We start from the raw sequence: 72089 nt of genomic DNA, 5'->3' as shown, positions 1-72089 counted from the left end.
CACTATTACCCCCTGCCACCGCACCAGGGCAGCGTGGAAGAGCGAGGCTAAGTGCCAGAATTGGCGCATCCTATGGATGCGCCATTTCTGGGGCGGCTGACGGCTGGTGTTTCTAGCCTGGGAGGGGGCCAATATTCATGGCACCCTTCCTGAGCTATTAATATCAGCCCCCAGCTGTCTGCCTAGCCTTTGCTAGCTATTAAAATAGAGGGGACCCCACGTCATTTTTTTTGGGGGGGTCCCCCATTTTAATAGCTAGTAAAGGCTAGGTATTCAGCTGGGGGCTGATATTAGTAGCCTGGGAAGCTCCGTGGGTTTTACCCACTTCCCAGGCTTCAAACATCTGCCCCAGCCGTCTGCTTAACCTCCGCTAGAGACTAAAATTATGGGGGATCCCACGCCATTTTTTTTTTAAATAAATCCTTTATTTTAACACTAAATGACATTTGAGGACTTAATAAAGATGCAGTCCCTAAATTATTATTTATTTTTTAATAAATTTTTCCCAAAAATTTTGACGTGGGCTTCGCCATATTTTTGTATGCCAGCCAGGTACAGCATCCAGCTTCTATGAACGCGCCATTTTCCGGGGCGGCCGCGGACTGCAATTTTCAGCGGGGGGGGGAGGGCAGAAAGCTTGGGCCTCCCTGCGCTGCAGATTCCATCCCCCAGCTGCCTAGTTGTACCTGGCTGGACACAAAAATAGGGAGAAGCTCCACGTTTTTTTTTTTTAATTATTTCATGAAATTCATGGAATAATTAAGAAAAAAAGGGCTTCCCTATATTGTTGTGTCCGGCTAGGTACAAATAGGCAGCAGGTGGTTGGGGGCAGCCCGTTCCTGCCTGCTGTACCTGGCTGGACACAAATATAGTTTGAAGCCCCACGTCAATTTTTTTTTAATTATTTCAGGAAATTCATGAAATAATTAAAAAAAAATTATGTGGGGCTTCGCCCTATAATTGTGTCCAGCCAGGTGCAGCAGGCAGGAACGGGCTGCCCCCAACCACCAGCTGCCTATTTGTACCTAGCCGGACACAACAATATAGGGAAGCCCTTTTTTTCTTAATTATTCCATGAATTTCATGAAATAATTAAAAAAAAAAATGTGTGGCGCTTCGCCCTATTTTTGTGTCCAGCCAGGTACAACTAGGCAGCTGGGGGCTGGAATCTGCAGCGCAGGGAGACCCAAGCTTTCTGGGCCCCACCCGCTGCAAATTGCAGTCCGCAGCCGCCCCGGAAAATGGCGCGTTCATAGAAGCGCCATCTTCTGGCGCTGTACCCAACTCATCCAGGGCCCTGGTGCGGTGGCTCACTGGGTAATAAAGGGGTTAAGGCCAGCTTGGCATTATCAGCTGGCCCTAAGCCCGAAATTCATGGGGTCACGCCAATATTAGACATGACCGCCATGAATTTCTAGTAAAGTATTTAAAAAAAACACAAACACCCAGAAAAAAGTCCTTTAATTGAAATAAAGACACAATTCTTTATTGTTCTAAATTAAACCATACTTACCGCCACGCCCATTCCAGCTGAAGCCAACGATCTCCTGCAATAAAAGTAAAATAATAAAGCAACCTCATCCTTACCTTTCCATGGTTCCCAGGACAGCTTCAGCTCTGCTACATCGAGATGACAGGCTGGACCGCAGCAGAACGCTGCCATCCAGCCTGTCATCCCGCGGACACTGAGAAGCGCAGGCATGCTTGCGCTCCTCAGTGTCTCTCTGTGACGTCATCCAGATGAGCCGAGGTCATGTCCAATGAACTCAGCTCACCTCATGCACGTCACTGACAGCGTGGGAAAATTCTCCTGCACTCAGCGCTTCAGCGTGAGAATTCTCCCACGCTGTCAGTGAGGTGCGCCGAGTTCATTGGACATGACCTCACCTCATGCACGTCACTGACAGCGTGGGAAAATTCTCACGCTGAAGCGCTGAGTGCAGGAGAATTCTCCCACGCTGTCAGTGACGTACATGAGGTGAGCCGAGTTCATTGTCGGCTCATCTGGATGCCGTCACAGCCAGACACTGAGGAGTGGAAGTATGCCTGCGCTTCTCAGTCTCTGCGGGATGACAGGCTGGATGGCAGCGTTCTGCTGCGGTCCAGCCTGTCATCTCGATGTAGCAGAGCTGGAGCCGTCGTGGGAGCCATGGAAAGGTAAGGATGAGGTTGCTTTATTATTTTTCTTTTATTGCAGGAGATCGTTGGCTTCAGCTGGAATGGGCGTGATGGTAAGTATGGTTTAATTTAGAACAATAAAGAATTGTGTGTTTATTTCAATTAAAGGACTTTTTTCAGGGTGTTTGTGTTTTTTTTAAATACTTTACTAGAAATTCATGGTGGTCATGTCTAATATTGGCGTGACCCCATGAATTTCGGGCTTAGGGCCAGCTGATAATGCCAAGCTGGCCTTAACCCCTTTATTACCCAGTGAGCCACCGCATCAGGGCCCTGGATGAGTTGGGTACAGCGCCAGAAGATGGCGCTTCTATGAACGCGCCATTTTCCGGGGCGGCTGCGGACTGCAATTTGCAGCGGGTGGGGCCCAGAAAGCTTGGGCCTCCCTGCGCTGCAGATTCCAGCCCCCAGCTGCCTAGTTGTACCTGGCTGGACACAAAAATAGGGCGAAGCTCCACGTTTTTTTTTTTTAAATTCATGAAATTCATGGAATAATTAAGAAAAAAAGGGCTTCCCTATATTGTTGTGTCCGGCTAGGTACAAATAGGCAGCTGGTGGTTGGGGGCAGCCCGTTCCTGCCTGCTGTACCTGACTGGACACAAATATAGGGCGAAGCCCCACATCAATTTTTTTAAATTATTTCATGAATTTCCTGAAATGATTTAAAAAAAATTGACGTGGGGCTTCGCACTATATTTGTGTCCAGCCAGGTACAGCAGGCAGGAATGGGCTGCCCCCAACCACCAGCTGGCTATTTGTACCTGGTTGGACACAACAATATAGGGAAGCCCTTTTTTTCTTAATTATTCCATGAATTTCATGAAATAATTAAAAAAAAAAATGCGTGGGGCTTCGCCCTATTTTTGTGCCCAGCCAGATACAACTAGGCAGCTGGGGGCTGGAATCCGCAGCGCAGGGAGACCCAAGCTTTCTGGGCCACCCCCGCTGCAAATTGCAGTCCGCAGCCGCCCCAGAAAATGGCGCGTTCATAGAAGCGCCATCTTCTGGCGCTGTACCCAACTCATCCAGGGCCCTGGTGCGGTGGCTCACTGGGTAATAAAGGGGTTAAGGCCAGCTTGGCATTATCAGCTGGCCCTAAGCCCAAAATTCATGGGGTCACGCCAATATTAGACATGACCACCATGAATTTCTAGTAAAGTATTTAAAAAAACACAAACACCAAGAAAAAAGTCCTTTAATTGAAATAAACACACAATTCTTTATTGTTCTAAATTAAACCATACTTACCACCCCGCCCATTCCAGCTGAAGCCAACGATCTCCTGCAATAAAAGTAAAATAATAAAGCAACCTCATCCTTACCTTTCCATGGCTCCCACGACAGCTTCAGCTCTGCTACATCGAGATGACAGGCTGGACCGCAGCAGAACGCTGCCATCCATCCTGTCATCCCGCAGACACTGAGAAGCGCAGGCATACTTCCACTCCTCAGTGTCTGGCTGTGACGGCATCCAGATGAGCCGAGGTCATGTCCAATGAACTCCGCTCACTTCATGTACGTCACTGACAGCGTGGGAAAATTCTCCTGCACTCAGCACTTCAGCGTGAGAATTTTCCCACGCTGTCAGTGACGTGCATGAGGTGAGCTGAGTTCATTGGACATGACCTCACCTCATGTATGTCACTGACAGCGTGGGAGAATTCTCACGCTGAAGCGCTGAGTGCAGGAGAATTTTCCCACGCTGTCAGTGACGTGCATGAGGTGAGCTGAGTTCATTGGACATGAACTCGGCTCATCTGGATGACGTCACAGAGAGACACTGAGGAGCGCAAGCATGCCTGCGCTTCTCAGTGTCTGCGGGATGACAGGCTGGATGGCAGCTTTCTGCTGCGGTCCAGCCTGTCATCTCGATGTAGCAGAGCTGGAGCTGTCCTGGGAACCATCGAAAGGTAAGGATGAGGTTGCTTTATTATTTTTCTTTTATTGCAGGAGATCGTTGGCTTCAGCTGGAATGGGCGTGATGGTAAGTATGGTTTAATTTAGAACAATAAAGAATTGTGTCTTTATTTCAATTAAAGGACTTTACTCTGGGTGTTTGTGTTTTCTTTTAACTTTGACTATGGGGTTAGTAATGGGGGTGTCTTATAGACGCCTCTCCATTACTAACCTGGGCTTGATGTCAGCTGGCATTATAAGCTGACATCAACCCCAACCCTATTACCCCCTGCCACCGCACCAGGGCAGCGTGGAAGAGCGAGGCTAAGTGCCAGAATTGGCGCATCCTATGGATGCGCCATTTCTGGGGCGGCTGACGGCTGGTGTTTCTAGCCTGGGAGGGGGCCAATATTCATGGCACCCTTCCTGGGCTATTAATATCAGCCCCCAGCTGTCTGCCTAGCCTGTGCTAGCTATTAAATTAGGGGGGACCCCACGTCATTTTTTTTGGGGGGTCCCCCATTTTAATAGCTAGTAAAGGCTAGGTATTCAGCTGGGGGCTGATATTAGTAGCCTGGGAAGCTCCGTGGGTATTACCCCCTTCCCAGGCTTCAATCATTTGCCCCAGCTGTCTGCTTAACCTCCGCTAGAGCCTAAAATTAAGGGGAACCCCACGCCAATTTTTTTTTAAATAAATCCTTTATTTTAACACTAAATGACAAGTACAGTAATCAACACTGTCACTGTACTTCATATATATGTGACTGACATGTTTCTATCTATCTAATCTATGTGTGATTCTCTATTCCTTCTATTCTAAATTGTCGGGTACAGATGCTGAATTGCCGGCCGGCTTTCTTAAAGAGACGGTGCATGAAAACACTATTATTTTTTTAAATAAATCCTTTACACTAAATGACAAGTTCTGTAAGCAACACTGTCACTGTACTTCTTATATATGTGACTGACATGTTTCTATCTATCTAATCTATGTGTGAAGCTCTATTCTGTCTGTTATAAATTGTCGGGTACAGATGCTGAATTGCCGGCCGGCTTTTTTAAAGAGACGGTGCACGAAAACACTAATATTTTTTTTAATAAATCCTTTACACTAAATGACAAGTACAGTAAGCAACACTGTCACTGTACTTCATATATATGTGACTGACATGTTTCTATCTATCTAATCTATGTGTGAAGCTCTATTCTTTCTGTTGTAAATTGTCGGGTACCGGTGAATGCCGCTGATGAATTGCCGGCTTTTCATGTCATTCTACATTATTCTTAGTTGTTTTACTTCATGTAGAATTAACCTACAAGGAAAGAAAGGGTTTATTTTCATTCCGATATTTGTGTCCCATTGACTTGCATTGGTTTCCGGTATCGGAATCGGCGATATCCGATACTTTTTGGGTATCGCCCGATCCAATCCGATACGATATTCCCTGATATCAGAAGGTATCGCTCAACACTAGTCAGGACAACTAGGGTTAGCGTCAGGACAACTAGGGTTAGCGTCAGGACAACTAGGATTAGCGTCAGGACAACTAGGGTTAGCGTCAGGACAAGTAGGGTTAGCGTCAGGACAACTAGGGTTAGCGTCACGACAACTAGGGTTAGCGTCAGGACAACTAGGGTTAGCATCAGGACAACTAGGGTTAGCATCAGGACAACTAGGGTTAGCGTCAGGACAACTAGGGTTAGCGTCGGGACAACTAGGGTTAGCGTCGGGACAACTAGGGTTAGCGTCGGGACAACTAGGGTTAGCGTCGGGACAACTAGGGTTAGCGTCGGGACAACTAGGGTTAGCGTCGGGACAACTAGGGTTAGCATCAGGACAACTAGGGTTAGCGTCAGGACAACTAGGGTTAGCGTCACGACAACTAGGGTTAGCGTCAGGACAACTAGGGTTAGCATCAGGACAACTAGGGTTAGCGTCAGGACAACTAGGGTTACCGTCAGTACAACTAGGGTTAGCATCAGGACAACTAGGGTTAGCGGCGGGACAACTAGGGTTAGCGTCGGGACAACTAGGGTTAGCGTCGGGACAACTAGGGTTAGCGTCAGGACAACTAGGGTTAGCGTCGGGACAACTAGGGTTAGCGTCGGGACAACTAGGGTTAGCGTCAGGACAACTAGGGTTAGCGTCGGGACAACTAGGGTTAGCGTCGGGACAACTAGGGTTAGCGTCAGGACAACTAGGGTTAGCGTCACGACAACTAGGGTTAGCGTCACGACAACTAGGGTTAGCGTCAGGACAACTAGGGTTAGCGTCAGGACAACTAGGGTTACCGTCAGGACAACTAGGGTTAGCATCAGGACAACTAGGGTTAGCGTCAGGACAACTAGGGTTAGCGTCAGGACAACTAGGGTTAGCTTCAGTACAACTAGGGTTAGCGTCAGGACAACTAGGGTTAGCGTCAGGACAACTAGGGTTAGCATCAGGACAACTAGGGTTAGCGTCGGGACAACTAGGGTTAGCGTCGGGACAACTAGGGTTAGCGTCGGGACAACTAGGGTTAGCGTCGGGACAACTAGGGTTAGCGTCGGGACAACTAGGGTTAGCGTCAGGACAACTAGAGTCAGCGTCAGGACAACTAGGGTTAGCGTCAGGACAACTAGGGTTAGCGTCAGGACAACTAGGGCTAGCGTCACGACAACTAGGGTTAGCGTCAGGACAACTAGGGTTAGCGTCACGACAACTAGGGTTAGCGTCAGACAACTAGGGTTAGCGTCAGGACAACTAGGGTTAGCGTCAGGACAACTAGGGTTAGCGTCACGACAACTAGGGTTAGCGTCAGGACAACTAGGGTTAGCGTCAGGACAACTAGGGTTAGCGTCAGGACAACTAGGGTTACCGTCAGGACAACTAGGGTTAGCGTCAGGACAACTAGGGTTAGCGTCAGGACAACTAGGGTTAGCGTCAGGACAACTAGGGTTAGCTTCAGTACAACTAGGGTTAGCGTCAGGACAACTAGGGTTAGCGTCAGGACAACTAGGGTTAGCGTCAGGACAACTAGGGTTAGCGTCGGGACAACTAGGGTTAGCGTCGGGACAACTAGGGTTAGCGTCGGGACAACTAGGGTTAGCGTCAGGACAACTAGGGTTAGCGTCGGGACAACTAGGGTTAGCGTCAGGACAACTAGGGTTAGCGTCACGACAACTAGGGTTAGCGTCAGGACAACTAGGGTTAGCGTCACGACAACTAGGGTTAGCGTCAGACAACTAGGGTTAGCATCAGGACAACTAGGGTTAGCGTCAGGACAACTAGGGTTAGCATCAGGACAACTAGGGTTAGCGTCAGGACAACTAGGGTTAGCGTCAGGACAACTAGGGTTAGCGTCACGACAACTAGGGTTAGCGTCCCGACAACTAGGGTTAGCGTCAGGACAACTAGGGTTAGCGTCAGGACAACTAGGGTTAGCGTCAGAACAACTAGGGTTAGCGTCAGGACAACTAGGGTTAGCATCAGGACAACTAGGGTTAGCGTCAGGACAACTAGAGTTAGAGTCAGGACAACTAGGGTTAGCGTCAGGACAACTAGGGTTAGCATCAGGACAACTAGGGTTAGCATCAGGACAACTAGGGTTAGCGTCAGGACAACTAGGGTTAGCGTCAGGACAAGTAGGGTTAGGATCAGGACAACTAGGGTTAGCGTCACGACAACTAGGGTTAGCGTCAGGACAACTAGGGTTAGCATCAGGACAACTAGGGTTAGCGTCAGGACAACTAGGGTTAGCGTCACAACTAGGGTTAGCGTCAGGACAACTAGGGTTAGCGTCACGACAACTAGGGTTAGCGTCAGGACAACTAGGGTTAGCGTCAGGACAACTAGGGTTAGCGTCACTACAACTAGGGTTAGCGTCAGGACAACTAGGGTTAGCGTCACGACAACTAGGGTTAGCGTCAGGACAACTAGGGTTAGCGTCACGACAACTAGGGTTAGCGTCAGGACAACTAGGGTTAGCATATGGACAACTAGGGTTAGCGTCAGGACAAATAGGGTTAGCGTCACGACAACTAGGGTTAGCGTCAGGACAACTAGGGTTAGCGTCACGACAACTAGGGTTAGCATCAGGACAACTAGGGTTAGCGTCAGGACAACTAGGGTTAGCGTCACGACAACTAGGGTTAGCGTCAGGACAACTAGGGTTAGCGTCAGGACAACTAGGGTTAGCGTCAGGACAACTAGGGTTCGCGTCAGGACAACTAGGGTTAGCGTCAGGACAACTAGGTTTAGCGTCAGGACAACTAGGGTTAGCGTCAGGACAACTAGGGTTAGCGTCACGACAACTAGGGTTAGCGTCAGGACAACTAGGGTTAGCATCAGGACAACTAGGGTTAGCGTCGGGACAACTAGGGTTAGCGTCAGGACAACTAGGGTTAGCGTCAGGACAACTAGGGTTAGCGTCAGGACAACTAGGGTTAGCGTCAGGACAACTAGGGTTAGCGTCACGACAACTAGGGTTAGCGTCAGGACAACTAGGGTTAGCGTCAGGACAACTAGGGTTCGCGTCAGGACAACTAGGGTTAGCGTCAGGACAACTAGGTTTAGCGTCAGGACAACTAGGGTTAGCGTCAGGACAACTAGGGTTAGCGTCACGACAACTAGGGTTAGCGTCAGGACAACTAGGGTTAGCATCAGGACAACTAGGGTTAGCGTCGGGACAACTAGGGTTAGCGTCACGACAACTAGGGTTAGCGTCACGACAACTAGGGTTAGCGTCAGGACAACTAGGGTTAGCGTCAGGACAACTAGGGTTAGCGTCACGACAACTAGGGTTAGCGTCAGGACAACTAGGGTTAGCGTCACGACAACTAGGGTTAGCATCAGGACAACTAGGGTTAGCGTCAGAACAACTAGGGTTAGCGTCAGGACAACTAGGGTTAGCATCAGGACAACTAGGGTTAGCGTCAGGACAACTAGAGTTAGAGTCAGGACAACTAGGGTTAGCGTCAGGACAACTAGGGTTAGCGTCAGGACAACTAGGTTTAGCGTCAGGACAACTATGGTTAGCGTCAGGACAAGTAGGGTTAGCGTCAGGACAACTAGGGTTAGCGTCACGACAACTAGGGTTAGCGTCAGGACAACTAGGGTTAGCATCAGGACAACTAGGGTTAGCGTCAGGACAACTAGGGTTAGCGTCAGGACAACTAGGGTTAGCGTCACGACAACTAGGGTTAGCGTCACGACAACTAGGGTTAGCGTCAGGACAACTAGGGTTAGCGTCAGGACAACTAGGGTTATCGTCAGGACAACTAGGGTTAGCGTCCCGACAACTAGGGTTAGCGTCAGGACAACTAGGGTTAGCGTCAGGACAACTAGGGTTAGCGTCAGAACAACTAGGGTTAGCGTCAGGACAACTAGGGTTAGCGTCGGGACAACTAGGGTTAGCGTCAGGACAACTAGGGTTAGCGTCGGGACAACTAGGGTTAGCGTCGGGACAACTAGGGTTAGCGTCAGGACAACTAGGGTTAGCGTCACGACAACTAGGGTTAGCGTCGGGACAACTAGGGTTAGCGTCAGGACAACTAGGGTTAGCGTCAGGACAACTAGGGTTACCGTCAGGACAACTAGGGTTAGCATCAGGACAACTAGGGTTAGCGTCAGGACAACTAGGGTTAGCTTCAGTACAACTAGGGTTAGCGTCAGGACAACTAGGGTTAGCGTCAGGACAACTAGGGTTAGCGTCAGGACAACTAGGGTTAGCGTCGGAACAACTAGGGTTAGCGTCGGGACAACTAGGGTTAGCGTCGGGACAACTAGGGTTAGCGTCAGGACAACTAGGGTTAGCGTCACGACAACTAGGTTTAGCGTCAGGACAACTAGGGTTAGCGTCACGACAACTAGGGTTAGCGTCACGACAACTAGGGTTAGCGTCAGGACAACTAGGGTTAGCGTCAGGACAACTAGGGTTAGCGTCAGGACAACTAGGGTTAGCATCAGGACAACTAGGGTTAGCGTCAGGACAACTAGTGTTAGCGTCAGGACAACTAGGGTTAGCGTCACGACAACTAGGGTTAGCGTCCCGACAACTAGGGTTAGCGTCAGGACAACTAGGGTTAGCGTCAGGACAACTAGGGTTAGCGTCAGAACAACTAGGGTTAGCGTCAGGACAACTAGGGTTAGCATCAGGACAACTAGGGTTAGCGTCAGGACAACTAGAGTTAGAGTCAGGACAACTAGGGTTAGCGTCAGGACAACTAGGTTTAGCGTCAGGACAACTAGTGTTAGCGTCAGGACAACTAGGATTAGCGTCAGGACAACTAGGGTTAGCGTCAGGACAAGTAGGGTTAGCGTCAGGACAACTAGGGTTAGCGTCACGACAACTAGGGTTAGCGTCAGGACAACTAGGGTTAGCATCAGGACAACTAGGGTTAGCGTCAGGACAACTAGGGTTAGCGTCACAACTAGGGTTAGCGTCAGGACAACTAGGGTTAGCGTCACGACAACTAGGGTTAGCGTCAGGACAACTAGGGTTAGCGTCAGGACAACTAGGGTTAGCGTCAGGACAACTAGGGTTAGCGTCACGACAACTAGGGTTAGCGTCAGGACAACTAGGGTTAGCGTCACGACAACTAGGGTTAGCGTCAGGACAACTAGGGTTAGCGTCACGACAACTAGGGTTAGCGTCAGGACAACTAGGGTTAGCATCAGGACAACTAGGGTTAGCGTCAGGACAACTAGGGTAAGCGTCACGACAACTAGGGTTAGCGTCAGGACAACTAGGGTTAGCGTCACGACAACTAGGGTTAGCGTCAGGACAACTAGGGTTAGCGTCAGGACAACTAGGGTTAGCGTCACGACAACTAGGGTTAGCGTCAGGACAACTAGGATTAGCGTCAGGACAACTAGGGTTAGCGTCAGGACAACTAGGGTTCGCGTCAGGACAACTAGGGTTAGCGTCAGGACAACTAGGTTTAGCGTCAGGACAACTAGGGTTAGCGTCAGGACAACTAGGGATAGCGTCAGGACAACTAGGGTTAGCGTCAGGACAACTAGGGTTAGCGTCAGGACAACTAGGGTTAGCATCAGGACAACTAGGGTTAGCGTCAGGACAACTAGGGTTAGCGTCACGACAACTAGGGTTAGCGTCACGACAACTAGGGTTAGCGTCAGAACAAGTAGGGTTAGTGTCAGGACAACTAGGAATCGCGTCAGGACAACTAGGGTTAGCGTCAGGACAACTAGGTTTAGCGTCAGGACAACTAGGGTTAGCGTCAGGACAACTAGGGTTAGCGTCAGGACAACTAGGGTTAGCGTCAGGACAACTAGGGTTGGCGTCAGGACAACTAGGGTTAGCGTCGGGACAACTAGGGTTAGCGTCGGGACAACTAGGGTTAGCGTCGGGACAACTAGGGTTAGCGTCAGGACAACTAGGGTTAGCGTCGGGACAACTAGGGTTAGCGTCGGGACAACTAGGGTTAGCGTCGGGACAACTAGGGTTAGCATCAGGACAACTAGGGTTAGCGTCACGACAACTAGGGTTAGCATCAGGACAACTAGGGTTAGCGTCAGGACAACTAGGGTTAGCGTCAGGACAACTAGGGTTACCGTCAGGACACCTAGGGTTAGCGTCAGGACAACTAGGGTTACCGTCAGGACAACTAGGGTTAGCGTCAGGACAACTAGGGTTAGCGTCAGGACAACTAGGGTTAGCGTCGGGACAACTAGGGTTAGCGTCAGGACAACTAGGGTTAGCGTCGGGACAACTAGGGTTAGCGTCGGGACAACTAGGGTTAGCGTCAGGACAACTAGGGTTAGCGTCACGACAACTAGGGTTAGCGTCAGGACAACTAGGGTTAGCGTCAGGACAACTAGGGTTAGCGTCAGGACAACTAGGGTTAGCATCAGGACAACTAGGGTTAGCGTCAGGACAACTAGGGTTAGCGTCAGGACAACTAGGGTTAGCTTCAGTACAACTAGGGTTAGCGTCAGGACAACTAGGGTTAGCGTCAGGACAACTAGGGTTAGCGTCAGGACAACTAGGGTTAGCGTCGGGACAACTAGGGTTAGCGTCGGGACAACTAGGGTTAGCGTCGGGACAACTAGGGTTAGCGTCGGGACAACTAGGGTTAGCGTCAGGACAACTAGGGTTAGCGTCAGGACAACTAGGGTTAGCGTCAGGACAACTAGGGCTAGCGTCACGACAACTAGGGTTAGCGTCAGGACAACTAGGGTTAGCGTCACGACAACTAGTGTTAGCGTCAGGACAACTAGGGTTAGCGTCAGGACAACTAGGGTTAGCGTCAGGACAACTGGCGTTAGCGTCAGGACAACTAGGGTTAGCATCAGGACAACTAGGGTTAGCGTCAGGACAACTAGGGTTAGCGTCACGACAACTAGGGTTAGCGTCCCGACAACTAGGGTTAGCGTCAGGACAACTAGGGTTAGCGTCAGGACAACTAGGGTTAGCGTCAGAACAACTAGGGTTAGCGTCAGGACAACTAGGGTTAGCATCAGGACAACTAGGGTTAGCGTCAGGACAACTAGAGTTAGAGTCAGGACAACTAGGGTTAGCGTCAGGACAACTAGGGTTAGCGTCAGGACAACTAGGGTTAGCGTCAGGACAACTAGGATTAGCGTCAGGACAACTAGGGTTAGCGTCAGGACAACTAGGGTTAGCGTCAGGACAAGTAGGGTTAGCGTCAGGACAACTAGGGTTAGCGTCACGACAACTAGGGTTAGCGTCAGGACAACTAGGGTTAGCATCAGGACAACTAGGGTTAGCGTCAGGACAACTAGGGTTAGCGTCACAACTAGGGTTAGCGTCAGGACAACTAGGGTTAGCGTCATGACAACTAGGGTTAGCGTCAGGACAACTAGGGTTAGCGTCAGGACAACTAGGGTTAGCGTCACGACAACTAGGGTTAGCGTCAGGACAACTAGGGTTAGCGTCACGACAACTAGGGTTAGCGTCAGGACAACTAGGGTTAGCATCAGGACAACTAGGGTTAGCGTCAGGACAACTAGGGTAAGCGTCACGACAACTAGGGTTAGCGTCAGGACAACTAGGGTTAGCGTCAGGACAACTAGGATTAGCGTCAGGACAACTAGGGTTAGCGTCAGGACAAGTAGGGTTAGCGTCAGGACAACTAGGGTTAGCGTCACGACAACTAGGGTTAGCGTCACGACAACTAGGGTTAGCATCAGGACAACTAGGGTTAGCGTCAGGACAACTAGGGTTAGCGTCACAACTAGGGTTAGCGTCAGGACAACTAGGGTTAGCGTCATGACAACTAGGGTTAGCGTCAGGACAACTAGGGTTAGCGTCAGGACAACTAGGGTTAGCGTCAGGACAACTAGGGTTAGCGTCACGACAACTAGGGTTAGCGTCAGGACAACTAGGGTTAGCGTCACGACAACTAGGGTTAGTGTCAGGACAACTAGGGTTAGCATCAGGACAACTAGGGTTAGCGTCAGGACAACTAGGGTAAGCGTCACGACAACTAGGGTTAGCGTCAGGACAACTAGGGTTAGCGTCACGACAACTAGGGTTAGCGTCAGGACAACTAGGGTTAGCGTCAGGACAACTAGGGTTAGCGTCACGACAACTAGGGTTAGCGTCAGGACAACTAGGGTTAGCGTCAGGACAACTAGGGTTCGCGTCAGGACAACTAGGGTTAGCGTCAGGACAACTAGGTTTAGCGTCAGGACAACTAGGGTTAGCATCAGGACAACTAGGGATAGCGTCAGGACAACTAGGGTTAGCGTCAGGACAACTAGGGTTAGCGTCAGGACAACTAGGGTTAGCATCAGGACAACTAGGGTTAACGTCAGGACAACTAGGGTTAGCGTCACGACAACTAGGGTTAGCGTCAGGACAACTAGGGTTAGCATCAGGACAATTAGGGTTAGCGTCGGGACAACTAGGGTTAGCGTCGGGACAACTAGAGTTAGCGTCGGGACAACTAGGGTTAGCGTCACGACAACTAGGGTTAGCGTCAGGACAACTAGGGTTAGCGTCACGACAACTAGGGTTAGCGTCAGGACAACTAGGGTTAGCGTCAGGACAACTAGGGTTAGCGTCAGGACAACTAGGGTTAGCGTCAGGACAACTAGGGTTAGCGTCCCGACAACTAGGGTTAGCGTCAGGACAACTAGGGTTAGCGTCAGGACAACTAGGGTTAGCGTCAGAACAACTAGGGTTAGCGTCAGGACAACTAGGGTTAGCATCAGGACAACTAGGGTTAGCGTCAGGACAACTAGAGTTAGAGTCAGGACAACTGGGGTTAGCGTCAGGACAACTAGGGTTAGCGTCAGGACAACTAGGGTTAGCGTCAGGACAAGTAGGGTTAGCGTCAGGACAACTAGGGTTAGCGTCACGACAACTAGGGTTAGCGTCAGGACAACTAGGGTTAGCATCAGGACAACTAGGGTTAGCATCAGGACAACTAGGGTTAGCGTCAGGACAACTAGGGTTAGCGTCACGACAACTAGGGTTAGCGTCAGGACAACTAGGGTTAGCGTCACGACAACTAGGGTTAGCGTCAGGACAACTAGGGTTAGCATCAGGACAACTAGGGTTAGCGTCAGGACAACTAGGGTAAGCGTCACGACAACTAGGGTTAGCGTCAGGACAACTAGGGTTAGCGTCACGACAACTAGGGTTAGCGTCAGGACAACTAGGGTTAGCGTCAGGACAACTAGGGTTAGCGTCACGACAACTAGGGTTAGCGTCAGGACAACTAGGGTTAGCGTCAGGACAACTAGGGTTCGCGTCAGGACAACTAGGGTTAGCGTCAGGACAACTAGGTTTAGCGTCAGGACAACTAGGGTTAGCATCAGGACAACTAGGGATAGCGTCAGGACAACTAGGGTTAGCGTCAGGACAACTAGGGTTAGCGTCAGGACAACTAGGGTTAGCATCAGGACAACTAGGGTTAGCGTCAGGACAACTAGGGTTAGCGTCACAACAACTAGGGTTAGCGTCAGGACAACTAGGGTTAGCATAAGGACAATTAGGGTTAGCGTCGGGACAACTAGGGTTAGCGTCGGGACAACTAGGGTTAGCGTCGGGACAACTAGGGTTAGCGTCACGACAACTAGGGTTAGCGTCAGGACAACTAGGGTTAGCGTCACGACAACTAGGGTTAGCGTCAGGACAACTAGGGTTAGCGTCAGGACAACTAGGGTTAGCGTCAGGACAACTAGGGTTAGCGTCAGGACAACTAGGGTTAGCGTCCCGACAACTAGGGTTAGCGTCAGGACAACTAGGGTTAGCGTCAGGACAACTAGGGTTAGCGTCAGAACAACTAGGGTTAGCGTCAGGACAACTAGGGTTAGCATCAGGACAACTAGGGTTAGCGTCAGGACAACTAGGGTTAGCGTCAGGACAAGTAGGGTTAGCGTCAGGACAACTAGGGTTAGCGTCAGGACAACTAGGGTTAGCGTCAGGACAAGTAGGGTTAGCGTCAGGACAACTAGGGTTAGCGTCAGGACAACTAGGGTTAGCATCAGGACAACTAGGGTTAGCGTCAGGACAAGTAGGGTTAGCGTCAGAACAACTAGGGTTAGCGTCAGGACAACTAGGGTTAGCATCAGGACAACTAGGGTTAGCGTCAGGACAACTAGGGTTAGCGTCAGGACAAGTAGGGTTAGCGTCAGGACAACTAGGGTTAGCGTCAGGACAACTAGGGTTAGCGTCAGGACAAGTAGGGTTAGCGTCAGGACAACTAGGGTTAGCGTCACGACAACTAGGGTTAGCGTCAGGACAACTAGGGTTAGCATCAGGACAACTAGGGTTAGCATCAGGACAACTAGGGTTAGCGTCAGGACAACTAGGGTTAGCGTCACGACAACTAGGGTTAGCGTCAGGACAACTAAGGTTAGCGTCACGACAACTAGGGTTAGCGTCAGGACAACTAGGGTTAGCGTCACGACAACTAGGGTTAGCGTCAGGACAACTAGGGTTAGCATCAGGACAACTAGGGTTAACGTCAGGACAACTAGGGTTAGGGTCACGACAACTAGGGTTAGCGTCAGGACAACTAGGGTTAGCGTCACGACAACTAGGGTTAGCGTCAGGACAACTAGGGTTAGCGTCAGGACAACTAGGGTTAGCGTCACGACAACTAGGGTTAGCGTCACGACAACTGGGGTTAGCGTCAGGACAACTAGGGTTAGCGTCAGGACAACTAGGGTTAGCGTCAGGACAACTAGGGTTCGCGTCAGGACAACTAGGGTTCGCGTCAGGACAACTAGGGTTAGCGTCAGGACAACTAGGTTTAGCGTCAGGACAACTAGGGTTAGCGTCAGGACAACTAGGGTTAGCGTCAGGACAACTAGGGATAGCGTCAGGACAACTAGGGTTAGCGTCAGGACAACTAGGGTTAGCGTCAGGACAACTAGGGTTAGCGTCAGGACAACTAGGGTTAGCGTCAGGACAACTAGGGTTAGCGTCACGACAACTAGGGTAAGCGTCATGACAACTAGGGTTAGCGTCAGAACAAGTAGGGTTAGCGTCAGGACAACTAGGAATCGCGTCAGGACAACTAGGGTTAGCGTCAGGACAACTAGGGTTAGCGTCAGGACAACTAGGGTTAGCGTCAGGACAACTAGGGCTAGCGTCACGACAACTAGGGTTAGCGTCAGGACAACTAGGGTTAGCGTCACGACAACTAGGGTTAGCGTCAGGACAACTAGGGTTAGCGTCAGGACAACTAGGGTTAGCGTCAGGACAACTAGGGTTAGCGTCAGGACAACTAGGGTTAGCATCAGGACAACTAGGGTTAGCGTCAGGACAACTAGGGTTAGCGTCACGACAACTAGGGTTAGCGTCCCGACAACTAGGGTTAGCGTCAGGACAACTAGGGTTAGCGTCAGGACATCTAGGGTTAGCGTCAGAACAACTAGGGTTAGCGTCAGGACAACTAGGGTTAGCATCAGGACAACTAGGGTTAGCGTCAGGACAACTAGAGTTAGAGTCAGGACAACTAGGGTTAGCGTCAGGACAACTAGGGTTAGCGTCAGGACAACTAGGGATAGCGTCAGGACAACTAGGGTTAGCGTCAGGACAAGTAGGGTTAGCGTCAGGACAACTAGGGTTAGCGTCACGACAACTAGGGTTAGCGTCAGGACAACTAGGGTTAGCATCAGGACAACTAGGGTTAGCGTCAGGACAACTAGGGTTAGCGTCAGGTCAACTAGGGTTAGCTTCCGTACAACTAGGGTTAGCGTCAGGACAACTAGGGTTAGCGTCAGGACAACTAGGGTTAGCGTCAGGACAACTAGGGTTAGCGTCGGGACAACTAGGGTTAGCGTCGGGACAACTAGGGTTAGCGTCGGGACAACTAGGGTTAGCGTCGGGACAACAAGGGTTAGCGTCGGGACAACTAGGGTTAGCGTCAGGACAACTAGGGTTAGCGTCAGGACAAGTAGGGTTAGCGTCAGGACAACTAGGGTTAGCGTCACGACAACTAGGGTTAGCGTCAGGACAACTAGGGTTAGCATCAGGACAACTAGGGTTAGCTTCAGGACAACTAGGGTTAGCGTCAGGACAACTAGGGTTAGCGTCAGGACAACTAGGGTTAGCGTCACGACAACTAGGGTTAGCGTCAGGACAACTAAGGTTAGCGTCACGACAACTAGGGTTAGCGTCAGGACAACTAGGGTTAGCGTCACGACAACTAGGGTTAGCGTCAGGACAACTAGGGTTAGCATCAGGACAACTAGGGTTAGCGTCAGGACAACTAGGGTTAGGGTCACGACAACTAGGGTTAGCGTCAGGACAACTAGGGTTAGCGTCACGACAACTAGGGTTAGCGTCAGGACAACTAGGGTTAGCGTCAGGACAACTAGGGTTAGCGTCAGGACAACTAGGGTTAGCGTCACGACAACTAGGGTTAGCGTCACGACAACTGGGGTTAGCGTCAGGACAACTAGGGTTACGTCAGGACAACTAGGGTTAGCGTCAGGACAACTAGGGTTCGCGTCAGGACAACTAGGGTTAGCGTCAGGACAACTAGGGTTAGCGTCAGGACAACTAGGGTTAGCGTCAGGACAACTAGGGTTAGCATCAGGACAACTAGGGTTAGCGTCAGGACAACTAGAGTTAGAGTCAGGACAACTAGGGTTAGCGTCAGGACAACTAGGGTTAGCGTCAGGACAACTAGGGTTAGCGTCAGGACAACTAGGGTTAGCGTCAGGACAAGTAGGGTTAGCGTCAGGACAACTAGGGTTAGCGTCACGACAACTAGGGTTAGCGTCAGGACAACTAGGGTTAGCATCAGGACAACTAGGGTTAGCTTCAGGACAACTAGGGTTAGCGTCAGGACAACTAGGGTTAGCGTCAGGACAACTAGGGTTAGCGTCACGACAACTAGGGTTAGCGTCAGGACAACTAAGGTTAGCGTCACGACAACTAGGGTTAGCGTCAGGACAACTAGGGTTAGCGTCACGACAACTAGGGTTAGCGTCAGGACAACTAGGGTTAGCATCAGGACAACTAGGGTTAGCGTCAGGACAACTAGGGTTAGTGTCACGACAACTAGGGTTAGCGTCAGGACAACTAGGGTTAGCGTCACGACAACTAGGGTTAGCGTCAGGACAACTAGGGTTAGCGTCAGGACAACTAGGGTTAGCGTCAGGACAACTAGGGTTAGCGTCACGACAACTAGGGTTAGCGTCACGACAACTGGGGTTAGCGTCAGGACAACTAGGGTTAGCGTCAGGACAACTAGGGTTAGCGTCAGGACAACTAGGGTTCGCGTCAGGACAACTAGGGTTAGCGTCAGGACAACTAGGGTTAGCGTCAGGACAACTAGGGTTAGCGTCGGGACAACTAGGGTTAGCGTCGGGACAACTAGGGTTAGCGTCGGGACAACTAGGGTTAGCGTCAGGACAACTAGGGTTAGCGTCGGGACAACTAGGGTTAGCGTCGGGACAACTAGGGTTAGCGTCAGGACAACTAGGGTTAGCGTCGGGACAACTAGGGTTAGCGTCGGGACAACTAGGGTTAGCGTCGGGATAACTAGGGTTAGCGTCAGGACAACTAGGGTTAGCGTCAGGACAACTAGGGTTAGCGTCAGGACAACTAGGGTTACCGTCAGGACAACTAGGGTTAGCATCAGGACAACTAGGGTTAGCGTCAGGACAACTAGGGTTAGCTTCAGTACAACTAGGGTTAGCGTCAGGACAACTAGGGTTAGCGTCAGGACAACTAGGGTTAGCGTCGGGACAACTAGGGTTAGCGTCGGGACAACTAGGGTTAGCGTCGGGACAACTAGGATTAGCGTCGGGACAACTAGGGTTAGCGTCGGGACAACTAGGGTTAGCGTCAGGACAACTAGGGTTAGCGTCAGGACAACTAGGGTTAGCGTCAGGACAACTAGGGTTAGCGTCACGACAACTAGGGTTAGCGTCAGGACAACTAGAGTTAGCGTCAGGACAACTAGGGTTAGCGTCAGGACAACTAGGGTTAGCATCAGGACAACTAGGGTTAGCGTCAGGACAACTAGGGTTAGCGTCAGGACAACTAGGGTTAGCGTCACGACAACTAGGGTTAGCGTCCCGACAACTAGGGTTAGCGTCAGGACAACTAGGGTTAGCGTCAGGACAACTAGGGTTAGCGTCAGAACAACTAGGGTTAGCGTCAGGACAACTAGGGTTAGCATCAGGACAACTAGGGTTAGCGTCAGGACAACTAGAGTTAGAGTCAGGACAACTAGGGTTAGCGTCAGGACAACTAGGGTTAGCGTCAGGACAACTAGGGTTAGCGTCAGGACAACTAGGATTAGCGTCAGGACAACTAGGGTTAGCGTCAGGACAAGTAGGGTTAGCGTCAGGACAACTAGGGTTAGCGTCACGACAACTAGGGTTAGCGTCAGGACAACTAGGGTTAGCATCAGGACAACTAGGGTTAGCGTCAGGACAACTAGGGTTAGCGTCACAACTAGGGTTAGCGTCAGGACAACTAGGGTTAGCGTCACGACAACTAGGGTTAGCGTCAGGACAACTAGGGTTAGCGTCAGGACAACTAGGGTTAGCGTCACGACAACTAGGGTTAGCGTCAGGACAACTAGGGTTAGCGTCACGACAACTAGGGTTAGCGTCAGGACAACTAGGGTTAGCGTCACGACAACTAGGGTTAACGTCAGGACAACTAGGGTTAGCATCAGGACAACTAGGGTTAGCGTCAGGACAACTAGGGTTAGCGTCAGGACAACTAGGGTTAGCTTCAGTACAACTAGGGTTAGCGTCAGGACAACTAGGGTTAGCGTCAGGACAACTAGGGTTAGCGTCAGGACAACTAGGGTTAGCGTCGGGACAACTAGGGTTAGCGTCGGGACAACTAGGGTTAGCGTCGGGACAACTAGGGTTAGCGTCGGGACAACTAGGGTTAGCGTCAGGACAACTAGGGTTAGCGTCAGGACAACTAGGGTTAGCGTCGGGACAACTAGGGTTAGCGTCAGGACAACTAGGGCTAGCGTCACGACAACTAGGGTTAGCGTCAGGACAACTAGGGTTAGCGTCACGACAACTAGGGTTAGCGTCAGGACAACTAGGGTTAGCGTCAGGACAACTAGGGTTAGCGTCAGGACAACTAGGGTTAGCATCAGGACAACTAGGGTTAGCGTCAGGACAACTAGGGTTAGCGTCAGGACAACTAGGGTTAGCGTCACGACAACTAGGGTTAGCGTCCCGACAACTAGAGTTAGCGTCAGGACAACTAGGGTTAGCGTCAGGACAACTAGGGTTAGCGTCAGAACAACTAGGGTTAGCGTCAGGACAACTAGGGTTAGCATCAGGACAACTAGGGTTAGCGTCAGGACAACTAGAGTTAGAGTCAGGACAACTAGGGTTAGCGTCAGGACAACTAGGGTTAGCTTCAGGACAACTAGGATTAGCGTCAGGACAACTAGGTTTAGCGTCAGGACAAGTAGGGTTAGCGTCAGGACAACTAGGGTTAGCGTCACGACAACTAGGGTTAGCGTCAGGACAACTAGGGTTAGCATCAGGACAACTAGGGTTAGCGTCAGGACAACTAGGGTTAGTGTCACAACTAGGGTTAGCGTCAGGACAACTAGGGTTAGCATCAGGACAACTAGGGTTAGCGTCAGGACAACTAGAGTTAGAGTCAGGACAACTAGGGTTAGCGTCAGGACAACTAGGGTTAGCGTCAGGACAACTAGGATTAGCGTCAGGACAACTAGGTTTAGCGTCAGGACAAGTAGGGTTAGCGTCAGGACAACTAGGGTTAGCGTCACGACAACTAGGGTTAGCGTCAGGACAACTAGGGTTAGCGTCAGGACAACTAGGGTTAGCGTCAGGACAACTAGGGTTAGCGTCACGACAACTAGGGTTAGCGTCAGGACAACTAGGGTTAGCGTCACGACAACTAGGGTTAGCGTCAGGACAACTAGGGTTAGCATCAGGACAACTAGGGTTAGCGTCAGGACAACTAGGGTAAGCGTCACGACAACTAGGGTTAGCGTCAGGACAACTAGGGTTAGCGTCACGACAACTAGGGTTAGCGTCAGGACAACTAGGGTTAGCGTCAGGACAACTAGGGTTAGCGTCACGACAGCTAGGGTTAGCGTCAGGACGACTAGGGTTAGCGTCAGGACAACTAGGGTTAGCGTCAGGACAACTAGGGTTCGCGTCAGGACAACTAGGGTTAGCGTCAGGACAACTAGGTTTAGCGTCAGGACAACTAGGGTTAGCGTCAGGACAACTAGGGTTAGCATCAGGACAACTAGGGATAGCGTCAGGACAACTAGGGTTAGCGTCAGGACAACTAGGGTTAGCGTCAGGACAACTAGGGTTAGCATCAGGACAATTAGGGTTAGCGTCAGGACAACTAGGGTTAGCGTCACGACAACTAGGGTTAGCGTCAGGACAACTAGGGTTAGCATCAGGACAACTAGGGTTAGCGTCGGGACAACTAGGGTTAGCGTCGGGACAACTAGGGTTAGCGTCAGGACAACTAGGGTTAGCGTCAGGACAACTAGGGTTAGCGTCAGGACAACTAGGGTTAGCGTCACGACAACTAGGGTTAGCGTCAGGACAACTAGGGTTAGCGTCACGACAGCTAGGGTTAGCGTCAGGACAACTAGGGTTAGCGTCAGGACAACTAGGGTTAGCGTCACGACAACTAGGGTTAGCGTCAGGACAACTAGGGTTAGCGTCAGGACAACTAGGGTTCGCGTCAGGACAACTAGGGTTAGCGTCAGGACAACTAGGTTTAGCATCAGGACAACTAGGGTTAGCGTCAGGACAACTAGGGTTAGCGTCAGGACAACTAGGGATAGCGTCAGGACAACTAGGGTTAGCGTCAGGACAACTAGGGTTAGCATCAGGACAACTAGGGTTAGCGTCAGGACAACTAGGGTTAGCGTCACGACAACTAGGGTTAGCGTCACGACAACTAGGGTTAGCGTCAGAACAAGTAGGGTTAGTGTCAGGACAACTAGGAATCGCGTCAGGACAACTAGGGTTAGCTTCAGTACAACTAGGGTTAGCGTCAGGACAACTAGGGTTAGCGTCGGGACAACTAGGGTTAGCTTCAGTACAACTAGGGTTAGCGTCAGGACAACTAGGGTTAGCGTCAGGACAACTAGGGTTAGCGTCAGGACAACTAGGGTTAGCGTCGGGACAACTAGGGTTAGCGTCGGGACAACTAGGGTTAGCGTCGGGACAACTAGGGTTAGCGTCGGGACAACTAGGGTTAGCGTCAGGACAACTAGGGTTAGCGTCAGAACAACTAGGGTTAGCGTCAGGACAACTAGGGTTAGCGTCACGACAACTAGGGTTAGCGTCAGGACAACTAGGGTTAGCGTCACGACAACTAGGGTTAGCGTCAGGACAACTAGGGTTAGCGTCAGGACAACTAGGGTTAGCGTCAGGACAACTAGGGTTAGCATCAGGACAACTAGGGTTAGCGTCAGGACAACTAGGGTTAGCGTCAGGACAACTAGGGTTAGCGTCAGGACAACTAGGGTTAGCGTCACGACAACTAGGGTTAGCGTCCCGACAACTAGGGTTAGCGTCAGGACAACTAGGGTTAGCGTCAGAACAACTAGGGTTAGCGTCAGAACAACTAGGGTTAGCGTCAGGACAACTAGGGTTAGCATCAGGACAACTAGGGTTAGCGTCAGGACAACTAGAGTTAGAGTCAGGACAACTAGGGTTAGCGTCAGGACAACTAGGGTTAGCGTCAGGACAACTAGGGTTAGCGTCACGACAACTAGGGTTAGCGTCAGGACAACTAGGGTTAGCATCAGGACAACTAGGGTTAGCGTCAGGACAACTAGGGTTAGCGTCACAACTAGGGTTAGCGTCAGGACAACTAGGGTTAGCGTCACGACAACTAGGGTTAGCATCAGGACAACTAGGGTTAGCGTCAGGACAACTAGGGTTAGCGTCAGGACAACTAGGGTTAGCGTCACGACAACTAGGGTTAGCGTCCCGACAACTAGGGTTAGCGTCAGGACAACTAGGGTTAGCGTCAGGACAACTAGGGTTAGCGTCAGAACAACTAGGGTTAGCGTCAGGACAACTAGGGTTAGCATCAGGACAACTAGGGTTAGCGTCAGGACAACTAGAGTTAGAGTCAGGACAACTAGGGTTAGCGTCAGGACAACTAGGGTTAGCGTCAGGACAACTAGGGTTAGCGTCAGGACAACTAGGATTAGCGTCAGGACAACTAGGGTTAGCGTCAGGACAAGTAGGGTTAGCGTCAGGACAACTAGGGTTAGCGTCACGACAACTAGGGTTAGCGTCAGGACAACTAGGGTTAGCATCAGGACAACTAGGGTTAGCGTCAGGACAACTAGGGTTAGCGTCACAACTAGGGTTAGCGTCAGGACAACTAGGGTTAGCGTCACGACAACTAGGGTTAGCGTCAGGACAACTAGGGTTAGCGTCAGGACAACTAGGGTTAGCGTCACGACAACTAGGGTTAGCGTCAGGACAACTAGGGTTAGCGTCACGACAACTAGGGTTAGCGTCAGGACAACTAGGGTTAGCGTCACGACAACTAGGGTTAACGTCAGGACAACTAGGGTTAGCATCAGGACAACTAGGGTTAGCGTCAGGACAACTAGGGTTAGCGTCAGGACAACTAGGGTTAGCTTCAGTACAACTAGGGTTAGCGTCAGGACAACTAGGGTTAGCGTCAGGACAACTAGGGTTAGCGTCAGGACAACTAGGGTTAGCGTCGGGACAACTAGGGTTAGCGTCGGGACAACTAGGGTTAGCGTCGGGACAACTAGGGTTAGCGTCGGGACAACTAGGGTTAGCGTCAGGACAACTAGGGTTAGCGTCAGGACAACTAGGGTTAGCGTCGGGACAACTAGGGTTAGCGTCAGGACAACTAGGGCTAGCGTCACGACAACTAGGGTTAGCGTCAGGACAACTAGGGTTAGCGTCACGACAACTAGGGTTAGCGTCAGGACAACTAGGGTTAGCGTCAGGACAACTAGGGTTAGCGTCAGGACAACTAGGGTTAGCATCAGGACAACTAGGGTTAGCGTCAGGACAACTAGGGTTAGCGTCAGGACAACTAGGGTTAGCGTCACGACAACTAGGGTTAGCGTCCCGACAACTAGAGTTAGCGTCAGGACAACTAGGGTTAGCGTCAGGACAACTAGGGTTAGCGTCAGAACAACTAGGGTTAGCGTCAGGACAACTAGGGTTAGCATCAGGACAACTAGGGTTAGCGTCAGGACAACTAGAGTTAGAGTCAGGACAACTAGGGTTAGCGTCAGGACAACTAGGGTTAGCTTCAGGACAACTAGGATTAGCGTCAGGACAACTAGGTTTAGCGTCAGGACAAGTAGGGTTAGCGTCAGGACAACTAGGGTTAGCGTCACGACAACTAGGGTTAGCGTCAGGACAACTAGGGTTAGCATCAGGACAACTAGGGTTAGCGTCAGGACAACTAGGGTTAGTGTCACAACTAGGGTTAGCGTCAGGACAACTAGGGTTAGCATCAGGACAACTAGGGTTAGCGTCAGGACAACTAGAGTTAGAGTCAGGACAACTAGGGTTAGCGTCAGGACAACTAGGGTTAGCGTCAGGACAACTAGGATTAGCGTCAGGACAACTAGGTTTAGCGTCAGGACAAGTAGGGTTAGCGTCAGGACAACTAGGGTTAGCGTCACGACAACTAGGGTTAGCGTCAGGACAACTAGGGTTAGCGTCAGGACAACTAGGGTTAGCGTCAGGACAACTAGGGTTAGCGTCACGACAACTAGGGTTAGCGTCAGGACAACTAGGGTTAGCGTCACGACAACTAGGGTTAGCGTCAGGACAACTAGGGTTAGCATCAGGACAACTAGGGTTAGCGTCAGGACAACTAGGGTAAGCGTCACGACAACTAGGGTTAGCGTCAGGACAACTAGGGTTAGCGTCACGACAACTAGGGTTAGCGTCAGGACAACTAGGGTTAGCGTCAGGACAACTAGGGTTAGCGTCACGACAGCTAGGGTTAGCGTCAGGACGACTAGGGTTAGCGTCAGGACAACTAGGGTTAGCGTCAGGACAACTAGGGTTCGCGTCAGGACAACTAGGGTTAGCGTCAGGACAACTAGGTTTAGCGTCAGGACAACTAGGGTTAGCGTCAGGACAACTAGGGTTAGCATCAGGACAACTAGGGATAGCGTCAGGACAACTAGGGTTAGCGTCAGGACAACTAGGGTTAGCGTCAGGACAACTAGGGTTAGCATCAGGACAATTAGGGTTAGCGTCAGGACAACTAGGGTTAGCGTCACGACAACTAGGGTTAGCGTCAGGACAACTAGGGTTAGCATCAGGACAACTAGGGTTAGCGTCGGGACAACTAGGGTTAGCGTCGGGACAACTAGGGTTAGCGTCAGGACAACTAGGGTTAGCGTCAGGACAACTAGGGTTAGCGTCAGGACAACTAGGGTTAGCGTCAGGACAACTAGGGTTAGCGTCACGACAACTAGGGTTAGCGTCAGGACAACTAGGGTTAGCGTCACGACAGCTAGGGTTAGCGTCAGGACAACTAGGGTTAGCGTCAGGACAACTAGGGTTAGCGTCACGACAACTAGGGTTAGCGTCAGGACAACTAGGGTTAGCGTCAGGACAACTAGGGTTCGCGTCAGGACAACTAGGGTTAGCGTCAGGACAACTAGGTTTAGCATCAGGACAACTAGGGTTAGCGTCAGGACAACTAGGGTTAGCGTCAGGACAACTAGGGATAGCGTCAGGACAACTAGGGTTAGCGTCAGGACAACTAGGGTTAGCATCAGGACAACTAGGGTTAGCGTCAGGACAACTAGGGTTAGCGTCACGACAACTAGGGTTAGCGTCACGACAACTAGGGTTAGCGTCAGAACAAGTAGGGTTAGTGTCAGGACAACTAGGAATCGCGTCAGGACAACTAGGGTTAGCTTCAGTACAACTAGGGTTAGCGTCAGGACAACTAGGGTTAGCGTCGGGACAACTAGGGTTAGCTTCAGTACAACTAGGGTTAGCGTCAGGACAACTAGGGTTAGCGTCAGGACAACTAGGGTTAGCGTCAGGACAACTAGGGTTAGCGTCGGGACAACTAGGGTTAGCGTCGGGACAACTAGGGTTAGCGTCGGGACAACTAGGGTTAGCGTCGGGACAACTAGGGTTAGCGTCAGGACAACTAGGGTTAGCGTCAGAACAACTAGGGTTAGCGTCAGGACAACTAGGGTTAGCGTCACGACAACTAGGGTTAGCGTCAGGACAACTAGGGTTAGCGTCACGACAACTAGGGTTAGCGTCAGGACAACTAGGGTTAGCGTCAGGACAACTAGGGTTAGCGTCAGGACAACTAGGGTTAGCATCAGGACAACTAGGGTTAGCGTCAGGACAACTAGGGTTAGCGTCAGGACAACTAGGGTTAGCGTCAGGACAACTAGGGTTAGCGTCACGACAACTAGGGTTAGCGTCCCGACAACTAGGGTTAGCGTCAGGACAACTAGGGTTAGCGTCAGAACAACTAGGGTTAGCGTCAGAACAACTAGGGTTAGCGTCAGGACAACTAGGGTTAGCATCAGGACAACTAGGGTTAGCGTCAGGACAACTAGAGTTAGAGTCAGGACAACTAGGGTTAGCGTCAGGACAACTAGGGTTAGCGTCAGGACAACTAGGGTTAGCGTCACGACAACTAGGGTTAGCGTCAGGACAACTAGGGTTAGCATCAGGACAACTAGGGTTAGCGTCAGGACAACTAGGGTTAGCGTCACAACTAGGGTTAGCGTCAGGACAACTAGGGTTAGCGTCACGACAACTAGGGTTAGCGTCAGGACAACTAGGGTTAGCGTCAGGACAACTAGGGTTAGCGTCACGACAACTAGGGTTAGCGTCAGGACAACTAGGGTTAGCGTCACGACAACTAGGGTTAGCGTCAGGACAACTAGGGTTAGCGTCACGACAACTAGGGTTAGCGTCAGGACAACTAGGGTTAGCGTCAGGACAACTAGGGTTAGCGTCAGGACAACTAGGGTAAGCGTCACGACAACTAGAGTTAGCGTCAGGACAACTAGGGTTAGCGTCACGACAACTAGGGTTAGCGTCAGGACAACTAGGGTTAGCGTCACGACAACTAGGGTTAGCGTAAGGACAACTAGGGTTAGCGTAAGGACAACTAGGGTTAGCGTCAGGACAACTAGGGTTAGCGTCAGGACAACTAGGGTTCGCGTCAGGACAACTAGGGTTAGCGTCAGGACAACTAGGTTTAGCGTCAGGACAACTAGGGTTAGCGTCAGGACAACTAGGGTTAGCGTCAGGACAACTAGGGATAGCGTCAGGACAACTAGGGTTAGCGTCAGGACAACTAGGGTTAGCGTCAGAACAACTAGGGTTAGCATCAGGACAACTAGGGTTAGCGTCAGGACAACTAGGGTTAGCGTCACGACAACTAGGGTTAGCGTCACGACAACTAGGGTTAGCGTCAGAACAAGTAGGGTTAGTGTCAGGACAACTAGGAATCGCGTCAGGACAACTAGGGTTAGCGTCAGGACAACTAGGTTTAGCGTCAGGACAACTAGGGTTAGCGTCAGGACAACTAGGGTTAGCGTCAGGACAACTAGGGATAGCGTCAGGACAACTAGGGTTAGCGTCAGGACAACTAGGGTTAGCGTCACGACAACTAGGGTTAGCGTCAGGACAACTAGGGTTAGCGTCAGGACAACTAGGGTTAGCTTCGGGACAACTAGGGTTAGCGTCGGGACAACTAGGGTTAGCGTCACGACAACTAGGGTTAGCGTCAGGACAACTAGGGTTAGCGTCAGGACAACTAGGGTTAGCGTCAGGACAACTAGGGTTACCGTCAGGACAACTAGGGTTAGCATCAGGACAACTAGGGTTAGCGTCAGGACAACTAGGGTTAGCGTCAGGACAACTAGGGTTAGCGTCAGGACAACTAGGGTTAGCGTCAGGACAACTAGGGTTAGCGTCAGGACAACTAGGGTTAGCGTCGGGACAACTAGGGTTAGCGTCGGGACAACTAGGGTTAGCGTCGGGACAACTAGGGTTAGCGTCAGGACAACTAGGGCTAGCGTCACGACAACTAGGGTTAGCGTCAGGACAACTAGGGTTAGCGTCAGGACAACTAGGGTTAGCGTCAGGACAACTAGGGTTAGCGTCAGGACAACTAGGGTTAGCGTCAGGACAACTAGGGTTAGCGTCAGGACAACTAGGGTTAGCGTCACGACAACTAGGGTTAGCGTCCCGACAACTAGGGTTAGCGTCAGGACAACTAGGGTTAGCGTCAGGACAACTAGGGTTAGCGTCAGAACAACTAGGGTTAGCGTCAGGACAACTAGGGTTAGCATCAGGACAACTAGGGTTAGCGTCAGGACAACTAGAGTTAGAGTCAGGACAACTAGGGTTAGCGTCAGGACAACTAGGGTTAGCGTCAGGACAACTAGGGTTAGCGTCAGGACAACTAGGATTAGCGTCAGGACAACTAGGTTTAGCGTCAGGACAAGTAGGGTTAGCGTCAGGACAACTAGGGTTAGCGTCACGACAACTAGGGTTAGCGTCAGGACAACTAGGGTTAGCATCAGGACAACTAGGGTTAGCGTCAGGACAACTAGGGTTAGCGTCACAACTAGGGTTAGCGTCAGGACAACTAGGGTTAGCGTCACGACAACTAGGGTTAGCGTCAGGACAACTAGGGTTAGCATCAGGACAACTAGGGTTAGCGTCAGGACAACTAGGGTTAGCGTCACGACAACTAGGGTTAGCGTCAGGACAACTAGGGTTAGCGTCACGACAACTAGGGTTAGCGTCAGGACAACTAGGGTTAGCATCAGGACAACTAGGGTTAGCGTCAGGACAACTAGGGTAAGTGTCACGACAACTAGGGTTAGCGTCAGGACAACTAGGGTTAGCGTCACGACAACTAGGGTTAGCGTCAGGACAACTAGGGTTAGCGTCAGGACAACTATGGTTAGCGTCACGACAGCTAGGGTTAGCGTCAGGACGACTAGGGTTAGCGTCAGGACAACTAGGGTTAGCGTCAGGACAACTAGGGTTCGCGTCAGGACAACTAGGGTTAGCGTCAGGACAACTAGGTTTAGCGTCAGGACAACTAGGGTTAGCGTCAGGACAACTAGGGTTAGCATCAGGACAACTAGGGATAGCGTCAGGACAACTAGGGTTAGCGTCAGGACAACTAGGGTTAGCGTCAGGACAACTAGGGTTAGCATCAGGACAACTAGGGTTAGCGTCAGGACAACTAGGGTTAGCGTCACGACAACTAGGGTTAGCGTCAGGACAACTAGGGTTAGCATCAGGACAACTAGGGTTAGCGTTGGGTCAACTAGGGTTAGCGTCGGGACAACTAGGGTTAGCGTCGGGACAACTAGGGTTAGCGTCAGGACAACTAGGGTTAGCGTCAGGACAACTAGGGTTAGCGTCAGAACAACTAGGGTTAGCGTCAGGACAACTAGGGTTAGCGTCACGACAACTAGGGTTAGCGTCAGGACAACTAGGGTTAGCGTCACGACAACTAGGGTTAGCGTCAGGACAACTAGGGTTAGCGTCACGACAACTAGGGTTAGCGTCAGGACAACTAGGGTTAGCGTCACGACAACTAGGGTTAGCGTCAGCACAACTAGGGTTAGCATCAGGACAACTAGGGTTAGCGTCAGGACAACTAGGGTAAGCGTCACGACAACTAGGGTTAGCGTCAGGACAACTAGGGTTAGCGTCACGACAACTAGGGTTAGCATCAGGACAACTAGGGTTAGCGTCAGGACAACTAGGGTTAGCGTCACGACAACTAGGGTTAGCGTCAGGACAACTAGGGTTAGCGTCAGGACAACTAGGGTTCGCGTCAGGACAACTAGGGTTAGGGTCAGGACAACTAGGTTTAGCGTCAGGACAACTAGGGTTAGCGTCAGGACAACTAGGGTTAGCGTCAGGACAACTAGGGATAGCGTCAGGACAACTAGGGTTAGCGTCAGGACAACTAGGGTTAGCATCAGGACAACTAGGGTTAGCGTCAGGACAACTAGGGTTAGCGTCACGACAACTAGGGTTAGCGTCACGACAACTAGGGTTAGCGTCAGAACAAGTAGGGTTAGTGTCAGGACAACTAGGAATCGCGTCAGGACAACTAGGGTTAGCTTCAGTACAACTAGGGTTAGCGTCAGGACAACTAGGGTTAGCGTCAGGACAACTAGGGTTAGCTTCAGTACAACTAGGGTTAGCGTCAGGACAACTAGGGTTAGCGTCAGGACAACTAGGGTTAGCGTCGGGACAACTAGGGTTAGCGTCGGGACAACTAGGGTTAGCGTCGGGACAACTAGGGTTAGCGTCGGGACAACTAGGGTTAGCGTCGGGACAACTAGGGTTAGCGTCAGGACAACTAGGGTTAGCGTCACAACTAGGGTTAGCGTCAGGACAACTAGGGTTAGCGTCACGACAACTAGGGTTAGCGTCAGGACAACTAGGGTTAGCGTCAGGACAACTAGGGTTAGCGTCACGACAACTAGGGTTAGCGTCAGGACAACTAGGGTTAGCGTCACGACAACTAGGGTTAGCGTCAGGACAACTAGGGTTAGCGTCACGACAACTAGGGTTAGCGTCAGGACAACTAGGGTTAGCGTCAGGACAACTAGGGTTAGCGTCAGGACAACTAGGGTAAGCGTCACGACAACTAGGGTTAGCGTCAGGACAACTAGGGTTAGCGTCACGACAACTAGGGTTAGCGTCAGGACAACTAGGGTTAGCGTCACGACAACTAGGGTTAGCGTAAGGACAACTAGGGTTAGCGTAAGGACAACTAGGGTTAGCGTCAGGACAACTAGGGTTAGCGTCAGGACAACTAGGGTTCGCGTCAGGACAACTAGGGTTAGCGTCAGGACAACTAGGTTTAGCGTCAGGACAACTAGGGTTAGCGTCAGGACAACTAGGGTTAGCGTCAGGACAACTAGGGATAGCGTCAGGACAACTAGGGTTAGCGTCAGGACCACTAGGGTTAGCGTCAGAACAACTAGGGTTAGCATCAGGACAACTAGGGTTAGCGTCACGACAACTAGGGTTAGCGTCACGACAACTAGGGTTAGCGTCAGAACAAGTAGGGTTAGTGTCAGGACAACTAGGAATCGCGTCAGGACAACTAGGGTTAGCGTCAGGACAACTAGGTTTAGCGTCAGGACAACTAGGGTTAGCGTCAGGACAACTAGGGTTAGCGTCAGGACAACTAGGGATAGCGTCAGGACAACTAGGGTTAGCGTCAGGACAACTAGGGTTAGCGTCACGACAACTAGGGTTAGCGTCAGGACAACTAGGGTTAGCGTCAGGACAACTAGGGTTAGCTTCGGGACAACTAGGGTTAGCGTCGGGACAACTAGGGTTAGCGTCACGACAACTAGGGTTAGCGTCAGAACAACTAGGGTTAGCGTCAGGACAACTAGGGTTAGCGTCAGGACAACTAGGGTTACCGTCAGGACAACTAGGGTTAGCATCAGGACAACTAGGGTTAGCGTCAGGACAACTAGGGTTAGCGTCAGGACAACTAGGGTTAGCTTCAGTACAACTAGGGTTAGCGTCAGGACAACTAGGGTTAGCGTCAGGACAACTAGGGTTAGCGTCAGGACAACTAGGGTTAGCGTCGGGACAACTAGGGTTAGCGTCGGGACAACTAGGGTTAGCGTCGGGACAACTAGGGTTAGCGTCAGGACAACTAGGGCTAGCGTCACGACAACTAGGGTTAGCGTCAGGACAACTAGGGTTAGCGTCACGACAACTAGGGTTAGCGTCAGGACAACTAGGGTTAGCGTCAGGACAACTAGGGTTAGCGTCAGGACAACTAGGGTTAGCGTCAGGACAACTAGGGTTAGCGTCAGGACAACTAGGGTTAGCGTCAGGACAACTAGGGTTAGCGTCACGACAACTAGGGTTAGCGTCCCGACAACTAGGGTTAGCGTCAGGACAACTAGGGTTAGCGTCAGGACAACTAGGGTTAGCGTCAGAACAACTAGGGTTAGCGTCAGGACAACTAGGGTTAGCATCAGGACAACTAGGGTTAGCGTCAGGACAACTAGAGTTAGAGTCAGGACAACTAGGGTTAGCGTCAGAACAACTAGGGTTAGCGTCAGGACAACTAGGGTTAGCGTCAGGACAACTAGGGTTAGCGTCAGGACAACTAGGGTTAGCTTCAGTACAACTAGGGTTAGCGTCAGGACAACTAGGGTTAGCGTCAGGACAACTAGGGTTAGCGTCAGGACAACTAGGGTTAGCGTCGGGACAACTAGGGTTAGCGTCGGGACAACTAGGGTTAGCGTCGGGACAACTAGGGTTAGCGTCAGGACAACTAGGGCTAGCGTCACGACAACTAGGGTTAGCGTCAGGACAACTAGGGTTAGCGTCACGACAACTAGGGTTAGCGTCAGGACAACTAGGGTTAGCGTCAGGACAACTAGGGTTAGCGTCAGGACAACTAGGGTTAGCGTCAGGACAACTAGGGTTAGCGTCAGGACAACTAGGGTTAGCGTCAGGACAACTAGGGTTAGCGTCACGACAACTAGGGTTAGCGTCCCGACAACTAGGGTTAGCGTCAGGACAACTAGGGTTAGCGTCAGGACAACTAGGGTTAGCGTCAGAACAACTAGGGTTAGCGTCAGGACAACTAGGGTTAGCATCAGGACAACTAGGGTTAGCGTCAGGACAACTAGAGTTAGAGTCAGGACAACTAGGGTTAGCGTCAGGACAACTAGGGTTAGCGTCAGGACAACTAGGGTTAGCGTCAGGACAACTAGGATTAGCGTCAGGACAACTAGGTTTAGCGTCAGGACAAGTAGGGTTAGCGTCAGGACAACTAGGGTTAGCGTCACGACAACTAGGGTTAGCGTCAGGACAACTAGGGTTAGCATCAGGACAACTAGGGTTAGCGTCAGGACAACTAGGGTTAGCGTCACAACTAGGGTTAGCGTCAGGACAACTAGGGTTAGCGTCACGACAACTAGGGTTAGCGTCAGGACAACTAGGGTTAGCATCAGGACAACTAGGGTTAGCGTCAGGACAACTAGGGTTAGCGTCACGACAACTAGGGTTAGCGTCAGGACAACTAGGGTTAGCGTCACGACAACTAGGGTTAGCGTCAGGACAACTAGGGTTAGCATCAGGACAACTAGGGTTAGCGTCAGGACAACTAGGGTAAGTGTCACGACAACTAGGGTTAGCGTCAGGACAACTAGGGTTAGCGTCACGACAACTAGGGTTAGCGTCAGGACAACTAGGGTTAGCGTCAGGACAACTAGGGTTAGCGTCACGACAGCTAGGGTTAGCGTCAGGACGACTAGGGTTAGCGTCAGGACAACTAGGGTTAGCGTCAGGACAACTAGGGTTCGCGTCAGGACAACTAGGGTTAGCGTCAGGACAACTAGGTTTAGCGTCAGGACAACTAGGGTTAGCGTCAGGACAACTAGGGTTAGCATCAGGACAACTAGGGATAGCGTCAGGACAACTAGGGTTAGCGTCAGGACAACTAGGGTTAGCGTCAGAACAACTAGGGTTAGCATCAGGACAACTAGGGTTAGCGTCAGGACAACTAGGGTTAGCGTCACGACAACTAGGGTTAGCGTCAGGACAACTAGGGTTAGCATCAGGACAACTAGGGTTAGCGTTGGGTCAACTAGGGTTAGCGTCGGGACAACTAGGGTTAGCGTCGGGACAACTAGGGTTAGCGTCAGGACAACTAGGGTTAGCGTCAGGACAACTAGGGTTAGCGTCAGAACAACTAGGGTTAGCGTCAGGACAACTAGGGTTAGCGTCACGACAACTAGGGTTAGCGTCAGGACAACTAGGGTTAGCGTCACGACAACTAGGGTTAGCGTCAGGACAACTAGGGTTAGCGTCACGACAACTAGGGTTAGCGTCAGGACAACTAGGGTTAGCGTCACGACAACTAGGGTTAGCGTCAGCACAACTAGGGTTAGCATCAGGACAACTAGGGTTAGCGTCAGGACAACTAGGGTAAGCGTCACGACAACTAGGGTTAGCGTCAGGACAACTAGGGTTAGCGTCACGACAACTAGGGTTAGCGTCAGGACAACTAGGGTTAGCGTCAGGACAACTAGGGTTAGCGTCACGACAACTAGGGTTAGCGTCAGGACAACTAGGGTTAGCGTCAGGACAACTAGGGTTCGCGTCAGGACAACTAGGGTTAGGGTCAGGACAACTAGGTTTAGCGTCAGGACAACTAGGGTTAGCGTCAGGACAACTAGGGTTAGCGTCAGGACAACTAGGGATAGCGTCAGGACAACTAGGGTTAGCGTCAGGACAACTAGGGTTAGCATCAGGACAACTAGGGTTAGCGTCAGGACAACTAGGGTTAGCGTCACGACAACTAGGGTTAGCGTCACGACAACTAGGGTTAGCGTCAGAACAAGTAGGGTTAGTGTCAGGACAACTAGGAATCGCGTCAGGACAACTAGGGTTAGCTTCAGTACAACTAGGGTTAGCGTCAGGACAACTAGGGTTAGCGTCAGGACAACTAGGGTTAGCTTCAGTACAACTAGGGTTAGCGTCAGGACAACTAGGGTTAGCGTCAGGACAACTAGGGTTAGCGTCAGGACAACTAGGGTTAGCGTCGGGACAACTAGGGTTAGCGTCGGGACAACTAGGGTTAGCGTCGGGACAACTAGGGTTAGCGTCGGGACAACTAGGGTTAGCGTCAGGACAACTAGGGTTAGCGTCAGGACAACTAGGGTTAGCGTCAGGACAACTAGGGTTAGCGTCAGGACAACTAGGGCTAGCGTCACGACAACTAGGGTTAGCGTCAGGACAACTAGGGTTAGCGTCACGACAACTAGGGTTAGCGTCAGGACAACTAGGGTTAGCGTCAGGACAACTAGGGTTAGCGTCAGGACAAGTAGGGTTAGCGTCAGGACAACTAGGGTTAGCATCAGGACAACTAGGGTTAGCGTCAGGACAACTAGGGTTAGCGTCAGGACAACTAGGGTTAGCGTCACGACAACTAGGGTTAGCGTCCCGACAACTAGGGTTAGCGTCAGGACAACTAGGGTTAGCGTCAGGACAACTAGGGTTAGCGTCAGAACAACTACGGTTAGCGTCAGGACAACTAGGGTTAGCATCAGGACAACTAGGGTTAGCGTCAGGACAACTAGAGTTAGAGTCAGGACAACTAGAGTTAGCGTCAGGACAACTAGGGTTAGCGTCAGGACAACTAGGGTTAGCGTCAGGACAACTAGGATTAGCGTCAGGACAACTAGGTTTAGCGTCAGGACAAGTAGGGTTAGCGTCAGTACAACTAGGGTTAGCGTCACGACAACTAGGGTTAGCGTCAGGACAACTAGGGTTAGCGTCAGGACAACTAGGGTTAGCGTCAGGACAACTAGGGTTAGCGTCACGACAACTAGGGTTAGCGTCAGGACAACTAGGGTTAGCGTCACGACAACTAGGGTTAGCGTCAGGACAACTAGGGTTAGCATCAGGACAACTAGGGTTAGCGTCAGGACAACTAGGGTAAGCGTCACGACAACTAGGGTTAGCGTCAGGACAACTAGGGTTAGCGTCAGGACAACTAGGGTTAGCGTCAGGACAACTAGGGTTAGCGTCACGACAACTAGGGTTAGCGTCACGACAACTAGGGTTAGCGTCAGGACGACTAGGGTTAGCGTCAGGACAACTAGGGTTAGCGTCAGGACAACTAGGGTTCGCGTCAGGACAACTAGGGTTAGCGTCAGGACAACTAGGTTTAGCGTCAGGACAACTAGGGTTAGCGTCAGGACAACTAGGGTTAGCATCAGGACAACTAGGGATAGCGTCAGGACAACTAGGGTTAGCGTCAGGACAACTAGGGTTAGCGTCAGGACAACTAGGGTTAGCATCAGGACAACTAGGGTTAGCGTCACGACAACTAGGGTTAGCGTCAGGACAACTAGGGTTAGCATCAGGACAACTAGGGTTAGCGTCGGGACAACTAGGGTTAGCGTCGGGACAACTAGGGTTAGCGTCGGGACAACTAGGGTTAGCGTCAGGACAACTAGGGTTAGCGTCAGGACAACTAGGGTTAGCGTCAGGACAACTAGGGTTAGCGTCAGGACAACTAGGGTTAGCGTCCCGACAACTAGGGTTAGCGTCAGGACAACTAGGGTTAGCGTCAGGACAACTAGGGTTAGCGTCAGAACAACTAGGGTTAGCGTCAGGACAACTAGGGTTAGCATCAGGACAACTAGGGTTAGCGTCAGGACAACTAGAGTTAGAGTCAGGACAACTAGGGTTAGCGTCAGGACAACTAGGGTTAGCGTCAGGACAACTAGGGTTAGCGTCAGGACAACTAGGGTTAGCGTCAGCACAAGTAGGGTTAGCGTCAGGACAACTAGGGTTAGCGTCACGACAACTAGGGTTAGCGTCAGGACAACTAGGGTTAGCATCAGGACAACTAGGGTTAGCGTCAGGACAACTAGGTTTAGCGTCAGGACAACTAGGGATAGCGTCAGGACAACTAGGGTTAGCGTCAGGACAACTAGGGTTAGCGTCAGGACAACTAGGGTTAGCGTCGGGACAACTAGGGTTAGCGTCAGGACAACTAGGGTTAGCGTCACGACAGCTAGGGTTAGCGTCAGGACGACTAGGGTTAGCGTCAGGACAACTAGGGTTAGCGTCAGGACAACTAGGGTTCGCGTCAGGACAACTAGGGTTAGCGTCAGGACAACTAGGTTTAGCGTCAGGACAACTAGAGTTAGCGTCAGGACAACTAGGGTTAGCATCAGGACCACTAGGGATAGCGTCAGGACAACTAGGGTTAGCGTCAGGACAACTAGGGTTAGCGTCAGGACAACTAGGGTTAGCATCAGGACAACTAGGGTTAGCGTCAGGACAACTAGGGTTAGCGTCACGACAACTAGGGTTAGCGTCAGGACAACTAGGGTTAGCGTCGGGACAACTAGGGTTAGCGTCAGGACAACTAGGGCTAGCGTCACGACAACTAGGGTTAGCGTCAGGACAACTAGGGTTAGCGTCACGACAACTAGGGTTAGCGTCAGGACAACTAGGGTTAGCGTCAGGACAACTAGGGTTAGCGTCAGGACAACTAGGGTTAGCGTCAGGACAACTAGGGTTAGCGTCAGGACAACTAGGGTTAGCGTCAGGACAACTAGGGTTAGCGTCACGACAACTAGGGTTAGCGTCCCGACAACTAGGGTTAGCGTCAGGACAACTAGGGTTAGCGTCAGGACAACTAGGGTTAGCGTCAGAACAACTAGGGTTAGCGTCAGGACAACTAGGGTTAGCATCAGGACAACTAGGGTTAGCGTCAGGACAACTAGAGTTAGAGTCAGGACAACTAGGGTTAGCGTCAGGACAACTAGGGTTAGCGTCAGGACAACTAGGGTTAGCGTCAGGACAACTAGGATTAGCGTCAGGACAACTAGGGTTAGCGTCAGAACAACTAGGGTTAGCGTCAGGACAACTAGGGTTAGCGTCAGGACAACTAGGGTTAGCGTCAGGACAACTAGGGTTAGCTTCAGTACAACTAGGGTTAGCGTCAGGACAACTAGGGTTAGCGTCAGGACAACTAGGGTTAGCGTCAGGACAACTAGGGTTAGCGTCGGGACAACTAGGGTTAGCGTCGGGACAACTAGGGTTAGCGTCGGGACAACTAGGGTTAGCGTCAGGACAACTAGGGCTAGCGTCACGACAACTAGGGTTAGCGTCAGGACAACTAGGGTTAGCGTCACGACAACTAGGGTTAGCGTCAGGACAACTAGGGTTAGCGTCAGGACAACTAGGGTTAGCGTCAGGACAACTAGGGTTAGCGTCAGGACAACTAGGGTTAGCGTCAGGACAACTAGGGTTAGCGTCAGGACAACTAGGGTTAGCGTCACGACAACTAGGGTTAGCGTCCCGACAACTAGGGTTAGCGTCAGGACAACTAGGGTTAGCGTCAGGACAACTAGGGTTAGCGTCAGAACAACTAGGGTTAGCGTCAGGACAACTAGGGTTAGCATCAGGACAACTAGGGTTAGCGTCAGGACAACTAGAGTTAGAGTCAGGACAACTAGGGTTAGCGTCAGGACAACTAGGGTTAGCGTCAGGACAACTAGGGTTAGCGTCAGGACAACTAGGATTAGCGTCAGGACAACTAGGTTTAGCGTCAGGACAAGTAGGGTTAGCGTCAGGACAACTAGGGTTAGCGTCACGACAACTAGGGTTAGCGTCAGGACAACTAGGGTTAGCATCAGGACAACTAGGGTTAGCGTCAGGACAACTAGGGTTAGCGTCACAACTAGGGTTAGCGTCAGGACAACTAGGGTTAGCGTCACGACAACTAGGGTTAGCGTCAGGACAACTAGGGTTAGCATCAGGACAACTAGGGTTAGCGTCAGGACAACTAGGGTTAGCGTCACGACAACTAGGGTTAGCGTCAGGACAACTAGGGTTAGCGTCACGACAACTAGGGTTAGCGTCAGGACAACTAGGGTTAGCATCAGGACAACTAGGGTTAGCGTCAGGACAACTAGGGTAAGTGTCACGACAACTAGGGTTAGCGTCAGGACAACTAGGGTTAGCGTCACGACAACTAGGGTTAGCGTCAGGACAACTAGGGTTAGCGTCAGGACAACTAGGGTTAGCGTCACGACAGCTAGGGTTAGCGTCAGGACGACTAGGGTTAGCGTCAGGACAACTAGGGTTAGCGTCAGGACAACTAGGGTTCGCGTCAGGACAACTAGGGTTAGCGTCAGGACAACTAGGTTTAGCGTCAGGACAACTAGGGTTAGCGTCAGGACAACTAGGGTTAGCATCAGGACAACTAGGGATAGCGTCAGGACAACTAGGGTTAGCGTCAGGACAACTAGGGTTAGCGTCAGAACAACTAGGGTTAGCATCAGGACAACTAGGGTTAGCGTCAGGACAACTAGGGTTAGCGTCACGACAACTAGGGTTAGCGTCAGGACAACTAGGGTTAGCATCAGGACAACTAGGGTTAGCGTTGGGTCAACTAGGGTTAGCGTCGGGACAACTAGGGTTAGCGTCGGGACAACTAGGGTTAGCGTCAGGACAACTAGGGTTAGCGTCAGGACAACTAGGGTTAGCGTCAGAACAACTAGGGTTAGCGTCAGGACAACTAGGGTTAGCGTCACGACAACTAGGGTTAGCGTCAGGACAACTAGGGTTAGCGTCACGACAACTAGGGTTAGCGTCAGGACAACTAGGGTTAGCGTCACGACAACTAGGGTTAGCGTCAGGACAACTAGGGTTAGCGTCACGACAACTAGGGTTAGCGTCAGCACAACTAGGGTTAGCATCAGGACAACTAGGGTTAGCGTCAGGACAACTAGGGTAAGCGTCACGACAACTAGGGTTAGCGTCAGGACAACTAGGGTTAGCGTCACGACAACTAGGGTTAGCGTCAGGACAACTAGGGTTAGCGTCAGGACAACTAGGGTTAGCGTCACGACAACTAGGGTTAGCGTCAGGACAACTAGGGTTAGCGTCAGGACAACTAGGGTTCGCGTCAGGACAACTAGGGTTAGGGTCAGGACAACTAGGTTTAGCGTCAGGACAACTAGGGTTAGCGTCAGGACAACTAGGGTTAGCGTCAGGACAACTAGGGATAGCGTCAGGACAACTAGGGTTAGCGTCAGGACAACTAGGGTTAGCATCAGGACAACTAGGGTTAGCGTCAGGACAACTAGGGTTAGCGTCACGACAACTAGGGTTAGCGTCACGACAACTAGGGTTAGCGTCAGAACAAGTAGGGTTAGTGTCAGGACAACTAGGAATCGCGTCAGGACAACTAGGGTTAGCTTCAGTACAACTAGGGTTAGCGTCAGGACAACTAGGGTTAGCGTCAGGACAACTAGGGTTAGCTTCAGTACAACTAGGGTTAGCGTCAGGACAACTAGGGTTAGCGTCAGGACAACTAGGGTTAGCGTCAGGACAACTAGGGTTAGCGTCGGGACAACTAGGGTTAGCGTCGGGACAACTAGGGTTAGCGTCGGGACAACTAGGGTTAGCGTCGGGACAACTAGGGTTAGCGTCAGGACAACTAGGGTTAGCGTCAGGACAACTAGGGTTAGCGTCAGGACAACTAGGGTTAGCGTCAGGACAACTAGGGCTAGCGTCACGACAACTAGGGTTAGCGTCAGGACAACTAGGGTTAGCGTCACGACAACTAGGGTTAGCGTCAGGACAACTAGGGTTAGCGTCAGGACAACTAGGGTTAGCGTCAGGACAAGTAGGGTTAGCGTCAGGACAACTAGGGTTAGCATCAGGACAACTAGGGTTAGCGTCAGGACAACTAGGGTTAGCGTCAGGACAACTAGGGTTAGCGTCACGACAACTAGGGTTAGCGTCCCGACAACTAGGGTTAGCGTCAGGACAACTAGGGTTAGCGTCAGGACAACTAGGGTTAGCGTCAGAACAACTACGGTTAGCGTCAGGACAACTAGGGTTAGCATCAGGACAACTAGGGTTAGCGTCAGGACAACTAGAGTTAGAGTCAGGACAACTAGAGTTAGCGTCAGGACAACTAGGGTTAGCGTCAGGACAACTAGGGTTAGCGTCAGGACAACTAGGATTAGCGTCAGGACAACTAGGTTTAGCGTCAGGACAAGTAGGGTTAGCGTCAGTACAACTAGGGTTAGCGTCACGACAACTAGGGTTAGCGTCAGGACAACTAGGGTTAGCGTCAGGACAACTAGGGTTAGCGTCAGGACAACTAGGGTTAGCGTCACGACAACTAGGGTTAGCGTCAGGACAACTAGGGTTAGCGTCACGACAACTAGGGTTAGCGTCAGGACAACTAGGGTTAGCATCAGGACAACTAGGGTTAGCGTCAGGACAACTAGGGTAAGCGTCACGACAACTAGGGTTAGCGTCAGGACAACTAGGGTTAGCGTCAGGACAACTAGGGTTAGCGTCAGGACAACTAGGGTTAGCGTCACGACAACTAGGGTTAGCGTCACGACAACTAGGGTTAGCGTCAGGACGACTAGGGTTAGCGTCAGGACAACTAGGGTTAGCGTCAGGACAACTAGGGTTCGCGTCAGGACAACTAGGGTTAGCGTCAGGACAACTAGGTTTAGCGTCAGGACAACTAGGGTTAGCGTCAGGACAACTAGGGTTAGCATCAGGACAACTAGGGATAGCGTCAGGACAACTAGGGTTAGCGTCAGGACAACTAGGGTTAGCGTCAGGACAACTAGGGTTAGCATCAGGACAACTAGGGTTAGCGTCACGACAACTAGGGTTAGCGTCAGGACAACTAGGGTTAGCATCAGGACAACTAGGGTTAGCGTCGGGACAACTAGGGTTAGCGTCGGGACAACTAGGGTTAGCGTCGGGACAACTAGGGTTAGCGTCAGGACAACTAGGGTTAGCGTCAGGACAACTAGGGTTAGCGTCAGGACAACTAGGGTTAGCGTCCCGACAACTAGGGTTAGCGTCAGGACAACTAGGGTTAGCGTCAGGACAACTAGGGTTAGCGTCAGAACAACTAGGGTTAGCGTCAGGACAACTAGGGTTAGCATCAGGACAACTAGGGTTAGCGTCAGGACAACTAGAGTTAGAGTCAGGACAACTAGGGTTAGCGTCAGGACAACTAGGGTTAGCGTCAGGACAACTAGGGTTAGCGTCAGGACAACTAGGGTTAGCGTCAGCACAAGTAGGGTTAGCGTCAGGACAACTAGGGTTAGCGTCACGACAACTAGGGTTAGCGTCAGGACAACTAGGGTTAGCATCAGGACAACTAGGGTTAGCGTCAGGACAACTAGGTTTAGCGTCAGGACAACTAGGGATAGCGTCAGGACAACTAGGGTTAGCGTCAGGACAACTAGGGTTAGCGTCAGGACAACTAGGGTTAGCGTCGGGACAACTAGGGTTAGCGTCAGGACAACTAGGGTTAGCGTCGGGACAACTAGGGTTAGCGTCGGGACAACTAGGGTTAGCGTCGGGACAACTAGGGTTAGCGTCAGGACAACTAGGGTTAGCGTCGGGACAACTAGGGTTAGCGTCGGGACAACTAGGGTTAGCGTCGGGACAACTAGGGTTAGCGTCGGGACAACTAGGGTTAGCGTCAGGACAACTAGGGTTAGCGTCAGGACAACTAGGGTTAGCGTCAGGACAACTAGGGTTAGCGTCAGGACAACTAGGGCTAGCGTCACGACAACTAGGGTTAGCGTCAGGACAACTAGGGTTAGCGTCACGACAACTAGGGTTAGCGTCAGGACAACTAGGGTTAGCGTCAGGACAACTAGGGTTAGCGTCAGGACAAGTAGGGTTAGCGTCAGGACAACTAGGGTTAGCATCAGGACAACTAGGGTTAGCGTCAGGACAACTAGGGTTAGCGTCAGGACAACTAGGGTTAGCGTCACGACAACTAGGGTTAGCGTCCCGACAACTAGGGTTAGCGTCAGGACAACTAGGGTTAGCGTCAGGACAACTAGGGTTAGCGTCAGAACAACTACGGTTAGCGTCAGGACAACTAGGGTTAGCATCAGGACAACTAGGGTTAGCGTCAGGACAACTAGAGTTAGAGTCAGGACAACTAGAGTTAGCGTCAGGACAACTAGGGTTAGCGTCAGGACAACTAGGGTTAGCGTCAGGACAACTAGGATTAGCGTCAGGACAACTAGGTTTAGCGTCAGGACAAGTAGGGTTAGCGTCAGTACAACTAGGGTTAGCGTCACGACAACTAGGGTTAGCGTCAGGACAACTAGGGTTAGCGTCAGGACAACTAGGGTTAGCGTCAGGACAACTAGGGTTAGCGTCACGACAACTAGGGTTAGCGTCAGGACAACTAGGGTTAGCGTCACGACAACTAGGGTTAGCGTCAGGACAACTAGGGTTAGCATCAGGACAACTAGGGTTAGCGTCAGGACAACTAGGGTAAGCGTCACGACAACTAGGGTTAGCGTCAGGACAACTAGGGTTAGCGTCAGGACAACTAGGGTTAGCGTCAGGACAACTAGGGTTAGCGTCACGACAACTAGGGTTAGCGTCACGACAACTAGGGTTAGCGTCAGGACGACTAGGGTTAGCGTCAGGACAACTAGGGTTAGCGTCAGGACAACTAGGGTTCGCGTCAGGACAACTAGGGTTAGCGTCAGGACAACTAGGTTTAGCGTCAGGACAACTAGGGTTAGCGTCAGGACAACTAGGGTTAGCATCAGGACAACTAGGGATAGCGTCAGGACAACTAGGGTTAGCGTCAGGACAACTAGGGTTAGCGTCAGGACAACTAGGGTTAGCATCAGGACAACTAGGGTTAGCGTCACGACAACTAGGGTTAGCGTCAGGACAACTAGGGTTAGCATCAGGACAACTAGGGTTAGCGTCGGGACAACTAGGGTTAGCGTCGGGACAACTAGGGTTAGCGTCGGGACAACTAGGGTTAGCGTCAGGACAACTAGGGTTAGCGTCAGGACAACTAGGGTTAGCGTCAGGACAACTAGGGTTAGCGTCAGGACAACTAGGGTTAGCGTCCCGACAACTAGGGTTAGCGTCAGGACAACTAGGGTTAGCGTCAGGACAACTAGGGTTAGCGTCAGAACAACTAGGGTTAGCGTCAGGACAACTAGGGTTAGCATCAGGACAACTAGGGTTAGCGTCAGGACAACTAGAGTTAGAGTCAGGACAACTAGGGTTAGCGTCAGGACAACTAGGGTTAGCGTCAGGACAACTAGGGTTAGCGTCAGGACAACTAGGGTTAGCGTCAGCACAAGTAGGGTTAGCGTCAGGACAACTAGGGTTAGCGTCACGACAACTAGGGTTAGCGTCAGGACAACTAGGGTTAGCATCAGGACAACTAGGGTTAGCGTCAGGACAACTAGGTTTAGCGTCAGGACAACTAGGGATAGCGTCAGGACAACTAGGGTTAGCGTCAGGACAACTAGGGTTAGCGTCAGGACAACTAGGGTTAGCGTCGGGACAACTAGGGTTAGCGTCAGGACAACTAGGGTTAGCGTCACGACAGCTAGGGTTAGCGTCAGGACGACTAGGGTTAGCGTCAGGACAACTAGGGTTAGCGTCAGGACAACTAGGGTTCGCGTCAGGACAACTAGGGTTAGCGTCAGGACAACTAGGTTTAGCGTCAGGACAACTAGAGTTAGCGTCAGGACAACTAGGGTTAGCATCAGGACAACTAGGGATAGCGTCAGGACAACTAGGGTTAGCGTCAGGACAACTAGGGTTAGCGTCAGGACAACTAGGGTTAGCATCAGGACAACTAGGGTTAGCGTCAGGACAACTAGGGTTAGCGTCACGACAACTAGGGTTAGCGTCAGGACAACTAGGGTTAGCGTCACGACAACTAGGGTTAGCGTCAGGACAACTAGGGTTAGCGTCACGACAACTAGGGTTAGCGTCAGGACAACTAGGGTTAGCGTCACGACAACTAGGGTTAGCATCAGGACAACTAGGGTTAGCGTCAGGACAACTAGGGTTAGCGTCAGGACAACTAGGGTTAGCGTCACGACAACTAGGGTTAGCGTCCCGACAACTAGGGTTAGCGTCAGGACAACTAGGGTTAGCGTCAGGACAACTAGGGTTAGCGTCAGAACAACTAGGGTTAGCGTCAGGACAACTAGGGTTAGCATCAAGACAACTAGGGTTAGCGTCAGGACAACTAGAGTTAGAGTCAGGACAACTAGAGTTAGCGTCAGGACAACTAGGGTTAGCGTCAGGACAAATAGGGTTAGCGTCAGGACAACTAGGATTAGCATCAGGACAACTAGGTTTAGCGTCAGGACAAGTAGGGTTAGCGTCAGTACAACTAGGGTTAGCGTCACGACAACTAGGGTTAGCGTCAGGACAACTAGGGTTAGCATCAGGACAACTAGGGTTTGCGTCAGGACAACTAGGGTTAGCGTCACAACTAGGGTTAGCGTCAGGACAACTAGGGTTAGCGTCACAACAACTAGGGTTAGCGTCAGGACAACTAGGGTTAGCGTCAGGACAACTAGGGTTAGCGTCAGGACAACTAGGGTTAGCGTCACGACAACTAGGGTTAGCGTCAGGACAACTAGGGTTAGCGTCACGACAACTAGGGTTAGCGTCAGGACAACTAGGGTTAGCATCAGGACAACTAGGGTTAGCGTCAGGACAACTAGGGTAAGCGTCACGACAACTAGGGTTAGCGTCAGGACAACTAGGGTTAGCGTCACGACAACTAGGGTTAGCGTCAGGACAACTAGGGTTAGCGTCAGGACAACTAGGGTTAGCGTCACGACAACTAGGGTTAGCGTCAGGACGACTAGGGTTAGCGTCAGGACAACTAGGGTTAGCGTCAGGACAACTAGGGTTCGCGTCAGGACAACTAGGGTTAGCGTCAGGACAACTAGGTTTAGCGTCAGGACAACTAGGGTTAGCGTCAGGACAACTAGGGTTAGCATCAGGACAACTAGGGATAGCGTCAGGACAACTAGGGTTAGCGTCAGGACAACTAGGGTTAGCGTCAGGACAACTAGGGTTAGCATCAGGACAACTAGGGTTAGCGTCACGACAACTAGGGTTAGCGTCAGGACAACTAGGGTTAGCATCAGGACAACTAGGGTTAGCGTCGGGACAACTAGGGTTAGCGTCGGGACAACTAGGGTTAGCGTCGGGACAACTAGGGTTAGCGTCAGGACAACTAGGGTTAGCGTCAGGACAACTAGGGTTAGCGTCAGGACAACTAGGGTTAGCGTCAGGACAACTAGGGTTAGCGTCAGGACAACTAGGGTTAGCGTCAGGACAACTAGGGTTAGCGTCCCGACAACTAGGGTTAGCGTCAGGACAACTAGGGTTAGCGTCAGGACAACTAGGGTTAGCGTCAGAACAACTAGGGTTAGCGTCAGGACAACTAGGGTTAGCATCAGGACAACTAGGGTTAGCGTCAGGACAACTAGAGTTAGAGTCAGGACAACTAGGGTTAGCGTCAGGACAACTAGGGTTAGCGTCAGGACAACTAGGGTTAGCGTCAGGACAACTAGGGTTAGCGTCAGCACAAGTAGGGTTAGCGTCAGGACAACTAGGGTTAGCGTCACGACAACTAGGGTTAGCGTCAGGACAACTAGGGTTAGCATCAGGACAACTAGGGTTAGCGTCAGGACAACTAGGTTTAGCGTCAGGACAACTAGGGATAGCGTCAGGACAACTAGGGTTAGCGTCAGGACAACTAGGGTTAGCGTCGGGACAACTAGGGTTAGCGTCAGGACAACTAGGGTTAGCGTCGGGACAACTAGGGTTAGCGTCAGGACAACTAGGGTTAGCGTCAGGACAACTAGGGTTAGCGTCAGGACAACTAGGGTTAGCGTCGGGACAACTAGGGTTAGCGTCAGGACAACTAGGGTTAGCGTCAGGACAACTAGGGTTAGCGTCGGGACAACTAGGGTTAGCGTCAAGACAACTAGGGTTAGCGTCAGGACAACTAGGGTTAGCGTCACGACAACTAGGGTTAGCGTCAGGACAACTAGGGTTAGCGTCAGGACAACTAGGGTTAGCGTCACGACAACTAGGGTTAGCGTCAGGACAACTAGGGTTAGGGTCAGGACAACTAGGGTTAGCGTCAGGACAACTAGGGTTAGCGTCACGACAACTAGGGTTAGCGTCAGGACAACTAGGGTTAGCGTCACGACAACTAGGGTTAGCGTCCCGACAACTAGGGTTAGAGTCAGGACAACTAGGGTTAGCGTCAGGACAACTAGGGTTAGCGTCAGAACAACTAGGGTTAGCGTCAGGACAACTAGGGTTAGCATCAGGACAACTAGGGTTAGCGTCAGGACAACTAGAGTTAGAGTCAGGACAAGTAGGGTTAGCGTCAGGACAACTAGGGTTAGCGTCAGGACAACTAGGGTTAGCGTCAGGACAAGTAGGGTTAGCGTCAGGACAAGTAGGGTTAGCGTCACGACAACTAGGGTTAGCGTCAGGACAACTAGGGTTAGCTTCAGGACAACTAGGGTTAGCGTCAGGACAACTAGGGTTAGCGTCACAACTAGGGTTAGCGTCAGGACAACTAGGGTTAGCGTCACGACAACTAGGGTTAGCATCAGGACAACTAGGGTTAGCGTCAGGACAACTAGGGTTAGCGTCACGACAACTAGGGTTAGCGTCAGGACAACTAGGGTTAGCGTCACGACACCTAGGGTTAGCGTCAGGACAACTAGGGTTAGCGTCACGACAACTAGGGTTAGCGTCAGGACAACTAGGGTTAGCATCAGGACAACTAGGGTTAGCGTCAGGACACCTAGGGTTAGCGTCAGGACAACTAGGGTTAGCGTCAGGACAACTAGGGTTAGCGTCACGACAACTAGGGTTAGCGTCAGGACAACTAGGGTTAGCGTCAGGACAACTAGGGTTAGCGTCACGACAACTAGGGTTAGCGTCAGGACAACTAGGGTTAGCGTCAGGACAACTAGGGTTAGCGTCAGGACAACTAGGGTTCGCGTCAGGACAACTAGGGTTAGCGTCAGGACAACTAGGTTTAGCGTCAGAACAAGTAGGGTTATCATCAGGACAACTAGGAATCGCGTCAGGACAACTAGGGTTAGCGTCAGGACAACTAGGTTTAGCGTCAGGACAACTAGGGTTAGCGTCAGGACAACTAGGGATAGCGTCAGGACAACTAGGGTTAGCGTCAGGACAACTAGGGTTAGCGTCACGACAACTAGGGTTAGCGTCAGGACAACTAGGGTTAGCGTCAGGACAAATAGGGTTAGCGTCAGGACAACTAGGGTTAGCGTCGGGACAACTAGGGTTAGCGTCGGGACAACTAGGGTTAGCGTCGGGACAACTAGGGTTAGCGTCGGGACAACTAGGGTTAGCGTCGGGACAACTAGGGTTAGCGTCAGGACAACTAGGGTTAGCGTCACGACAACTAGGGTTAGCGTCACGACAACTAGGGTTAGCGTCAGGACAACTAGGGTTAGCGTCACGACAACTAGGGTTAGCGTCCCGACAACTAGGGTTAGAGTCAGGACAACTAGGGTTAGCGTCAGGACAACTAGGGTTAGCGTCAGGACAACTAGGGTTAGCGTCAGGACAACTAGGGTTAGCGTCACGACAACTAGGGTTAGCGTCAGGACAACTAGGGTTATCATCAGGACAACTAGGAATCGCGTCAGGACAACTAGGGTTAGCGTCAGGACAACTAGGTTTAGCGTCAGGACAACTAGGGTTAGCGTCAGGACAACTAGGGATAGCGTCACGACAACTAGGGTTAGCGTCAGGACAACTAGGGTTAGCGTCAGGACAACTAGGGTTAGCGTCACGACAACTAGGGTTAGCGTCAGGACAACTAGGGTTAGCGTCAGGACAACTAGGGTTCGCGTCAGGACAACTAGGGTTAGGGTCAGGACAACTAGGTTTAGCGTCAGGACAACTAGGGTTAGCGTCAGGACAACTAGGGTTAGCGTCAGGACAACTAGGGATAGCGTCAGGACAACTAGGGTTAGCGTCAGGACAACTAGGGTTAGCATCAGGACAACTAGGGTTAGCGTCAGGACAACTAGGGTTAGCGTCACGACAACTAGGGTTAGCGTCACGACAACTAGGGTTAGCGTCAGAACAAGTAGGGTTAGTGTCAGGACAACTAGGAATCGCGTCAGGACAACTAGGGTTAGCTTCAGTACAACTAGGGTTAGCGTCAGGACAACTAGGGTTAGCGTCAGGACAACTAGGGTTAGCTTCAGTACAACTAGGGTTAGCGTCAGGACAACTAGGGTTAGCGTCAGGACAACTAGGGTTAGCGTCAGGACAACTAGGGTTAGCGTCGGGACAACTAGGGTTAGCGTCGGGACAACTAGGGTTAGCGTCGGGACAACTAGGGTTAGCGTCGGGACAACTAGGGTTAGCGTCAGGACAACTAGGGTTAGCGTCAGGACAACTAGGGTTAGCGTCAGGACAACTAGGGTTAGCGTCAGGACAACTAGGGCTAGCGTCACGACAACTAGGGTTAGCGTCAGGACAACTAGGGTTAGCGTCACGACAACTAGGGTTAGCGTCAGGACAACTAGGGTTAGCGTCAGGACAACTAGGGTTAGCGTCAGGACAAGTAGGGTTAGCGTCAGGACAACTAGGGTTAGCATCAGGACAACTAGGGTTAGCGTCAGGACAACTAGGGTTAGCGTCAGGACAACTAGGGTTAGCGTCACGACAACTAGGGTTAGCGTCCCGACAACTAGGGTTAGCGTCAGGACAACTAGGGTTAGCGTCAGGACAACTAGGGTTAGCGTCAGAACAACTAGGGTTAGCGTCAGGACAACTAGGGTTAGCATCAGGACAACTAGGGTTAGCGTCAGGACAACTAGAGTTAGAGTCAGGACAACTAGAGTTAGCGTCAGGACAACTAGGGTTAGCGTCAGGACAACTAGGGTTAGCGTCAGGACAACTAGGATTAGCGTCAGGACAACTAGGTTTAGCGTCAGGACAAGTAGGGTTAGCGTCAGTACAACTAGGGTTAGCGTCACGACAACTAGGGTTAGCGTCAGGACAACTAGGGTTAGCGTCAGGACAACTAGGGTTAGCGTCAGGACAACTAGGGTTAGCGTCACGACAACTAGGGTTAGCGTCAGGACAACTAGGGTTAGCGTCACGACAACTAGGGTTAGCGTCAGGACAACTAGGGTTAGCATCAGGACAACTAGGGTTAGCGTCAGGACAACTAGGGTAAGCGTCACGACAACTAGGGTTAGCGTCAGGACAACTAGGGTTAGCGTCAGGACAACTAGGGTTAGCGTCAGGACAACTAGGGTTAGCGTCACGACAACTAGGGTTAGCGTCACGACAACTAGGGTTAGCGTCAGGACGACTAGGGTTAGCGTCAGGACAACTAGGGTTAGCGTCAGGACAACTAGGGTTCGCGTCAGGACAACTAGGGTTAGCGTCAGGACAACTAGGTTTAGCGTCAGGACAACTAGGGTTAGCGTCAGGACAACTAGGGTTAGCATCAGGACAACTAGGGATAGCGTCAGGACAACTAGGGTTAGCGTCAGGACAACTAGGGTTAGCGTCAGGACAACTAGGGTTAGCATCAGGACAACTAGGGTTAGCGTCACGACAACTAGGGTTAGCGTCAGGACAACTAGGGTTAGCATCAGGACAACTAGGGTTAGCGTCGGGACAACTAGGGTTAGCGTCGGGACAACTAGGGTTAGCGTCGGGACAACTAGGGTTAGCGTCAGGACAACTAGGGTTAGCGTCAGGACAACTAGGGTTAGCGTCAGGACAACTAGGGTTAGCGTCAGGACAACTAGGGTTAGCGTCAGGACAACTAGGGTTAGCGTCCCGACAACTAGGGTTAGCGTCAGGACAACTAGGGTTCGCGTCAGGACAACTAGGGTTAGCGTCAGGACAACTAGGTTTAGCGTCAGGACAACTAGGGTTAGCGTCAGGACAACTAGGGTTAGCATCAGGACAACTAGGGATAGCGTCAGGACAACTAGGGTTAGCGTCAGGACAACTAGGGTTAGCGTCAGGACAACTAGGGTTAGCATCAGGACAACTAGGGTTAGCGTCAGGACAACTAGGGTTAGCGTCACGACAACTAGGGTTAGCGTCAGGACAACTAGGGTTAGCGTCACGACAACTAGGGTTAGCGTCAGGACAACTAGGGTTAGCGTCACGACAACTAGGGTTAGCGTCAGGACAACTAGGGTTAGCGTCACGACAACTAGGGTTAGCATCAGGACAACTAGGGTTAGCGTCAGGACAACTAGGGTTAGCGTCAGGACAACTAGGGTTAGCGTCACGACAACTAGGGTTAGCGTCCCGACAACTAGGGTTAGCGTCAGGACAACTAGGGTTAGCGTCAGGACAACTAGGGTTAGCGTCAGAACAACTAGGGTTAGCGTCAGGACAACTAGGGTTAGCATCAGGACAACTAGGGTTAGCGTCAGGACAACTAGAGTTAGAGTCAGGACAACTAGAGTTAGCGTCAGGACAACTAGGGTTAGCGTCAGGACAACTAGGGTTAGCATCAGGACAACTAGGATTAGCGTCAGGACAACTAGGTTTAGCGTCAGGACAAGTAGGGTTAGCGTCAGTACAACTAGGGTTAGCGTCACGACAACTAGGGTTAGCGTCAGGACAACTAGGGTTAGCATCAGGACAACTAGGGTTTGCGTCAGGACAACTAGGGTTAGCGTCACAACTAGGGTTAGCGTCAGGACAACTAGGGTTAGCGTCACAACAACTAGGGTTAGCGTCAGGACAACTAGGGTTAGCGTCAGGACAACTAGGGTTAGCGTCAGGACAACTAGGGTTAGCGTCACGACAACTAGGGTTAGCGTCAGGACAACTAGGGTTAGCGTCACGACAACTAGGGTTAGCGTCAGGACAACTAGGGTTAGCATCAGGACAACTAGGGTTAGCGTCAGGACAACTAGGGTAAGCGTCACGACAACTAGGGTTAGCGTCAGGACAACTAGGGTTAGCGTCACGACAACTAGGGTTAGCGTCAGGACAACTAGGGTTAGCGTCAGGACAACTAGGGTTAGCGTCACGACAACTAGGGTTAGCGTCAGGACGACTAGGGTTAGCGTCAGGACAACTAGGGTTAGCGTCAGGACAACTAGGGTTCGCGTCAGGACAACTAGGGTTAGCGTCAGGACAACTAGGTTTAGCGTCAGGACAACTAGGGTTAGCGTCAGGACAACTAGGGTTAGCATCAGGACAACTAGGGATAGCGTCAGGACAACTAGGGTTAGCGTCAGGACAACTAGGGTTAGCGTCAGGACAACTAGGGTTAGCATCAGGACAACTAGGGTTAGCGTCACGACAACTAGGGTTAGCGTCAGGACAACTAGGGTTAGCATCAGGACAACTAGGGTTAGCGTCGGGACAACTAGGGTTAGCGTCGGGACAACTAGGGTTAGCGTCGGGACAACTAGGGTTAGCGTCAGGACAACTAGGGTTAGCGTCAGGACAACTAGGGTTAGCGTCAGGACAACTAGGGTTAGCGTCAGGACAACTAGGGTTAGCGTCAGGACAACTAGGGTTAGCGTCAGGACAACTAGGGTTAGCGTCCCGACAACTAGGGTTAGCGTCAGGACAACTAGGGTTAGCGTCAGGACAACTAGGGTTAGCGTCAGAACAACTAGGGTTAGCGTCAGGACAACTAGGGTTAGCATCAGGACAACTAGGGTTAGCGTCAGGACAACTAGAGTTAGAGTCAGGACAACTAGGGTTAGCGTCAGGACAACTAGGGTTAGCGTCAGGACAACTAGGGTTAGCGTCAGGACAACTAGGGTTAGCGTCAGCACAAGTAGGGTTAGCGTCAGGACAACTAGGGTTAGCGTCACGACAACTAGGGTTAGCGTCAGGACAACTAGGGTTAGCATCAGGACAACTAGGGTTAGCGTCAGGACAACTAGGTTTAGCGTCAGGACAACTAGGGATAGCGTCAGGACAACTAGGGTTAGCGTCAGGACAACTAGGGTTAGCGTCAGGACAACTAGGGTTAGCGTCGGGACAACTAGGGTTAGCGTCAGGACAACTAGGGTTAGCGTCGGGACAACTAGGGTTAGCGTCAGGACAACTAGGGTTAGCGTCAGGACAACTAGGGTTAGCGTCAGGACAACTAGGGTTAGCGTCGGGACAACTAGGGTTAGCGTCAGGACAACTAGGGTTAGCGTCAGGACAACTAGGGTTAGCGTCGGGACAACTAGGGTTAGCGTCAAGACAACTAGGGTTAGCGTCAGGACAACTAGGGTTAGCGTCACGACAACTAGGGTTAGCGTCAGGACAACTAGGGTTAGCGTCAGGACAACTAGGGTTAGCGTCACGACAACTAGGGTTAGCGTCAGGACAACTAGGGTTAGGGTCAGGACAACTAGGGTTAGCGTCAGGACAACTAGGGTTAGCGTCACGACAACTAGGGTTAGCGTCAGGACAACTAGGGTTAGCGTCACGACAACTAGGGTTAGCGTCCCGACAACTAGGGTTAGAGTCAGGACAACTAGGGTTAGCGTCAGGACAACTAGGGTTAGCGTCAGAACAACTAGGGTTAGCGTCAGGACAACTAGGGTTAGCATCAGGACAACTAGGGTTAGCGTCAGGACAACTAGAGTTAGAGTCAGGACAAGTAGGGTTAGCGTCAGGACAACTAGGGTTAGCGTCAGGACAACTAGGGTTAGCGTCAGGACAAGTAGGGTTAGCGTCAGGACAAGTAGGGTTAGCGTCACGACAACTAGGGTTAGCGTCAGGACAACTAGGGTTAGCTTCAGGACAACTAGGGTTAGCGTCAGGACAACTAGGGTTAGCGTCACAACTAGGGTTAGCGTCAGGACAACTAGGGTTAGCGTCACGACAACTAGGGTTAGCATCAGGACAACTAGGGTTAGCGTCAGGACAACTAGGGTTAGCGTCACGACAACTAGGGTTAGCGTCAGGACAACTAGGGTTAGCGTCACGACACCTAGGGTTAGCGTCAGGACAACTAGGGTTAGCGTCACGACAACTAGGGTTAGCGTCAGGACAACTAGGGTTAGCATCAGGACAACTAGGGTTAGCGTCAGGACACCTAGGGTTAGCGTCAGGACAACTAGGGTTAGCGTCAGGACAACTAGGGTTAGCGTCACGACAACTAGGGTTAGCGTCAGGACAACTAGGGTTAGCGTCAGGACAACTAGGGTTAGCGTCACGACAACTAGGGTTAGCGTCAGGACAACTAGGGTTAGCGTCAGGACAACTAGGGTTAGCGTCAGGACAACTAGGGTTCGCGTCAGGACAACTAGGGTTAGCGTCAGGACAACTAAGTTTAGCGTCAGAACAAGTAGGGTTATCATCAGGACAACTAGGAATCGCGTCAGGACAACTAGGGTTAGCGTCAGGACAACTAGGTTTAGCGTCAGGACAACTAGGGTTAGCGTCAGGACAACTAGGGATAGCGTCAGGACAACTAGGGTTAGCGTCAGGACAACTAGGGTTAGCGTCACGACAACTAGGGTTAGCGTCAGGACAACTAGGGTTAGCGTCAGGACAAATAGGGTTAGCGTCAGGACAACTAGGGTTAGCGTCGGGACAACTAGGGTTAGCGTCGGGACAACTAGGGTTAGCGTCGGGACAACTAGGGTTAGCGTCGGGACAACTAGGGTTAGCGTCGGGACAACTAGGGTTAGCGTCAGGACAACTAGGGTTAGCGTCAGGACAACTAGGGTTAGCGTCACGACAACTAGGGTTAGCGTCACGACAACTAGGGTTAGCGTCAGGACAACTAGGGTTAGCGTCACGACAACTAGGGTTAGCGTCCCGACAACTAGGGTTAGAGTCAGGACAACTAGGGTTAGCGTCAGGACAACTAGGGTTAGCGTCAGGACAACTAGGGTTAGCGTCAGGACAACTAGGGTTAGCGTCACGACAACTAGGGTTAGCGTCAGGACAACTAGGGTTAGCGTCACGACAACTAGGGTTAGCGTCAGGACAACTAGGGTTAGCGTCACGACAACTAGGGTTAGCGTCAGGACAACTAGGGTTAGCGTCACGACAACTAGGGTTAGCGTCAGGACAACTAGGGTTAGCGTCAGGCCAACTAGGGTTAGCGTCAGGACAACTAGGGTTAGCGTCAGGACAACTAGGTTTAGCGTCAGAACAACTAGGGTTATCATCAGGACAACTAGGAATCGCGTCAGGACAACTAGGGTTAGCGTCAGGACAACTAGGTTTAGCGTCAGGACAACTAGGGTTAGCGTCAGGACAACTAGGGATAGCGTCAGGACAACTAGGGTTAGCGTCAGGACAACTAGGTTTAGCGTCAGAACAACTAGGGTTATCATCAGGACAACTAGGAATCGCGTCAGGACAACTAGGGTTAGCGTCAGGACAACTGGGTTTAGCGTCAGGACAACTAGGGTTAGCGTCAGGACAACTAGGGATAGCGTCAGGACAACTAGGGTTAGCGTCAGGACAACTAGGGTTAGCGTCACGACAACTAGGGTTAGCGTCAGGACAACTAGGGTTAGCGTCAGGACAACTAGGGTTAGCGTCAGGACAACTAGGGTTAGCGTCGGGACAACTAGGGTTAGCGTCGGGACAACTAGGGTTAGCGTCGGGACAACTAGGGTTAGCGTCGGGACAACTAGGGTTAGCGTCGGGACAACTAGGGTTAGCGTCGGGACAACTAGGGTTAGCGTCAGGACAACTAGGGTTAGCGTCAGGACAACTAGGGTTAGCGTCACGACAACTAGGGTTAGCGTCAGGACAACTAGGGTTAGCGTCAGGACAATTAGGGTTAGCGTCAGGACAACTAGGGTTACCGTCAGGACAACTAGGGTTAGCATCAGGACAACTAGGGTTAGCGTCGGGACAACTAGGGTTAGCGTCGGGACAACTAGGGTTAGCGTCGGGACAACTAGGGTTAGCGTCGGGACAACTAGGGTTAGCGTCAGGACAACTAGGGTTAGCGTCAGGACAAGTAGGGTTAGCGTCGGAACAACTAGGGTTAGCGTCGGGACAACTAGGGTTAGCGTCAGGACAACTAGGGTTAGCGTCGGGACAACTAGGGTTAGCGTCAGGACAACTAGGGTTAGCGTCAGGACAACTAGGATTAGCGTCAGGACAACTAGGGTTGGCGTCACGACAACTAGGGTTAGCGTCAGGACAACTAGGGTTAGCGTCAGAACTACTAGGGTTAGCGTCAGGACAACTAGGAATCGCGTCAGGACAACTAGGGTTAGCGTCAGGACAACTAGGGATAGCGTCAGGACAACTAGGTTTAGCGTCAGGACAACTAGGGTTAGCGTCAGGACAACTAGGGTTAGTGTCAGGACAACTAGGGTTAGCGTCACGACAACTAGGGTTAGCGTCAGGACAACTAGGGTTAGCGTCAGGACAACTAGGGTTAGCGTCAGGACAACTAGGGTTACCGTCAGGACAACTAGGGTTACCGTCAGGACAACTAGGGTTAGCATCAGGACAACTAGGGTTAGCGTCAGGACAACTAGGGTTAGCGTCAGGACAACTAGGGTTAGCATCAGGACAACTAGGGTTAGCGTCAGGACAACTAGGGTTAGCGTCAGGACAACTAGGGTTAGCGTCAGGACAACTAGGGTTCGCGTCAGGACAACTAGGGTTAGCATCAGGACAACTAGGTTTAGCGTCAGGACAACTAGGGTTAGCGTCATGACAACTAGGGTTAGCGTCAGGACGACTAGGGATAGCGTCAGGACAACTAGGGTTAGCGTCAGGACAACTAGGGTTAGCATCAGGACAACTAGGGTTAGCATCAGGACAACTAGGGTTAGCGTCAGGACAACTAGGGTTAGCGTCACGACAACTAGGGTTAGCGTCAGAACAAGTAGGGTTAGTGTCAGGACAACTAGGAATCGCGTCAGGACAACTAGGGTTAGCGTCAGGACAACTAGGTTTAGCGTCAGGACAACTAGGGTTAGCGTCAGGACAACTAGGGTTAGCGTCAGGACAACTAGGGATAGCGTCAGGACAACTAGGGTTAGCGTCAGGACAACTAGGGTTAGCGTCACGACAACTAGGGTTAGCGTCAGGACAACTAGGGTTAGCGTCAGGACAACTAGGGTTAGCGTCGGGACAACTAGGGTTAGCGTCGGGACAACTAGGGTTAGCGTCAGGACAACTAGGGTTAGCGTCAGGACAACTAGGGTTAGCGTCAGGACAACTAGGGTTAGCGTCAGGACAACTAGGGTTAGCGTCAGGACAACTAGAGTTAGAGTCAGGACAAGTAGGGTTAGCGTCAGGACAACTAGGGTTAGCGTCAGGACAACTAGGGTTAGCGTCAGGACAAGTAGGGTTAGCGTCAGGACAAGTAGGGTTAGCGTCACGACAACTAGGGTTAGCGTCAGGACAACTAGGGTTAGCTTCAGGACAACTAGGGTTAGCGTCAGGACAACTAGGGTTAGCGTCACAACTAGGGTTAGCGTCAGGACAACTAGGGTTAGCGTCACGACAACTAGGGTTAGCGTCAGGACAACTAGGGTTAGCGTCAGGACAACTAGGGTTAGCGTCACGACAACTAGGGTTAGCGTCAGGACAACTAGGGTTAGCGTTACGACAACTAGGGTTAGCGTCAGGACAACTAGGGTTAGCGTCACGACAACTAGGGTTAGCGTCAGGACAACTAGGGTTAGCATCAGGACAACTAGGGTTAGCGTCAGGACAACTAGGATTAGCGTCAGGACAACTAGGGTTAGCGTCACGACAACTAGGGTTAGCGTCAGGACAACTAGGGTTAGCGTCAGGACAACTAGGGTTAGCGTCACGACAACTAGGGTTAGCGTCAGGACAACTAGGGTTAGCGTCAGGACAACTAGGGTTAGCGTCAGGACAACTAGGGTTCGCGTCAGGACAACTAGGGTTAGCGTCAGGACAACTAGGTTTAGCGTCAGAACAACTAGGGTTATCATCAGGACAACTAGGAATCGCGTCAGGACAACTAGGGTTAGCGTCAGGACAACTAGGTTTAGCGTCAGGACAACTAGGGTTAGCGTCAGGACAACTAGGGATAGCGTCAGGACAACTAGGGTTAGCGTCAGGACAACTAGGGTTAGCGTCACGACAACTAGGGTTAGCGTCAGGACAACTAGGGTTAGCGTCATGACAACTAGGGTTAGCGTCAGGACAACTAGGGTTAGCGTCAGGACAACTAGGGTTAGCGTCGGGACAACTAGGGTTAGCGTCGGGACAACTAGGGTTAGCGTCGGGACAACTAGGGTTAGCGTCGGGACAACTAGAGTTAGCGTCGGGACAACTAGGGTTAGCGTCGGGACAACTAGGGTTAGCGTCGGGACAACTAGGGTTAGCGTCAGGACAACTAGGGTTAGCGTCAGGACAACTAGGGTTAGCGTCACGACAACTAGGGTTAGCGTCACGACAACTAGGGTTAGCGTCAGGACAACTAGGGTTAGCGTCACGACAACTAGGGTTAGCGTCCCGACAACTAGGGTTAGAGTCAGGACAACTAGGGTTAGCGTCAGGACAACTAGGGTTAGCGTCAGAACAACTAGGGTTAGCGTCAGGACAACTAGGGTTAGCATCAGGACAACTAGGGTTAGCGTCAGGACAACTAGAGTTAGAGTCAGGACAAGTAGGGTTAGCGTCAGGACAACTAGGGTTAGCGTCAGGACAACTAGGGTTAGCGTCAGGACAAGTAGGGTTAGCGTCAGGACAAGTAGGGTTAGCGTCACGACAACTAGGGTTAGCGTCAGGACAACTAGGGTTAGCTTCAGGACAACTAGGGTTAGCGTCAGGACAACTAGGGTTAGCGTCACAACTAGGGTTAGCGTCAGGACAACTAGGGTTAGCGTCATGACAACTAGGGTTAGCGTCAGGACAACTAGGGTTAGCGTCAGGACAACTAGGGTTAGCGTCACGACAACTAGGGTTAGCGTCAGGACAACTAGGGTTAGCGTCACGACAACTAGGGTTAGCGTCAGGACAACTAGGGTTAGCGTCACGACAACTAGGGTTAGCGTCAGGACAACTAGGGTTAGCATCAGGACAACTAGGGTTAGCGTCAGGACAACTAGGGTTAGCGTCAGGACAACTAGGTTTAGCGTCAGAACAACTAGGGTTATCATCAGGACAACTAGGAATCGCGTCAGGACAACTAGGGTTAGCGTCAGGACAACTAGGTTTAGCGTCAGGACAACTAGGGTTAGCGTCAGGACAACTAGGGATAGCGTCAGGACAACTAGGGTTAGCGTCAGGACAACTAGGTTTAGCGTCAGAACAACTAGGGTTATCATCAGGACAACTAGGAATCGCGTCAGGACAACTAGGGTTAGCGTCAGGACAACTAGGTTTAGCGTCAGGACAACTAGGGTTAGCGTCAGGACAACTAGGGATAGCGTCAGGACAACTAGGGTTAGCGTCAGGACAACTAGGGTTAGCGTCACGACAACTAGGGTTAGCGTCAGGACAACTAGGGTTAGCGTCAGGACAACTAGGGTTAGCGTCAGGACAACTAGGGTTAGCGTCAGGACAACTAGGGTTAGCGTCGGGACAACTAGGGTTAGCGTCGGGACAACTAGGGTTAGCGTCGGGACAACTAGGGTTAGCGTCGGGACAACTAGGGTTAGCGACGGGACAACTAGGGTTAGCGTCGGGACAACTAGGGTTAGCGTCAGGACAACTAGGGTTAGCGTCAGGACAACTAGGGTTAGCGTCACGACAACTAGGGTTAGCGTCAGGACAACTAGGGTTAGCGTCAGGACAACTAGGGTTACCGTCAGGACAACTAGGGTTAGCGTCAGGACAACTAGGGTTAGCGTCGGGACAACTAGGGTTAGCGTCGGGACAACTAGGGTTAGCGTCGGGACAACTAGGGTTAGCGTCGGGACAACTAGGGTTAGCGTCAGGACAACTAGGGTTAGCGTCAGGACAAGTAGGGTTAGCGTCGGAACAACTAGGGTTAGCGTCGGGACAACTAGGGTTAGCGTCAGGACAACTAGGGTTAGCGTCGGGACAACTAGGGTTAGCGTCAGGACAACTAGGGTTAGCGTCAGGACAACTAGGATTAGCGTCGGGACAACTAGGGTTGGCGTCACGACAACTAGGGTTAGCGTCAGGACAACTAGGGTTAGCGTCAGAACAACTAGGGTTAGCGTCAGGACAACTAGGTTTAGCGTCAGGACAACTAGGGTTAGCGTCAGGACAACTAGGGATAGCGTCAGGACAACTAGGTTTAGCGTCAGGACAACTAGGGTTAGCGTCAGGACAACTAGGGTTAGCGTCAGGACAACTAGGGTTAGCGTCACGACAACTAGGGTTAGCGTCAGGACAACTAGGGTTAGCGTCAGGACAACTAGGGTTAGCGTCAGGACAACTAGGGTTACCGTCAGGACAACTAGGGTTAGCATCAGGACAACTAGGGTTAGCGTCAGGACAACTAGGGTTAGCGTCAGGACAACTAGGGTTAGCGTCAGGACAACTAGGGTTCGCGTCAGGACAACTAGGGTTAGCGTCAGGACAACTAGGTTTAGCGTCAGGACAAATAGGGTTAGCGTCAGGACAACTAGGGTTAGCGTCAGGACAACTAGGGATAGCGTCAGGACAACTAGGGTTAGCGTCAGGACAACTAGGGTTAGCGTCAGGACAACTAGGGTTAGCATCAGGACAACTAGGGTTAGCGTCAGGACAACTAGGGTTAGCATCACGACAACTAGGGTTAGCGTCACGACAACTAGGGTTAGCGTCAGAACAAGTAGGGTTAGTGTCAGGACAACTAGGAATCGCGTCAGGACAACTAGGGTTAGCGTCAGGACAACTAGGTTTAGCGTCAGGACAACTAGGGTTAGCGTCAGGACAACTAGGGTTAGCGTCAGGACAACTAGGGATAGCGTCAGGACAACTAGGGTTAGCGTCAGGACAACTAGGGTTAGCGTCACGACAACTAGGGTTAGCGTCAGGACAACTAGGGTTAGCGTCAGGACAACTAGGGTTAGCGTCGGGACAACTAGGGTTAGCGTCGGGACAACTAGGGTTAGCGTCACGACAACTAGGGTTAGCGTCAGGACAACTAGGGTTAGCGTCAGGACAACTAGGGTTAGCGTCAGGACAACTAGGGTTACCGTCAGGACAACTAGGGTTAGCATCAGGACAACTAGGGTTAGCGTCAGGACAACTAGGGTTAGCGTCAGGACAACTAGGGTTAGCTTCAGTACAACTAGGGTTAGCGTCAGGACAACTAGGGTTACCGTCAGGACAACTAGGGTTAGCGTCGGGACAACTAGGGTTAGCGTCGGGACAACTAGGGTTAGCGTCGGGACAACTAGGGTTAGCGTCGGGACAACTAGGGTTAGCGTCAGGACAACTAGGGTTAGCGTCAGGACAACTAGGGTTAGCGTCAGGACAACTAGGGTTAGCGTCAGGACAACTAGGGCTAGCGTCACGACAACTAGGGTTAGCGTCAGGACAACTAGGGTTAGCGTCACGACAACTAGGGTTAGCGTCAGGACAACTAGGGTTAGCGTCAGGACAACTAGGGTTAGCGTCAGGACAACTAGGGTTAGCGTCAGGACAACTAGGGTTAGCATCAGGACAACTAGGGTTAGCGTCAGGACAACTAGGGTTAGCGTCAGGACAACTAGGGTTAGCGTCACGACAACTAGGGTTAGCGTCCCGACAACTAGGGTTAGCGTCCCGACAACTAGGGTTAGCGTCAGGACAACTAGGGTTAGCGTCAGGACAACTAGGGTTAGCGTCAGGACAACTAGGGTTAGCGTCAGGACAACTAGGGTTAGCGTCAGGACAACTAGGGTTAGCGTCAGGACAACTAGGGTTAGCGTCGGGACAACTAGGGTTAGCGTCGGGACAACTAGGGTTAGCGTCACGACAACTAGGGTTAGCGTCAGGACAACTAGGGTTAGCGTCAGGACAACTAGGGTTAGCGTCACGACAACTAGGGTTAGCGTCAGGACAACTAGGGTTAGCATCAGGACAACTAGGGTTAGCGTCAGGACAACTAGGGTTAGCGTCAGGACAACTAGGGTTAGCTTCAGTACAACTAGGGTTAGCGTCACGACAACTAGGGTTAGCGTCAGGACAACTAGGGTTAGCGTCAGGACAACTAGGGTTAGCGTCGGGACAACTAGGGTTAGCGTCGGGACAACTAGGGTTAGCGTCGGGACAACTAGGGTTAGCGTCGGGACAACTAGGGTTAGCGTCAGGACAACTAGGGTTAGCGTCAGGACAACTAGGGTTAGCGTCGGGACAACTAGGGTTAGCGTCAGGACAACTAGGGCTAGCGTCACGACAACTAGGGTTAGCGTCAGGACAACTAGGGTTAGCGTCACGACAACTAGGGTTAGCGTCAGGACAACTAGGGTTAGCGTCAGGACAACTAGGGTTAGCGTCAGGACAACTAGGGTTAGCGTCAGGACAACTAGGGTTAGCATCAGGACAACTAGGGTTAGCGTCAGGACAACTAGGGTTAGCGTCAGGACAACTAGGGTTAGCGTCACGACAACTAGGGTTAGCGTCACGACAACTAGGGTTAGCGTCAGGACAACTAGGGTTAGCATCAGGACAACTAGGGTTCGCGTCAGGACAACTAGGGTTAGCGTCAGGACAACTAGGTTTAGCGTCATGACAACTAGGGTTAGCGTCAGGACAACTAGGGTTAGCGTCAGGACAACTAGGGATAGCGTCAGGACAACTAGGGTTAGCGTCAGGACAACTAGGGTTAGCGTCGGGACAACTAGGGTTAGCGTCGGGACAACTAGGGTTAGCGTCGGGACAACTAGGGTTAGCGTCGGGACAACTAGGGTTAGCGTCAGGACAACTAGGGTTAGCGTCAGGACAAGTAGGGTTAGCGTCGGAACAACTAGGGTTAGCGTCGGGACAACTAGGGTTAGCGTCAGGACAACTAGGGTTAGCGTCGGGACAACTAGGGTTAGCGTCAGGACAACTAGGGTTAGCGTCAGGACAACTAGGATTAGCGTCAGGACAACTAGGGTTGGCGTCACGACAACTAGGGTTAGCGTCAGGACAACTAGGGTTAGCGTCAGAACAACTAGGGTTAGCGTCAGGACAACTAGGTTTAGCGTCAGGACAACTAGGGTTAGCGTCAGGACAACTAGGGATAGCATCAGGACAACTAGGTTTAGCGTCAGGACAACTAGGGTTAGCGTCAGGACAACTAGGGTTAGCGTCAGGACAACTAGGGTTAGCGTCACGACAACTAGGGTTAGCATCAGGACAACTAGGGTTAGCGTCACGACAACTAGGGTTAGCGTCAGGACAACTAGGGTTAGCGTCAGGACAACTAGGGTTACCGTCAGGACAACTAGGGTTAGCATCAGGACAACTAGGGTTAGCGTCAGGACAACTAGGGTTAGCGTCAGGACAACTAGGGTTAGCGTCAGGACAACTAGGGTTCGCGTCAGGACAACTAGGGTTAGCGTCAGGACAACTAGGTTTAGCGTCAGGACAACTAGGGTTAGCGTCAGGACAACTAGGGTTAGCGTCAGGACAACTAGGGATAGCGTCAGGACAACTAGGGTTAGCGTCAGGACAACTAGGGTTAGCGTCAGGACAACTAGGGTTAGCATCAGGACAACTAGGGTTAGCGTCAGGACAACTAGGGTTAGCATCACGACAACTAGGGTTAGCGTCACGACAACTAGGGTTAGCGTCAGAACAAGTAGGGTTAGTGTCAGGACAACTAGGAATCGCGTCAGGACAACTAGGGTTAGCGTCAGGACAACTAGGTTTAGCGTCAGGACAACTAGGGTTAGCGTCAGGACAACTAGGGTTAGCGTCAGGACAACTAGGGATAGCGTCAGGACAACTAGGGTTAGCGTCAGGACAACTAGGGTTAGCGTCACGACAACTAGGGTTAGCGTCAGGACAACTAGGGTTAGCGTCAGGACAACTAGGGTTAGCGTCGGGACAACTAGGGTTAGCGTCGGGACAACTAGGGTTAGCGTCACGACAACTAGGGTTAGCGTCAGGACAACTAGGGTTAGCGTCAGGACAACTAGGGTTAGCGTCAGGACAACTAGGGTTACCGTCAGGACAACTAGGGTTAGCATCAGGACAACTAGGGTTAGCGTCAGGACAACTAGGGTTAGCGTCAGGACAACTAGGGTTAGCTTCAGTACAACTAGGGTTAGCGTCAGGACAACTAGGGTTAGCGTCAGGACAACTAGGGTTAGCGTCAGGACAACTAGGGTTAGCGTCGGGACAACTAGGGTTAGCGTCGGGACAACTAGGGTTAGCGTCGGGACAACTAGGGTTAGCGTCGGGACAACTAGGGTTAGCGTCGGGACAACTAGGGTTAGCGTCAGGACAACTAGGGTTAGCGTCAGGACAACTAGGGTTAGCGTCAGGACAACTAGGGCTAGCGTCACGACAACTAGGGTTAGCGTCAGGACAACTAGGGTTAGCGTCACGACAACTAGGGTTAGCGTCAGGACAACTAGGGTTAGCGTCAGGACAACTAGGGTTAGCGTCAGGACAACTAGGGTTAGCGTCAGGACAACTAGGGTTAGCATCAGGACAACTAGGGTTAGCGTCAGGACAACTAGGGTTAGCGTCAGGACAACTAGGGTTAGCGTCACGACAACTAGGGTTAGCGTCCCGACAACTAGGGTTAGCGTCAGGACAACTAGGGTTAGCGTCAGGACAACTAGGGTTAGCGTCAGGACAACTAGGGTTAGCGTCAGGACAACTAGGGTTAGCGTCACGACAACTAGGGTTAGCGTCAGGACAACTAGGGTTAGCGTCAGGACAACTAGGGTTAGCGTCAGGACAACTAGGGTTAGCATCAGGACAACTAGGGTTAGCGTCAGGACAACTAGGGTTAGCGTCAGGACAACTAGGGTTAGCGTCACGACAACTAGGGTTAGCGTCCCGACAACTAGGGTTAGCGTCAGGACAACTAGGGTTAGCGTCAGGACAACTAGGGTTAGCGTCAGGACAACTAGGGTTAGCGTCAGGACAACTAGGGTTAGCGTCACGACAACTAGGGTTAGCGTCAGGACAACTAGGGTTAGCGTCGGGACAACTAGGGTTAGCGTCGGGACAACTAGGGTTAGCGTCACGACAACTAGGGTTAGCGTCAGGACAACTAGGGTTAGCGTCAGGACAACTAGGGTTAGCGTCACGACAACTAGGGTTAGCGTCAGGACAACTAGGGTTAGCGTCAGGACAACTAGGGTTAGCGTCACGACAACTAGGGTTAGCGTCCCGACAACTAGGGTTAGCGTCCCGACAACTAGGGTTAGCGTCAGGACAACTAGGGTTAGCGTCAGGACAACTAGGGTTAGCGTCAGGACAACTAGGGTTAGCGTCAGGACAACTAGGGTTAGCGTCACGACAACTAGGGTTAGCGTCAGGACAACTAGGGTTAGCGTCAGGACAACTAGGGTTAGCGTCGGGACAACTAGGGTTAGCGTCGGGACAACTAGGGTTAGCGTCACGACAACTAGGGTTAGCGTCAGGACAACTAGGGTTAGCGTCAGGACAACTAGGGTTAGCGTCACGACAACTAGGGTTAGCGTCAGGACAACTAGGGTTAGCATCAGGACAACTAGGGTTAGCGTCAGGACAACTAGGGTTAGCGTCAGGACAACTAGGGTTAGCTTCAGTACAACTAGGGTTAGCGTCACGACAACTAGGGTTAGCGTCAGGACAACTAGGGTTAGCGTCAGGACAACTAGGGTTAGCGTCGGGACAACTAGGGTTAGTGTCGGGACAACTAGGGTTAGCGTCGGGACAACTAGGGTTAGCGTCGGGACAACTAGGGTTAGCGTCAGGACAACTAGGGTTAGCGTCAGGACAACTAGGGTTAGCGTCAGGACAACTAGGGTTAGCGTCAGGACAACTAGGGCTAGCGTCACGACAACTAGGGTTAGCGTCAGGACAACTAGGGTTAGCGTCACGACAACTAGGGTTAGCGTCAGGACAACTAGGGTTAGCGTCAGGACAACTAGGGTTAGCGTCAGGACAACTAGGGTTAGCATCAGGACAACTAGGGTTAGCGTCAGGACAACTAGGGTTAGCGTCAGGACAACTAGGGTTAGCGTCACGACAACTAGGGTTAGCGTCCCGACAACTAGGGTTAGCGTCCCGACAACTAGGGTTAGCGTCAGGACAACTAGGGTTAGCGTCAGGACAACTAGGGTTAGTGTCAGAACAACTAGGGTTAGCGTCAGGACAACTAGGGTTAGCATCAGGACAACTAGGGTTAGCGTCAGGACAACTAGAGTTAGAGTCAGGACAACTAGGGTTAGCGTCAGGACAACTAGGGTTAGCGTCAGGACAACTAGGATTAGCGTCAGGACAACTAGGTTTAGCGTCAGGACAAGTAGGGTTAGAGTCAGGACAACTAGGGTTAGCGTCACGACAACTAGGGTTAGCGTCAGGACAACTAGGGTTAGCATCAGGACAACTAGGGTTAGCGTCAGGACAACTAGGGTTAGCGTCACAACTAGGGTTAGCGTCAGGACAACTAGGGTTAGCGTCACGACAACTAGGGTTAGCGTCAGGACAACTAGGGTTAGCGTCAGGACAACTAGGGTTAGCGTCAGGACAACTAGGGTTAGCGTCACGACAACTAGGGTTAGCGTCAGGACAACTAGGGTTAGCGTCACGACAACTAGGGTTAGCGTCAGGACAACTAGGGTTAGCATCAGGACAACTAGGGTTAGCGTCAGGACAACTAGGGTAAGCGTCACGACAACTAGGGTTAGCGTCAGGACAACTAGGGTTAGCGTCACGACAACTAGGGTTAGCGTCAGGACAACTAGGGTTAGCGTCAGGACAACTAGGGTTAGCGTCACGACAACTAGGGTTAGCGTCACGACAACTAGGGTTAGCGTCAGGACAACTAGGGTTAGCGTCAGGACAACTAGGGTTCGCGTCAGGACAACTAGGGTTAGCGTCAGGACAACTAGGTTTAGCGTCATGACAACTAGGGTTAGCGTCAGGACAACTAGGGTTAGCGTCAGGACAACTAGGGATAGCGTCAGGACAACTAGGGTTAGCGTCAGGACAACTAGGGTTAGCGTCGGGACAACTAGGGTTAGCGTCGGGACAACTAGGGTTAGCGTCGGGACAACTAGGGTTAGCGTCGGGACAACTAGGGTTAGCGTCAGGACAACTAGGGTTAGCGTCAGGACAAGTAGGGTTAGCGTCGGAACAACTAGGGTTAGCATCGGGACAACTAGGGTTAGCGTCAGGACAACTAGGGTTAGCGTCGGGACAACTAGGGTTAGCGTCAGGACAACTAGGGTTAGCGTCAGGACAACTAGGATTAGCGTCAGGACAACTAGGGTTGGCGTCACGACAACTAGGGTTAGCGTCAGGACAACTAGGGTTAGCGTCAGAACAACTAGGGTTAGCGTCAGGACAACTAGGTTTAGCGTCAGGACAACTAGGGTTAGCGTCAGGACAACTAGGGATAGCGTCAGGACAACTAGGTTTAGCGTCAGGACAACTAGGGTTAGCGTCAGGACAACTAGGGTTAGCGTCAGGACAACTAGGGTTAGCGTCACGACAACTAGGGTTAGCGTCAGGACAACTAGGGTTAGCGTCAGGACAACTAGGGTTAGCGTCAGGACAACTAGGGTTAGCGTCAGGACAACTAGGGTTACCGTCAGGACAACTAGGGTTAGCATCAGGACAACTAGGGTTAGCGTCAGGACAACTAGGGTTAGCGTCAGGACAACTAGGGTTAGCGTCAGGACAACTAGGGTTCGCGTCAGGACAACTAGTGTTAGCGTCAGGACAACTAGGTTTAGCGTCAGGACAACTAGGGTTAGCGTCAGGACAACTAGGGTTAGCGTCAGGACAACTAGGGATAGCGTCAGGACAACTAGGGTTAGCGTCAGGACAACTAGGGTTAGCGTCAGGACAACTAGGGTTAGCATCAGGACAACTAGGGTTAGCGTCAGGACAACTAGGGTTAGCATCACGACAACTAGGGTTAGCGTCACGACAACTAGGGTTAGCGTCAGAACAAGTAGGGTTAGTGTCAGGACAACTAGGAATCGCGTCAGGACAAATAGGGTTAGCGTCAGGACAACTAGGTTTAGCGTCAGGACAACTAGGGTTAGCGTCAGGACAACTAGGGTTAGCGTCAGGACAACTAGGGATAGCGTCAGGACAACTAGGGTTAGCGTCAGGACAACTAGGGTTAGCGTCACGACAACTAGGGTTAGCGTCAGGACAACTAGGGTTAGCGTCAGGACAACTAGGGTTAGCGTCGGGACAACTAGGGTTAGCGTCGGGACAACTAGGGTTAGCGTCACGACAACTAGGGTTAGCGTCAGGACAACTAGGGTTAGCGTCAGGACAACTAGGGTTAGGGTCAGGACAACTAGGGTTACCGTCAGGACAACTAGGGTTAGCATCAGGACAACTAGGGTTAGCGTCAGGACAACTAGGGTTAGCGTCAGGACAACTAGGGTTAGCTTCAGTACAACTAGGGTTAGCGTCAGGACAACTAGGGTTAGCGTCAGGACAACTAGGGTTAGCGTCAGGACAACTAGGGTTAGCGTCGGGACAACTAGGGTTAGCGTCGGGACAACTAGGGTTAGCGTCGGGACAACTAGGGTTAGCGTCGGGACAACTAGGGTTAGCGTCAGGACAACTAGGGTTAGCGTCAGGACAACTAGGGTTAGCGTCAGGACAACTAGGGTTAGCGTCAGGACAACTAGGGCTAGCGTCACGACAACTAGGGTTAGCGTCACGACAACTAGGGTTAGTGTCAGGACAACTAGGGTTAGCGTCAGGACAACTAGGGTTAGCGTCAGGACAACTAGGGTTAGCGTCAGGACAACTAGGGTTAGCATCAGGACAACTAGGGTTAGCGTCAGGACAACTAGGGTTAGCGTCAGGACAACTAGGGTTAGCGTCACGACAACTAGGGTTAGCGTCCCGACAACTAGGGTTAGCGTCAGGACAACTAGGGTTAGCGTCAGGACAACTAGGGTTAGCGTCAGGACAACTAGGGTTAGCGTCAGGACAACTAGGGTTAGCGTCACGACAACTAGGGTTAGCGTCAGGACAACTAGGGTTAGCGTCAGGACAACTAGGGTTAGCGTCAGGACAACTAGGGTTAGCATCAGGACAACTAGGGTTAGCGTCAGGACAACTAGGGTTAGCGTCAGGACAACTAGGGTTAGCGTCACGACAACTAGGGTTAGCGTCCCGACAACTAGGGTTAGCGTCAGGACAACTAGGGTTAGCGTCAGGACAACTAGGGTTAGCGTCAGGACAACTAGGGTTAGCGTCAGGACAACTAGGGTTAGCGTCACGACAACTAGGGTTAGCGTCAGGACAACTAGGGTTAGCGTCGGGACAACTAGGGTTAGCGTCAGGACAACTAGGGTTAGCGTCAGGACAACTAGGGCTAGCGTCACGACAACTAGGGTTAGCGTCAGGACAACTAGGGTTAGCGTCACGACAACTAGGGTTAGCGTCAGGACAACTAGGGTTAGCGTCAGGACAACTAGGGTTAGCGTCAGGACAACTAGGGTTAGCGTCAGGACAACTAGGGTTAGCATCAGGACAACTAGGGTTAGCGTCAGGACAACTAGGGTTAGCGTCAGGACAACTAGGGTTAGCGTCACGACAACTAGGGTTAGCGTCCCGACAACTAGGGTTAGCGTCAGGACAACTAGGGTTAGCGTCAGGACAACTAGGGTTAGCGTCAGGACAACTAGGGTTAGCGTCAGGACAACTAGGGTTAGCGTCACGACAACTAGGGTTAGCGTCAGGACAACTAGGGTTAGCGTCAGGACAACTAGGGTTAGCGTCAGGACAACTAGGGTTAGCATCAGGACAACTAGGGTTAGCGTCAGGACAACTAGGGTTAGCGTCAGGACAACTAGGGTTAGCGTCACGACAACTAGGGTTAGCGTCCCGACAACTAGGGTTAGCGTCAGGACAACTAGGGTTAGCGTCAGGACAACTAGGGTTAGCGTCAGGACAACTAGGGTTAGCGTCAGGACAACTAGGGTTAGCGTCACGACAACTAGGGTTAGCGTCAGGACAACTAGGGTTAGCGTCGGGACAACTAGGGTTAGCGTCGGGACAACTAGGGTTAGCGTCACGACAACTAGGGTTAGCGTCAGGACAACTAGGGTTAGCGTCAGGACAACTAGGGTTAGCGTCACGACAACTAGGGTTAGCGTCAGGACAACTAGGATTAGCATCAGGACAACTAGGGTTAGCGTCAGGACAACTAGGGTTAGCGTCAGGACAACTAGGGTTAGCTTCAGTACAACTAGGGTTAGCGTCACGACAACTAGGGTTAGCGTCAGGACAACTAGGGTTAGCGTCAGGACAACTAGGGTTAGCGTCGGGACAACTAGGGTTAGCGTCGGGACAACTAGGGTTAGCGTCGGGACAACTAGGGTTAGCGTCGGGACAACTAGGGTTAGCGTCAGGACAACTAGGGTTAGCGTCAGGACAACTAGGGTTAGCGTCAGGACAACTAGGGTTAGCGTCAGGACAACTAGGGCTAGCGTCACGACAACTAGGGTTAGCGTCAGGACAACTAGGGTTAGCGTCACGACAACTAGGGTTAGCATCAGGACAACTAGGGTTAGCGTCAGGACAACTAGGGTTAGCGTCAGGACAACTAGGGTTAGCATCAGGACAACTAGGGTTAGCATCAGGACAACTAGGGTTAGCGTCAGGACAACTAGGGTTAGCGTCAGGACAACTAGGGTTAGCGTCACGACAACTAGGGTTAGCGTCCCGACAACTAGGGTTAGCGTCCCGACAACTAGGGTTAGCGTCAGGACAACTAGGGTTAGCGTCAGGACAACTAGGGTTAGCGTCAGAACAACTAGGGTTAGCGTCAGGACAACTAGGGTTAGCATCAGGACAACTAGGGTTAGCGTCAGGACAACTAGAGTTAGAGTCAGGACAACTAGGGTTAGCGTCAGGACAACTAGGGTTAGCGTCAGGACAACTAGGATTAGCGTCAGGACAACTAGGTTTAGCGTCAGGACAAGTAGGGTTAGAGTCAGGACAACTAGGGTTAGCGTCACGACAACTAGGGTTAGCGTCAGGACAACTAGGGTAAGCATCAGGACAACTAGGGTTAGCGTCAGGACAACTAGGGTTAGCGTCACAACTAGGGTTAGCGTCAGGACAACTAGGGTTAGCGTCACGACAACTAGGGTTAGCGTCAGGACAACTAGGGTTAGCGTCAGGACAACTAGGGTTAGCGTCAGGACAACTAGGGTTAGCGTCACGACAACTAGGGTTAGCGTCAGGACAACTAGGGTTAGCGTCACGACAACTAGGGTTAGCGTCAGGACAACTAGGGTTAGCATCAGGACAACTAGGGTTAGCGTCAGGACAACTAGGGTAAGCGTCACGACAACTAGGGTTAGCGTCAGGACAACTAGGGTTAGCGTCACGACAACTAGGGTTAGCGTCAGGACAACTAGGGTTAGCGTCAGGACAACTAGGGTTAGCGTCACGACAACTAGGGTTAGCGTCACGACAACTAGGGTTAGCGTCAGGACAACTAGGGTTAGCGTCAGGACAACTAGGGTTCGCGTCAGGACAACTAGGGTTAGCGTCAGGACAACTAGGTTTAGCGTCAGGACAACTAGGGTTAGCGTCAGGACAACTAGGGTTAGCGTCAGGACAACTAGGGATAGCGTCAGGACAACTAGGGTTAGCGTCAGGACAACTAGGGTTAGCATCAGGACAACTAGGGTTAGCGTCAGGACAACTAGGGTTAGCGTCACGACAACTAGGGTTAGCGTCACGACAACTAGGGTTAGCGTCAGAACAAGTAGGGTTAGTGTCAGGACAACTAGGAATCGCGTCAGGACAACTAGGGTTAGCGTCAGGACAACTAGGTTTAGCGTCAGGACAACTAGGGTTAGCGTCACGACAACTAGGGTTAGCGTCAGGACAACTAGGGATAGCGTCAGGACAACTAGGGTTAGCGTCAGGACAACTAGGGTTACCGTCAGGACAACTAGGGTTAGCATCAGGACAACTAGGGTTAGCGTCAGGACAACTAGGGTTAGCGTCAGGACAACTAGGGTTAGCTTCAGTACAACTAGGGTTAGCGTCAGGACAACTAGGGTTAGCGTCAGGACAACTAGGGTTAGCGTCAGGACAACTAGGGTTAGCTTCAGTACAACTAGGGTTAGCGTCAGGACAACTAGGGTTA

The sequence above is a fragment of the Phyllobates terribilis genome, unplaced genomic scaffold (genome assembly GCF_046119375.1).
Source record: "Phyllobates terribilis strain yellow unplaced genomic scaffold, ASM4611937v1 Scaffold_3__8_contigs__length_932513732, whole genome shotgun sequence".
NCBI classification, from domain to species: Eukaryota; Metazoa; Chordata; class Amphibia; order Anura; family Dendrobatidae; genus Phyllobates; species Phyllobates terribilis.
This window is presented reverse-complemented; position numbering follows the sequence as displayed.